Below are 72,089 nucleotides of genomic sequence, written 5' to 3' on the forward strand. Positions count from 1 at the left end.
GAGAACATGTGAACACAGAGAGGAGAACATCACACACCAGGGCCTGTCGGGGGGTGGGGGGTAAAGGGTGGGAGAGCATTAGGACAAATACCTAATGTATGTGGGGCTTAAAACCTAGATGACAGGTTGATAGGCTCAGCAAACCACAATGGCACATGTATACCTATGTAACAAACCTGCACGGTCTGCACAGGTATCCCAGAACTTAAAGTAAAATTTTTTTTAAAAAGTTCAACATTTCACTGTTTTTTTGTAGTTGTTTTGTTTTTAATGAGACCCTTTATGGAACCAAAAAAACAAAGGACGATGTCATTATAAATTAAAAACAGAGGGATCTCTCCTTGTGGTGCTGCATAAGAGCGGAGTATGAGTCTGCGGCAGAGGCAGTCATGGCAGGACAAGCGTTTAGAAAGTTTCTTCTACTCTTTGATGGAGCATTTGTTGAAAGGAGTGCCACCATAACTGTAACCAAAGGGGGCATTATACTTCCAGAAAAATCTCAAGAAAAAGTATTGCAAGCAATAGTCATAGCTGTTGGATCAGGTTGTAAAGGAAAGAAAGGGTGGAGAGATTCAACCAGTTAGCATGAGAGTTGGAGATAAAGTTCTTCTTCCAGAATATGGAGGCACCAAAGTAGTGCCAGATGACAAGGATTATTTCTTATTTAGAGATGGTGACATTCTGGCTGGGCACGGTGGCTCACGCCTGTAATCCCAGCACTTTGGGAGGCCAAGGTGGGAGGATCACCTGAGGTCAGGAGTTCGAGACCAGCCTGGCCAACATGGTGAAACCCTGTCTCTACTAAAAATATAAAAATTAGCCAAATATGGTGGTGCACGCCTGTAACCCCAGCCACCCAGGAGGCTGGGACAGGAGAATGACTTGAACCCAGGAGGTGGAGGTTGCAGTGAGCCGAGATCATGCCATTGCACTCCATCCTGGGTGACAGAGTGAGAAACTCTTTCTCAAAAAAATAAATAAATAAAAAAGAGATGGTGCATTCTTGGAAAGTATATAGACTGAAATAAGTCACTATTAAATGACATCAACATGAAGCTGCCTATTCCACTGAAGTTCTAAAATCTTTCGTCATGTAAATAAATCTGTCTTTTATAATAAACTAATGATAACTAATGATAAAAAGTAGAGAGCATAGCTAAATCTATTCAGTCTATCCTCAATTCAAACTATCCCTCATGCTTCTATGTGTTTCTTTTGTCAATCTGTCCTGTTTTAATTACGTGTTGTTCTTCCTTACACTTTCTATTTCTTCTTTGAAATCACTTTCATAAATTCAAACATACTTATTTTTTAATATTTTAAGATAATTTTATTACCTCAATATCTTGAATTGCTACAGGGGTATTATCAACCCAGGGCCAATTTATATGTTACAAGCTTAACTTAGAGTTTCCTGCCCCATACAAGTAATTTAAATTCAGACTTTTTTTTTTTTTTTCTTTTCTGAGCCCTGGGTAGTGGCACATCGATGGGTTGGTTTTGTTTCCTCTTCATTGAAGGTGGTGAGTTTCAAATATCTCAGCTTTATGTAAAGGTCTCCATTCCGACTCTACGCCAAACCTCCTTTCCTGTCTTCATGTGGGTGCTAACTCAGAACTCTATTTCTGGGTCAAATAACTCCCTGCTCTAAGCCCTGATGACTATACCTTTGACACACACTATATTGGTATGGCTTTTAATTGTCTCTTTGTTTCTAGCATCTGAGGGTCTATGTCTTTGTTAATTCAACTATGTATTTTAAATAAACGTCCTATTTTATCTAACATTTGTAGATATTTGTAGCTGGAGAAAACTAACTTTAATTGATTCTACTGAGTAGACAGGACTGGAAGTCCGGTCTCTGGGGTTTATTAAAACCAAGGTAACTAGCTCTCCTGGATGCTAGCTCACTGTCCAAGTTGAATTCAGTGTCAGTCATCTAGAAAATGTCCCATTTTTCATGTGTGAAGTCTGCTTATAGTGAATAGACCAGCTTAGGTCCTTGGTTCAGTGAACTCCTCAAAATGTGGTTTCAGTATTGAAATAATTGGTTATCATTCTGATTTGACTATTTTCTCTCTCTGCTAGGAAACCAGAGAGGATCCTACAGACAATAGACAGATGTTTGAAATACTTAGAACATGGTTTGCTTTTGTTTTTGTTTTGAAGTGGAGTCTTGCTCTGTCGCCAGGCTGGAGTGCAGTGGCACGATCTTGGCTCACTGCAACCTCCGCCTCCCAGGTTTCAGTGATTCTCCTGCCTCAGCCTCCCGAGTAGCTGGGACTACAGGCACGTGCCACCTCGCCCAGCTAATTTTTTGTATTTTTAGTAGAGACAGGGTTTCATCGTGTTGGTCAGGATGGTTTTGATCTTTTGACTTCGCAATCTGCCCACCTTGGCCTCCCAAAGTGCTGGGATTACAGGCATGAGCCACCGTGCCCAGTCAGTTGTTTTAATTCAAAGTTCTAGACACATGGGAAGTGGAGGAAATGCTGGACGAGAAGGCACAGTTAGATGGTAGACCCACCTCTGTCAATAACCAGGTCCGATTCTAACTCATTGTTTTTCATTTGCAAAATAAGAGTGTTGGACAAAATACCCTATAGGCTCCTTCTAGCTCTTAGGTGATTTGTAAAGGTTTGGGGTGAGGGTAAACTGCTGGGTTAAAGTCTGTGTAGTCTGAAAGCCATGCAGGGGCTCTGATGGGCTTACCCCTGTCCCTGAAGCCGAGGCCTGACGTGCTACTTTCCCAGGGCTTGGTTCTTGCCTGTTTTTCTTGAGGCTGTCTTGGCATTTGCACCTGCTCTCATGGCTTCACTGGCCACTTTCTCAATCCTGGCTATCTTCTCTATGTTCTTGTTCCCTGTCTCCTATTGTTGCTTTCTGGCTACTCACCATGAGGGCAGAGATGCCAAATATCTACAAAATTCCTCACATTCCTGAAGAAATTCTCCCAGTCTTTCCCTAGCGTCCTGTCTCTGAGGATACCGCTGTGATTGGTGAGAACTTTCATAGATCTAGCCTCTTCGTTTACCAAATCCTACCAAGCCACTTTTCTTGTGAAATGTCTCATATGTACATTTTGTGCATTCAATAAATAGCTTTTGAGTTAGGCCAGGCACTGTATTGGACATGGATTAAACATAAAATAAAGAAAGCAGATCTCGGCCAGGCACAGTGGCTCACGCCTGTAATCCTAGCACTTTGGGAGGCCAAAGCAGGTGGATCACCTAAGGTCAGGAGTTCCAGACCAGCCTGGTCAACATGGTGAAACCTGGTCTCTACTAAAAATACAAAAAAACAATTAGCCAGGCATGGTGGCAGGCACCTATAGTCTCTGCTACTCGGGAGGCTGAGGCAGGAGAATTGCTTGAAACCCAGGAGGCAGAGGTTGCAGTGAACCGAGATGGTGCCACTGCACTCCAGCCTGGACGATAGAGGAAGACTCTGTCTCAAAAAAGAAAAAAAAAAAGAAAGCAGATCTCTGTCTTCAAGAAGGTTGAGGTAGAAAAGGAGCAGGCAAACAAGTTCATCATGGCTCATGATGAGAAAAAAAAAAAAAAAAAAAAAAAACCGGCATGGTAGTGAGTAACAGGGCTGGTTATTTTTGGTCAGTTACTTAAGGGGTCTCTCTGCAGAGAGCTGAGGTCTAAGAGGTGAGAAGAGAGTTCCAGTTACAAGTGCATCAATAAAGCCTATAGTCTGTCTCTCTCTCTCTCTCACACACACACACACGCACACACACAGACACACACACAAAGATATTTGCTGATTCATTAAATGAAATAAGCAGCAGCTGACATTGAGTCTACAGCCAAAAAAAAAAGTAGCAATAAGACTTTGCAACTAGCTTTGCCAAAGGTAGAGAACATTCTGATTCTAGGTGATGGATCAGACCTGGTTCTAGGAGTAGAAAAATTATTCAAGAAGAATAAGAGCGATTGATCCATTAAGGGGGATTAAATGCCCTCTTGGGAACATTAAGCACTATATATCGTGATTTTGTAATCATCCCCCAAGCTTCCATCTGTAGTTCAACCTTTGAGTGAGCTCCAGCTGAAGACTGGTTCAGTTCTCAGGCAAATACTATGAATCACAAGAGATAAGTTCACCCTCATCCCGGTGCACATAGTTTTCTTATGAGTTAGGATTTGAGGAGCTAGCTTTCTTAGTGCCTGAATATCCTTGTATTTTGAGTTTGATTTGTAAATGCTGAGATTAAATTTTTCAACTGATCCCTTTGGAATGAACACTTGGGTCCCCAGGTAGCTGAAAAGCACAGCGCAAAAGTCAACATCACTTAACAGGCTGTTTGGTTCTCCATCCCCACCTTCATTCTGCTCCCAGCTGTGTTTACCTGAAGAACAACAGAGCCCAGGAAGAGGTAACAGCGAAAGACCTTTCTTCCAGGATTTTGAGTCAGGTCCCAGCAATGATCTAGATACCAAGGACACCCAAATCCATTCAAGGAGCCCAATTAGGCTCAAGGAAAACCAGAACAAGACAGGGACCCTGCTCTACAGGCTGTTAGCAGGTCACAGCAAATGTCAAGACAGTAGCATGAAGTGATTCAAGAATTTCAACTGGTCTTCTCTGCAAGCTCTTAACAGGGGAACCCAACATAGGGACCACCAGGGCTCTGCCCTCTTGCTGTTGACTGCACCACATAACAGCTAATTAGATTTTGCTTCCTCTGTGGTTGGTGTTATGTGTAAAGAATGAGCAGAACATCGGCGCTAGTGCCATTCAATCCGTTATGAGTTCCACAGTTTGGCCATGAACAATGGTGGCTGAAATGGCATTCATATGCAAAAAGCTAGGACCTGGAGACTGAGGCAGCCCTGTGAGACTGGGTGCTGCTGGGCCACCCCTAAGAATGGCCATGTGGAGAACCTTTCTGAGGAAAGAAAAGCTAGAAGTCCAAAGTCCATTGAGTGCCCAAGTCTTAGATAATGTGAAGGCATGAACATGGGGTTGCAGATGACGGCACCATTAAAATAAACTAGTCAGTTTATTTGGGGTTTATCTGGGTGGGGTGGTGAGCTTTAACACATCATGCAGCCAATAGCAGGTGCCTGAGCACAGTGTTTACAGGAGGAAAATTCATTCACCTATTTTATTCAGACTCCAAAGACGAGTCTATGTAATTAAGAGACTGAGAATTACACTAGGGACCTCCTAAAGACATGTTTGTGAAAGTCTGCCCAAAGCCAATTAGCATAATGAATGAGACATGCAGGAGCAGTGAGCTCACGTGTGTGCATGTTTGTCAAAGAGGATCACGGTGGTCTTTCATCTTTCAATCCTGTTCAGATCTTGGGCAAGTAAAAAGTCAACTAGAGGAATATTTTTCTCAAATATACATGTACATATGCATTAGAAAGGTAAAAATGAATCCTATAAAAGGTACTTTTTATTCTCTCTCTTTCAAGAATTAAACTTACCACATATAAAAATCAGTTTTAGGCAAGGGGGTATGGGTTGTGTCTTTTGGGTTTCTGTTCTCAAAACCCAAGCAAACATCAGGCTATGAAAAAGGAATTCAAACAGAGTAAGTTTCCATTCCTTCACCCAAAGTGCATCAACTTTCTCCCCCAAGACTCACCTCCTCTCAGCCAGGTACTGAAAAGACAAGAACTCCACCTTCAGGTCTTCTCTGGGGATGTGGGAAATGCCGGCAGAGCATCCTGGGCTCAGAAATCAGTCGTGGCACCTGGCACCTGCTTGCCCTCACCAAATTCAGCCTGTCCTCCTCAGCTGCATTGTCAGCCACCTTCCCTCCAACTGCCCTGAAGATGGAAGTGTACCCAACCTTCAAGCCTCTGTCGCTCCAGACTGTGAAGTTTCGGGCTGAAGATTCATTATGAGACGAATGAGATGTTCATCTCCACTTACACAGCCTACGGCTTGTGTGTTGAGAAAGATATTGAACCAACAAAATGATCTTCAACACAAAACTCTATTCTCCTCTTCACTCGCCTTTATTTATTTATTTATTTATTTATTTTTTGAGACGGAGTCTTGGCTGTGTCGACCACGCTGGAGTGCAGTGGCGCGATGATCTTGGCTCACTGCAAGCTCCACCCGGGTTCATGCCATTCTCCTGCCTCAGTCTCCCGAATAGCTAGGACTACAGGCGCCTGACACAACGCCCGGCTAATTTTTTGTTTTTTTTGGTTTTTTTTGTTTGTTTGTTTGTTTGTTTTTTAGTACAGACGGGGTTTTACCGTATTAGCCAGGATGGTCTCGATCTCCTGACCTCCTGACCTCCTGACCTCCTCTTCACTCTTTATTGTTAAAGCACTTATTTCATTGGTTTCAAACTGCTTTAAAAGGACTGAATGTGCAGGCAAGGAGATTGGACCGCGTTGAAGTGTGTATCCCTGCAACTGGGTCCTCCAGGCACGGACACACGTTTGTAAGATTAAAAAGGACATTGCAATCCCAGGCATGGTGGCTTATGCCTGTAATACCAGCACTTTGGGAGGCCAAGGCGAGTGGATCACTTGAGGTCAGGAGTTCAAGACCAGTCTGGCCAACGTGGGGAAACCCCGTCTCTACTAAAATACAAAAATTAGCTGGACATGGTGGCAGGTGCCTGTAATTCCAGCTACTTGGGAGGTTGAGGCAGGAGAATCACTTGAACCAGGAGATGAAGGTTGCAGTGAGCTGGGATCACGCCACTACACTCAGCCTGGGCCACAGAGCAAGACTCTGTCTCAAAAAAACAAAACAGAACAAAACAAAACACCTGCTGTTGCAGTTCCCAGTTATGAGCCCCCAACATGCTCTTGCTATAACCCATTGGATTAAAAGCAGTCCTTCCCTTTGGACTGTGGGTCCAAAACTTTGCCCCATTTTTCTCTTTCCATTGCAGCTATTCAAGTCCTGAATGGCAGTTTCTTGAGAGGTTAATTGGTAGTAAGCCAGCATTAAAAAAGTCAGAGGGGGCAGGAGTCCTGTGGTCATGGATTTCTGAAATGCCATATTAACATATTAACAAAGTCAGATGCCTGTCTTTATTGCAGGGCTCGGGAGCCTTTTATACGCTCAGGTCTTTTCAAATCCCCAGTGGAACTCTGCTGCAGTTTTTCTGTTTGACCCCAGCGCCTTTTGTTTCCTGTGGAATGTCATGGGATTAGCATTCCTGGCGGTTCTTAGGGAGACATGTTTTCTAGCAGCCTGGGTCCCAGAAGGGCAAGTCAGGCACTCAATCAACAAGCAAATACACAGATAAGTCGCATGGCAAGTTATCATCAATTTTAAAATGTTATTGATGATATTTTTAATCAGTTTATTTATTTGTACTAAACCTATTTCTACTTACAGAACTCCTCAATTCCCACTAGCCCCATTTCAAGTGCTCAGGAGCTACATGGAGCGCCCTCACGGCCCGATTAGACGTGCAGAGCTCCATGAAGCAGATAAAAGACATTCAGGTTTAGACCCTTGGAGGGAGAGAACACAGAGGGCTTTGTGACCTTTTAATGAGGCCCAAAGACACCCCTGAGACTTTCCTTTTCCCACCCCTTCTCTATTAATCCTCTTCAACAACGTGAATTTCCTCAGTGAGTTGAGGGTTTACCCCTACCTGCCTCAAAGGAATTTTGAAAAGATAAAAAAAAAAAAAAAGAAAGGAAAACAGAGCTTTGGCTTAGCACTCAGGACCCATCCGAGGTGGTCGCAATTAAAAACAAAAGCAGCCACTGTGATTTGGCCTCGCTTGTACGGTAGTAACATGTGATCTATTTCACCAGCAGCCATAGCGTTTGTTTTGGAGACTTCAGTCAGAAAATAAATGTAACACATGTGTGAAAAGAAAGAAGTGTGTGGAACTCGGAGAAAGTCTTATCTTCTGAGCACGATTGCCCGAGAAGCCCCCATCTTTTAACAAAGAAAAGTCCATTGTTCATCATTTTGTGCCGTGTGAAAACCAACATGATAAACAATGATCATTTTAAATGGACCAAAAAATAACTTGCATAGACACTGGAGGCCAAGAAAAGAAAAGAAAAAAAAAAAAAAGAAAGGAAAGAAAAAGCATTATCCTTTTATCCATTTAAAGAAAAGAAAGCAAAATACATCTCATTATCAGCTCTCAATAGAGGATTAATAGGCTCTAAGCAGAAGCTTCAGGAAGGCTGCTGTTTCAGAAAAGCTTATCAGGTTTTTGAAAAGAAGAATTCCAACCCCCCTGAACTCCCACCCTCTTGTGTACACAACTGGAAGAATGGCACACCCAGATCGATGGTGATAGCTTTTATTTGCAGAGATGGGTTAGATTGGAGATGAGAGGGGAGCTCATCAAAGGGCTTCAGTTAGTTGTATGTAAACCGGCCTTGTCCTCTGACACTGTTCTTTTCCTTGCAGCCCATCGAGAGATGTATCTGAATGGTGACTGGACCCAGGGGTGCTGGGGCGGGGGTGTCAGGAAGCTGCTCTTGGGAATCAGCCATCCTGCTGCTGTTCCTGTAAAGATTTCTGTTACTCTTTAAATCAGTAAGTGGAGACTAGGGCATTCTAATGTTGCAAACATTAAACATTCAAGCTACCACTTAAAATTTCTGCTGCAAAAGAAATTTCAACCACCGACTAGTTAAGGGGAAGGATCTGCCCTACCCTGTAATTCCCATGGCTAAAACGCGTGCCATTTCTTATTTCAGACTGGAAGATTCTGTGGGCTGTCCGATTTAGGTAAACAGTGCTGTCTTTGGCTTTCGTTAGGATGCTCAGAAGTGAGAGCCGTTGCAGTTTGACCCTCTCTTCCTGGCTGTGGGCTTTGCTGTGATACAAGGTAAAGTGAGGAGGGAGTCAGCGCTGCCCTGGAACCCAGCCCAAGCCTGTGGCTACGCTGTGGCTTCGTGTCCTGGGACTGCTTTAACAAATGACCACAAACTGGGTATCTGCAAGCAGCAGAAGCTCTTCTCCCAGAGTTCTGAAGGCCAGAAGTCCAAAATCAAGGTGTGGGCAGGCTAGGTTCCTTCCGGAAGCTCTGGGAGAATGTTCCAGCTCTCTCCTGGCTTCCGGTGGTGCCAGGATTCCTTGGCTCTCTTTGGGTCCTAGATGCTGCACTCCAGGCTCTGTCTCCATGGTCACATGGTGTCCTCTCCATGCCTCCCTGTGGCTTCATGTGGTCTTCTTATAAGGATGCCAGTCACTGGATTTAGGACCCACCCTAAATCCAGGAGGACTTCATCTGTGAGAATGACATACGCAAAGAGCCTATTTCCAAATAAGGTCACTTTCTGAGGTTCTAGGTGGACAGGTATTTGTCAGGACACTATTTAGCCTAGTTCATCCTCATTCTTCCACTCCAAGATGACATTTTCCTGAACTTCTAATAGCTATTTTTATCACTGCAGATTTTATTACCTTAACAAAAAAAAAACTGCTAAACTTTTCACTGCTTTTGAAAAGCATTGCCTGTGGCTCAGGGAGAAAGCTAGAAGAACATGAAGCAAGCAGCTGCATGACACGTCCATGGGACAGGCCTGGGCGTGGAGCGAGGGCTCCAGAAACAGGAGGGAAGGGAGAACTGACCTCACTTGCCTTCTGTGGAAGGAGGAGGTGGGAGCCACGCAGGGAATGCCGGGGAGCCAGGTAGGCCTGGACTCGGATCCTGGGGGTGTGAGGAGACTGAGGCAACCAGAAGACCTCTCAGAGACAGGACCAAGGGCAAACCACGTGGAAGCCCCTGAAGGCCATGTGCCACCAGGAGCGTCCTCTTCCCAGGAGCATCACCTTCCTGGGAGCGTTACCTTCCCAGGAGCGTTACCTTCCCGGGAGCCTAGACTCTGTTCTGCAGGGCTTGGTTTAGTGCAAGGGGCAAAGGGCTGGGTGGAGAGACGAAGCTTCAGGGCAACTCCACACCCACAAGGCCAGCCTGGCTTCCTCACTGCTGACCCGTAGCCTGAGGCTGCTGGATCATTAGCCATTCTGGGCCAGCAGCCTGTCTTGCTCTGCCTTTGCAGCCGCATAAAGCGCATGAGAAGCTGTAGTAACTTAAAGAGAAAGAGGAAGTCCCGGAAGATGGGCACGCTCTTTAAAAGAACATGAAGGAAAAGTCCACATAACCCCTGACAAAAACTCTCTCCTTGACCAAACTTGAGTCAGGCTCCTCCAAGCCCTCGACCTTGGTCCTTGTCCTTGCTAGGCCTGCAAAGCTCAGTTGCAACAGGGATCCTGCTGCCAGTTTACTGAGAACCCTTGATCCTCCATATCGGATCACCCTGGCCTGCCTTCAACAAGAATCTCCTTGATCAGTTTAGCAAGAACCCCGACTCTGAAATCACCTTCATCTGCTGAACCCTCTCAACCTGCTGTAAATAGCCCCTTGTTCTTTTTTGTTTTTCATTTTAATTTTATAATTTTTTTTGATAAGGAGTCTCACTCTGTTGCCTAGGCTGGAGTACAGTGGCCCAGTCTCAGCTCACTGCAACCTCTGCTTCTTGGGTTCAAGTGATTCTTCTGCCTCAGCCTCCCTAGTAGCTGGGACTGCTACAGGCACCTGTCACCACCTCTGGCTAATTTTGTATTTTTGGTAGAGATGGGGTTTCACCATGTTGGCCAGGCTGGTCTTGAACTCCTGACCTCAAGTGATCTGTCTGCCTCGGCCTCCCAAAGTGCTAGGATTACAGGTTTGAGCCACCACGTCTGGCTCCTTGTTCATGTATTGGGAATTGCGCCTGATCTCTGTCCCCTGCTGTGACAGTGTGGACACCAATTGCAATTGTCCTGAATAAAGTCTTACATACCATTTTAAAAAGTGTCAGAATAATTTTTTGTTTTACACCCTCCCCAGCCCCACCCCCTGTCAGGGAACATTTAAGTACAGAACTTAGAGCTCCATACTCGACAAGGTTTCTCTTCAGCACAGAGAACTTCTGTCCTTGGCCACACTCCGGTGAGGTCGGTAAGTCCTGCCCCAGTTCCTGGACCCGCAGCCTTCTGTGGAAAGCCCCCACTCGCAGGCAGCCACAGCAGAAGCAATGGAGGAAGGAAGCCCGGCAGGCTGGCTCAGCACGTGGTCGACTGAGGTCTCATTTCCTTTTTATTTTCTTTCTAATGCTCCTTTCAAAACTGTATCTCTCTCCTTTAGAACACAACTTCTTTTTTTAACCCTAAGTCTCACGTGGAAAGAATTTGTTTAGTTTGCAGTGGTGCTGTGGCATGAACCTTCAGTGGGGTGAGTCATATACCCTGGGCTGCTGACTTGCATGAGGCAGGGACAGGGAATGTTAGCTCGGGGAGCTTGCTTATGTGTTTTCATTGTAAAGAGATGTAATAAAAAGGCACTATATCAGAATGTAAACTCTCAATATCAGTCTTTAATTCAGCAGTGTTTTTCTATAATAAAGTATATTTGTGTTTGTTAACAGAAGGAGGAGGTGGAAAAAACATAAAGCACGTGCAAGTAAAGGTTTAAAATACAGGTGAAACTCTACCTACAGAGGCACGACTCTAACATGCTTAAGGATGCTTGAGAAAGCCCTGACCCTACAAAAAGGCCTAAGACCCGGGGCAAGAATGAAGGAGTCACGCAATGCAAAAAGCGCATGAAGCCCAAGGTTCTCTTCCCCAGTGTTAAATCATCTTAATACAGAGGACTGGGCTTTAGGACATTCCGTGAAACTTGACTCACTGTGTTCTGTGTCTGGAAGCTCAATGTGAAGCAGATCTTACTTGCACTTCTAAAAGGAGGCATGTTGATGCAATGGAAAAAGATCTGATGCAGTAAGACTCAGAGTCCTAAGATTCTCTCTGTCTCTAACTGCCATCACAAGCTTTTGTGAGGATGGAAAGGTCTTTGCAGGGTGCCTGCACACAGGAAGTGTCTCTAACAGGAAAGAACATGTTGTTGGAGCTTGCCATTCTAGTGCAGCTTCCCTCACAACAGCACCAGTGGGGCCATCTGTCCAGATGCCCGGCCCTGTCCTTTTGAACATCCTAGATGCTTCGCACCCTCCAATCAATGTCCTGTGAGTTGCTTTCCTGCTAAAGTTAGCCCAAGATGATTTCTCTTGCTTGTAACAGAAGAGTCTTGCCTTGGTCAGTTGCTGTATTTGTTCCCTGTGGCTGCTGTAACAAGTCACCATCAACTTGGTGGCTAAAAAGCAACAAAAATTTCTTCTCTCACGGTGTGGAGACCAAATATCCAAAATCAGTTTCACTGGGCCAAAATCAAGGTGTGGATTGGGCAGCACTCCCTCCTGAAGATCTAGGGGAGAATCCATCCCTTGTTTCCTTTAGGTCCCTGGGGCTGCTGCATCCCTTGGCTGGTGACCATATCACTCCAATCTCTGCCTGTGTGATCACATTACCATCTCCTCTCCTGTGTGTGTTGACTCTCCTTCTGTCACTCTTTTATAAGGACCCTTGTGATTACTTTTAGGGAGTACCAGGCTAACTCAGGATAATCTCCCCATCTCAAAATTCTTAACCTAATCACACCTGCAAAGACCCATTTTCCATATAAGGTAACATTTATGGGACACAGGAGTTATTACCTGGTATCTCTGGGGGTCATTATTCAGCCTGCTGTAGTTGCCAGTTATGGAGTTTGCTTTTATAGCCTATGTTTGCTGTACTTTTTGATGATGACGCTTACAAGTCTCATTGTCTCAATCTGGCGGGACCTGCAGGTACTAATGGCTGTGACATCTGGGCAGGAGACAAGCAGCAACAGGAACAGGTTTGCAGCAACCTGGAGCCATTGGCATCTGCTTGGCTCTGCCTCGTCTTTTGCTGTTTATGGGTTGTTGCCTTGGCAGAGCCATGGCTAGAGGTATAGAGTAACTCGTACGCTGTTGACAAGAAACGGTTCTGACCCCATAGGGGAAACACCACAGCTCTTATGTGGTTATTTCCATAGCTAATTTGAGTACAATATGTCAAGAAACATGGCCCAAACCTTTCCTATCAAAAGCATTTAGGTTATTATTCTTAAATGGTTTTGATGGTAGTATATTTTACTGTAGAGACATAACCATGCATTATTTAGATACATATTTCTGCTGAATTCCATTCCCTCTCTCCCTCAAAACTGTGAATGCATTTGGTGTTTAAGAACACATGCGTGCTCCCTAACCACAGGGGCATACGCTCAAGCCGCCCCAACAAATGCTGCTATTATTGAAATGGGTGCTCCAGAGTTAGAAAGTAGTTTTTATTTCTTCTAGATGTTATGCAGATTTATGGTAATAATACTTTGTATTGTTAACCTTTGCATGTAATAGTAGCATTTGTTCCTATCTATTGAAACACGACCATGTCTGTGTAACATGCATTAAATAAAAATGGAATGTTGGCAATTTTCAGCTCCTTTACTTCCTGCCAGCTCTCCCTTTAGAAAGCTAACTGGAAGAGAAATATATTTTTTCCAGTGAAATATAGAATTTGTTTTTCAAAGAATGAAACAAAAGTAGGAGTTTGTCGTTTTGTTTGAATTCAAATAATCCCTTAAAGCTATGGGACTAAACAGCAAATTTGAGGGGAGAGGAAGAGGGGAAGATACCACACAAATAGCTAAATTTATACCGAAAGTTCAGTGGAAACAAAAACAGTGTAGACACATGACAGGGGATGTCATCAGTGGATGCAAAATTGGAGCTTCAGATAAGGGGTATTTTTAATACATGTACATTAGGCAGCCTTCTCCATCACAGCAGAGACTGCAGGCCCAGGAGACCTGATGGATTCATTCATGGGTTCACTCATTTGGTCATTTAGCTGATACTTAAGGAGCACTGGCACAGAGCAGATGCTAAAAGTAACATGGTGAGCAAATAGTCAGGGTCTCTGTCTTCACTGGGAAGCATCCTTGTGAAGTAAACAGACATTAAGACCTTTCAGGTTCTTCTAGCACTTGCTTCCTGCTCAGCCACATTCTCCTGGTAGACACCTGATCCCCCTGTGAGTTTGTTGCAGAAAACTTGTCTTTCAGATCCCCTTTGCCCATTGTCTGTGTGCTCCCAAGAGTCTTCCCTTCAATCCCACTGGGGGTCCCCAGCACCCTGGGCCAGGCCTCTCCCCATGTTACCAACAAGGGTTCCATGTGTTCCTGTGAAGCCAGCTCTTCATACGGATGGGATGGGATCCCTTGGTATTGAACAATCACCAAGTCAAGTGAAGCATGAGCTGTTTGTTCCCCTTGACCTTGTCTTCTAATTGCTCACTGGTTTTTCTTATCAGCTTGTGAGATCTCCTTGTACAGGCTTGTGAATATTTTTGTGTGACATATGTGCCGAAAATATTTGTCCAATTTATCACTTTTCATTTGATTAGGTGTATAGTTTCTTTCCCCAGGTGATACACACACACACACACACACATATATATGTATATACATATATGATAGACACAAATGACAAATACATTAATATAATTGAACATACACAGTGATTTCCTGTCAAGAGTAATATGGTCTCCCCATGTATAGTTTTCCTTGTTTCTAATTTTATTAAATTGTGTTTGCATTTAGATCTTGGATTATTCAAAACATTGCACTCTTTGTACAATCACTCCCAAAGACAATACATAAAAACTTGACAGAATCTGATATTTCTAAAATAAATCACTCCAGACCAGTATCTTTTCTCCCTACGCGCCCCCCACCCCACCGCACTGCCCCCTCCAGCCGAGACAGAGTTTCACTCTTGTTGCCCAGGCTGGAGTACAATGACATGATCTTGGCTCATTGCAACCTCTGCCTCCCGGGTTCAGGTGTTTCTCCTGCTTCAGCCTCCTGAGTAGCTGGGACTACAGGCATGCGCCACCACACCCGGCTAATTTTTGCAGTTTTAGTAGAGGTGGGGTTTCACCATGTTGGTCAAGCTGGTCTGGAACTCCTGACTTCAGATGATCCACCAGCCCTGACCTCCCAAAGTGCTGGAATTACAGGCATGAGCCACCATGCCTGCCCTCCAGACCAGTATCTTACGTGAAAATATTTTATTGTATTCTAAGGAAAGATTCAGAGCAGAACTGAAATTCTACCCCACCCTCCCCCGCCCCCCAGCAGGTGCTGACTTCTCCAGCACAGCCCCCTCACCTCCATTTCCTCTCCTACCAAAAGCATCAGTCTTTCTTCTATCCCTAGACCTGCCCTAGGTGGAAAGACTTGGTCCGATCTAAATTTTGAGCTTCCTGTTTCTTGTGGAGTTGATTTACGTTTCACTTTTCTGTTCTAAAAGCATTATCTATTCATCGTAGAAAACAAAAATGTTATAAATAGTAAAGCCTCCACAAATGGACATTATTGGAGGTCTCAGCATCTGACTCCCGTCTCCAACTCCAGAGCCATGTCTTTCCCCACAGCTGCTATCCAGGGATGGGCCCCCGGCCCACCGAGAGCCAGGAGACCAATGGTAGCCTTACCTGCGGGGAGAGGCGTCCCACTTTCTTTCCAGCCCCTGAAAGCTACTGAGGGGAACTCTGCTGCTCTGGTGGTGGTGGGGGGCGGTAGGCAGCCATCAGCAGAGCAGGCAGGGCAGCACCCAAGGCCCTGGAGGGGGAACCCAGAGATGCCTTTCAGGACATGTTGTCCCACACCTGAGTGTCTGATCTGCTAATGCTGCTATGCAGAAGGTTGGGGTGAAACGCCACAATTGCTCCACTCACTAGAGCCACGTAAACCACCTGAGCTGGAGCGGGTGTCTTAGTGGGGCCTGCCAGGCGGCTGGAGGATGTGGGAGAGGAGGCCTGCTTCTCATCCAGTTCTCCTTTTCTTTGTCCAGAAATAGGCACACAATGAGGAAGGCGTCTGATTCCAGATGGCAATTGTCCCAGAAAAGCAGGTGCCCTGCACCAGTGTGGACATGCATGCGCATTAATCCAGCCATTTCCATTCGGGGTGCCCATGCCTTACTTCAGAAGGGGGCTCAGTTCACGAAAGGTGAAAGAGCCCAGGAGCTGGAGAAAAGAGTGCTAATGAAAACTGTCTTTGTTCTAAAGAAAATCCCCAAGGGAGCATCATTTGGACGCTTGGTTTTGAATGGATGGAGCACAAAGTGAGGCCTCATATGTGGTCAGTTGGGAAGGGAAGCACTTGAGCTGAGAAAAGCCACAGCAGGAAAGCAAGTGGAGGGGACAGGTTTTCTTCTGCCCTCTCTTCCCACGAAGAGCCACCACACATTCACTGAGTACCACCCTGTGCAGGGAGCAAGGGCTGGGTGACGGGAGCCTGCAGCCGAAGGACCTGGGCATCCTAGGGACAGAGAAAACAGTGCCTACCAGGGATCCCTGTCCACAGCGTGGGAGACGAGGAGCAGAGCTGCTTATGGTCCTGAAAGAGATGGGTCTGAAAGAGAAGGAGAAGAACCCTTCTTAGGGTGGCCACTGCAGCCCGTTTGGGGGTCTCTCCCAGCCTGTGAATGCAGACAGATCAGGAGAATTGATAGGAACCAAATACAGGGGACGCGGCTCTCCCCTGCTCTCTCTTCCACCAGGAGAAGCAGTGCCATGGTGCCTGTGGTTATGCATTCCTCACTTGGTCTGCCTCTTGCACTCTCTGCTGGCGGTGTTCCCTCGGGTACCGCGAGCAGGGGCACCCCCAGGGAGCAGAGGCCAGGGCGAGGCTCAGAGCCAAGGCTGATGCCTATAAACGGAGGCAGCTGAGTTGGAGGCCACAGCGTGGATGGTCCCCGTCACCGTGGAGGGACAGCATGTGAGGCTTTCAGCCCCTCCCAGGGTGGGTGGTATCACTCAAGGAGGAACCAACAAATCCCACCCTTTCCCCTTCCCTCTCTCTTGACTTGCCTCCATCTTTCTTGCCTTTCTTCCCCCCACAAACCTTTCTTGATCTCCTACTACATACCAGGGGTGATTGTAGGAGCTGGAGACAAAGCAGTAAACAAAACAAATGCTTGTCTTTGTGGTACTTACGTTCGGATGGAGGCGAGGTCGAAGAAACACTTTGATGTTGGAGTTCAAGACAGTGCATTGCTTAACAAAGAAAGAGGCAAGTCAAGGAGAGAGAGGGCAGGTGGAATGGGATGTCGAGCGACTGGACCACCCCACTCAGTGTCCCTGTGGGGTCTGGGGCTCAGGACAGTCAGCACAAGGACTCCAGGGCTCCCCGTACACTGCGGCGCCTGAGGGTTCCTGGGGGGCAGCCGAAGTGTGTGCACCGACCTGGGCCAACATCCAGGGCCCTGTTATGCAAGGGAGAAGGAGCAGAGACTTGGGGGTGGGAGCGGGGTGGGGAGCAGAGCCACAGGCATTCTGCTGTGGTTTCTCCAGACCCACCTGCTTGGGAGGAGCCTGATTCTGCAGCTCATCACCCCTCAGCACTCCCGCAGGCCCCGCAGCAACTTCCAGGTCTCTGCTCTGCAGCAGTGGGACTTCCTCTCAGCATCTCCCCACCAGCCTCCTGGAAGCTTCTCAGGCTTCTCCACCTTTGCTCCTCCACAGAAAAAAAGCCCTACACCAAGCTCACTGGGGCCATGCTGGGCTCCACCGGGCACCATGAACTGACCCAAAACCGGAACACCAAGTCCTTCAGCATTGGCATTGGGCAGGAAAACAGGAGCCAGGCAGGTCACCAAACCACCAGAATGCAGAGTTTAAAAATAGCCTCTCGGCACTGCCCTACTTCTCCTGAAATGATTCCACTGGATCTGGTCACATTTTTATATTCTGGGAGCACTCGAGATGGATTTTCACGATGCACATTAAAGCCGTCTACGCGGTATTTAACCAAAGACAGGCAGATTGATAAGGAATCAGAAAGGATTTTAAGACCGAGGAGTGAAGCGTGGGGAGACCTGGAAAGCCGTCGTTGGGCAAAGGAAATGGATTTTTGTCCTCTGGGTGTGTGTCAGAGGGAGGGGTGGGGAGGCACTGTGTCAGGAAGTGGAAATGGCCTGCTGGGGATAGAGATAACAGAGCTCTGAAATCTGGGCGGAGAATCCTCCAAAGGCTGCAGCCATTGATCTGCAGAGACCCTGCAAGGAATAGCAGGCCTCCTCCAGTCCATTCCAGAAAAACTCCAACTCCACCTAAAACCAATGTAGGAAATCCACAGGGTTCAGCCTTCTGCCTGGCCAGCAGTGGCCCCTCACCCCACTACCACCATCGGTTTCTCCTAGTCTTTGCCAGCAATCCTCTGGTTTGAATCCAATAGGGGAAGGAAAAGAAAAGAAAACACAGGTTTTTTTTGTTTGTTTTTTGGTTTTTTTTTTGAGACGGAGTCTCGCTCTGTCGCCCAGGCTGGAGTGCAGTGGCACAATCTAGGCTCGCTGCAAGCTCTGCCTCCCGGGTTCACGCCATTCTCCTGCCTCAGCCTCCTGAGTAGCTGGGACTACAGGCACCTGCCACCGTACCCGGCTAATTTCTTGTATTTTTTTTAATAGAGACGGGATTTCACCGTGTTAGCCAGGATGGTCTCGATCTCCTGACCTCGTGATCCACCCGCCTTGGCCTCCCAAAGTGCTGGGATTACAGGCATGAGCCACCGCGCCCGGCCCACAAGCATTTTTATTCAACAAATACTTACAGAGTGCTCCTGCGTCCCAGCGCTGTGGTGGACATGACATCAGGGGATAGAGGGACGATGCTGTCCTCTCTTGGATTTTGTACTCTGGGGCCGGCCGCCAGGGCAGAGCGAAACAGAGAAAAAGTCAGGTGGGGATGAGTGCTCTGAAGGGCAATGGGCCAGAGTGAAGGATAGGACAGACGGCAGTCCTCATGGAGGGTGCTCTTGGAAATCACAGACAGGAGGGCCTGTGAAAATTGGTGTCTCTTTTTCTTTAGTCTTTGGTGGGGGGGAGGGGGGGCGGGGGAAGCACTCTTTCTCCTGCAAGGGTCATGGCTGATACTTTTACTGGAAAGGGGTCCGGATCCGGTCTTGGATCTCAAGAAAGAAAGAATTCAGGGGGAGTCCGCAGAGTAAAGTCAAAGAAAGTAACGGAATAAAAGAATGGCCACTCCATAGACAGAGCAGCACCGAGGGCTGCTGGTTGCCCGTTTTTATGACTATTTCTTGATTATATGCTAAACAAGGGGTGGTTCATTCATATCTCCCCGTTTTAGACCATTTAGGGTCACTTTCTGATGTTGCCATGGCTTTCGTAAACTGTCATGGTGCTGGTAGCAGTGAGGACAACCAGAGGTCACTCTCACCACAATCTTGGCTTCGGTGGGTTTTGGCCGGCTTCTTTACTGCAAACTGTTTTATCTACAAGGTATTTACGACCTGTATCTCGTGCTGACCTCTTATCTCATCCTGTGACTTAGAATGATTTAACCATCTGGGAATGCAGCCCAGTAGGTCTCAGCCTCCTTTTACCCAGCCCTATTCAAATAGAGTTGCTCTGGTTCCAATGACTCTGACAATACCTCCGCAGGAAACCTTGATTCCATTTCTCATGTCCTATAGGGTGTGCCTTCATCATCTTTCTCCCTTTAGCACACTTTTTTTTTTTTTTTTTTTTTGAGATGGAATTTCACTCTTGTCACTCTTGTTGTCCAGGCTGGAGTGCCATGGCATCATCTCAGCTCACCGCAACCTCCGCCTCCCGGGTTCAACCGATTCTCCTGCCTCAGCCTCTTGAGTAGCTGGGATTACAGGCGGGTGTCACCACGCCCGGCTAATTTTATATTTTTAGTAGAGACAGGGTTTCTCCATGTTGGTCAGGCTGGTCTTGAGAACTCCCAACCTCAGGTGATCTGCACACCTCGGCCTCCCAAAGTGCTGAGATTACAGGTGTGAACCACTCTTTTTCAACTTCTCCCTACCCAGTGGAATCTTGCTCACTCCCACTGAGCGTGCTCAAATTTCTATCATCTTAAAATCTTGAGTGCTCTGATGCACACGTGCACACACACGTGCACTCACATGCCCCACAATTGACTCCAGCTGTGACTTCATTCTTTGCTCAAACAATTGCCTTGAGTTCTTGTCGCCATAATCTTTCAAACTTGATTACTTTTTTATTCTTTATTGATTATGATAAAAGCGGTATATACTTATTTTTGAAAAAAATGTGAAATTAGCAGTATACAGGAAGAGAAAAAGATGCAAGCATTTCCACCATTGTCTCTGGGCCCAGCACACACAGGCAGGAGCCATTCATACACATCACCCACCTCCACATCCTCCTGTGCCTTTGTTCATATGTGAAATCCCATCGTTACACACTGTTGTCTTCTATTCTACTTAAAATTGTATCATAAGCATTGTCGCATTTTAACAACAATTTTTTATGTGAAAATGTAAGTGGCTTTAAAAAACTATTCCCTCTAGTGGATGTCTCATACTTGACTTAAACATTCCCTTGAAGGTCACCTAGTGTGGCTGCCATGTGTTCCACATAAAAATAACACAGCCATCAACGGGTGAGTGCGTAACCCCCGTCCTCATTTCAGCTTTCCTTAGGGTATGTTTCCCGAACAGGATTACTGAGTCAAAAGCTATGAGTTTGTCGAATGCTGTTGATACCAATTGCTGGATTTCTTTCCAGCAAAGTTGGCTGGTTCACATCCACATCAGCAGTTGCTGACTCTCAGAAGGTTCCCAGCATGGCTGTGGACACCCTTTCCCATTGAGTTCATATTACTGCCCTTTCCTTATCCAGTCTATATCGGTTCTTTATTAGGGAAACTAACCCTTTGTCTTTCACGTTTGTTACCAATATGCTCTCACTTTTGTTTTCTAATGAATTGTATTTACCATAGATACATAATCAAGTATATTGTTTTTAAATATAAGCTATAAATATTTTTTCCTAATTTTCTGTGGTTTTCTTATTTTAAAATGCATTTGGGATTTAATTTTCCTATGTCATGGGAGAAGAACTAATTTTATCCCTCAAACAGTCAATTATCACACCCCACTTATAGAATAATCTGTTCTTTATTCATTGGTTTGTGATGACTCTTTCTAAAAATGATATAAGTTCTTACACGTGGTTGGCCTGTGTCTGGCTTATGTCTTTAGCCCTGTTGATTTGACTTTTCCTTTGTGAGAAACATGATGACTTTCTTTTCTTTTTATTAAGTTTTAAAATTTAGTAACATTTTTTACTTTGTTTTTAAAAACCTATTTGCCAGGCATGGTGGCTCATGCCTATAATCCCAGCACTTTGGGAGGCTGAGGTTGGGGGATCACTTGAGCCCAAGAGTTCAAGACCAGCCTGGGCAACATGGAAAGACCCTGTCTCTATGAAAAACTTTTTTAAAAGTTAGGTGGGAGTGGTGGTGTGCACCCGTGGTTCCAGCTACTTGGGAGGCTGAGGTAAGAGGATTATTTGAGCCTAGGAGGCCGAGGCTGCAGTGAGCCATGCTCAAGTCACTGCACTCCAGCATGGGTAAGAGTGATACCCTGTCTCAGAAACAAGCAAACAAAACCCATTTGCAGTCATTTATTTTCTTTTTCTTCTTTTTATTTTACTTTAAGTTCCAGGATACATGTGCAGAATGTGCAGGTTTGTTACATAGGTATACATGTGCCATAGTGGTTTGCTGCACCTATCAACCTGTCATCCAGGTTTTAAGCCCCACATGCATTAGGCATTTGTTCTAATATTCTTCCTCTCCTTGTCCCCCACCCACTAACAGGCCCTGATTTGTTATGTTTCCCTCCTGGTGTCCATGCATTCTCATTGTTCAACTGCCACTTATGGGTAAGAATATGCAGTGTTTGGTTTTCTGCTCCTGTGTTAATTTGCTGAGGATGATGGCTTCCAGCTTCACCCATGTTCCTCCAAAGGACACTATCTCATTCTTTTTTATGGCTGCATGGTATTCCATGGTATATATGTACATTTTCTTCATCCAGTCTGTCATTGATGGGCATCTGGGTTGGTTCCATGTCTTTGCTATTGTCCTGCAATAAACATACATGTGCATGTGTCTTTATAGTAGAATGATTTATAATACTTTGAGTATGTACCCAATAATTGGATTGCTGGGTCAAATGGTATTTCTGGTTCTAGTTCTCTAAGGAATCGCCACACTGTCTTCCACCACGGTTGAACTAATTTACATTCCCACCAACAGTGTAAGAGCATTCCTATCTCTCCACAGCCTCACCAGAACCTGTTGTTTCTTGGGCAGTCATTTATTTTTCAAGGTAACAATAGAATGATTTTGTCAAGATGAAGTGTTGGTTTGAGATTTGATTTGGATTTTGTTACTTACAAAGTAACTTGAGAAAAATTTATTTTGTTGCATCATCAGGAATGTGATGCATTACTCCACTTATTCAAGTTTTATTCTTTATGTCTCATTACAATTCCTAGTTTTTCTTTCTTCCAATGTGAATCTTACTAATGTTATTCTAAGCTTCTGTACATTGGTGCTATTGAGAAGAGTATTCCTCTCCCACATCTATTCTGTGCTGATCTGATGCAAAGCTGTTCTGTTTCCCATGTTTGCATTGTATTGATTGCCTCTTATTAATTCTATCAGACTTTCAGTTGATTCGCTGAAGTTTTCTGGGTATATTATTACACATTAAAGGAAATCAGAATATTTTACCCCCAAATATATTTCTCTGACATATTTCGAGATGGCTGCCACAGGGCTGGCGGACTAAAGTGGCCCTACAAAACTGTCTTTTGTGGGGGAAATTTGCATCTGGAGATCTTTAGTGAATCTGCAGAAATGGAACCAGTCCTGCCCTAGTCCTCATCTAGGAAACATTAACTTAGGAGATTCTGACAGCTTGAAAGATCTGAAAGAAACATTCATCTATTCTCTCCGAGAGCTGCTACCTGTGAGGTTTCATCTACATAACAAGACCACCTTTATTAGCCAGCCCTCCTCTTCTCCTCCTCCTATCATCCATCTTGCCAATAGAATGTGATTGACTACTATAACTGTTTTTTGGCCATGCTCTGAGCCTCCATTCATTCTGTAACCTCAAGATGGTATATTTAAGCTTCTGTAGCTTGGTGGGGGTTGGGGGTCTTCATTCTGAGGGCCCCTGTGTATACACACGTTGAATAATTTTTGTATGCCTTTTCTCCTATTAATCTGCCTTTTTTTTTTAAGACAGAATCTTCCTCTGTCGCCCAGGCTGGAGTGTGCTGGCCTGATCTCGGCTCACTGCAACCTCTGAATCTATCTCCCTGGTTCAAGCGATTCTTGTGCCTCAGCCTCCTGAGATTACAGGCACGCACCACCACGTCCAGTTAATTTTTGTATTTTTAGTAGAGGCAGGGTTCCGCCATGTTGGCCAAGCTGGTCTCGAATTCCTGAACTCAACTGATCTGCCCACCTCAGCCTCCCAAAGTGCTAGAATCACAGGCATGAGCCACTGTGTCAGGCCGTAATCTGCCTTTTATGAGTTGATTTTTCAGTGAAACTTCAGAGGGCCGAAGGTTTCGCTTTGGCCCCTACAACACATATGCAAGCAATAATTATTTGTATCTTTAATCCAGATCATTAATAACTTTAATTTTTAAAGTCTGCTTATAGTGATGAAAACTTACAAGAAAATTTTGATGGTCAGAGTGAAAAAAAATGAATGTGGGATTTTACTGGATATTTTTCTAACATTCATGCATGATTATGACCAAGATTATGGTTTTCATAATAAGGTTACTATGCTACATGTATATACTTTTTTTTTTTTTTTTTTTTTTTTGAGACAGAGCCTTCTTACTCTATTGCCCAGGCTGGCATCATGCAATGGCACGAACTCAGCTCACTGCAGCTTCCACCTCCCAGGTCCCAGTGATTCTCCTGCCTTAGCCTCCTGAGTAGCTGGGATTACAGACATGTGCCACCACACCCAGCTAATTTTTGTATTTTTTGTAGAGATGGGGTTTCACCATGTTGACCAGGCTAGTCTTGAACTCCTGACCTCAGGTGATCCGCCCGCCCCGGCCTCCCAAAATGCTGGGATTACAGGTGTGAGCCACCATGCCCACCCCATATATATACTTTCTCATATTATCCTTCCTTCTCTGGTGTAAACCAAGTGGAACAGTGGGCACCGAAACAATGCACGGCCTATCCCTTTCATTGACGGAGGGGTGGGGAGCAAGTCACTTCTGTGCTGTAGCTGGGGAGATAAAACAGAGAAGACCAAGAGGACTCAGGGCAGGCAGGCCTGGAAGCCCATTGAGGAATAACAGTAATAATACTCATATCATTAATATTATGTATTGAGTTCTTCCTACACATAATGCTAAGTGCTTTACAGATCTGATTGCTGAAACAGCCCTGTGAGGTGGGCCTCCTTATCTCTAGTGTACAGAGGAGAATCTGAGTCTCAAAAACAGGCTGAATCATGGCCCCACCTTGGAACGGTCCTGCCTGGATCTCCAGCCCAGCTGTCAGGCTACGCAAAAGGCCTCCAAAAGAGAGCAGAGGCTTTGTGTTTGCACGTGGACTCGCACAGCTCACCAGGATCAAAGGCCAAGGAGTCTCTGGCAGGAATTAGGCCATCCCCCACCTACCAGCAGGTATTCCCGGGAAACCATTGAGGAAGCTGGAGACAGCCAGGCCAGGCCGGCCCATCAAAGGCCAGACGTGCTAGGGTCTCTGTTCTTTGGAAGGCACAGGCAAAGCCAGCCTGTCACCTGCTGACTTAGAGGAGAAACGGAGAGAGGAACCCAGATAGCGTGGAGGCTGCGGTGGATCCACTCAGTGGGGGATTCGTGTCTCTCCAAGGGGGCTACAGCTGGAAGCGGCCACAGCACAGAGGGGAGAGTGCTGCATTTCTGTGCGATGAGCTTGAAGCAGGCATCCATGTAGATTTGTACTAGAGGCACCTGAAGACGCAGACGGGGAACTGGGACGCAGGTTTCTGTAATGATGAGGATGGATGAGGATGGTTTCTTCCCGCCCAAGTCTAGTCCCCGTCACCTCCCACCATTTGGCCTCGGAGGACCAGCTTCCTGAAAATAATTTCTGAACAGAGCCTGACCTACTCTTTCTTAGTCCTTGCCTTCAAGAATGTGGGGGCCATCTGTGTCGGGGCAGAGTCTACAGCAGCAGATGTTGTGTTTTGTTGCTCCAGGAACGGGGCTGCATGTGGAAGCCCTTGCTGGTTTCTGTGTTGAGTTTACTGCCAAGTTAGCTCTTACCTCCCGTGCTCAAAGACGACTGACCAGCTTGAAGTGGACTGATGAACATTTAACCTCTTAATAGTCTTCAGACAGACCACGGACTTTCCCTGAATATCTGGCACACGGGGAATGTGCTGTGAAATTTGCTGAGGGAGTGGACAAATGAAAACGTGGTCTCCTACTTCCAGCTTGAAAGGTAAGTTAATCTAACTCGGATTGTGCCCATGAGATGTGAGCATGCCTCTCTGTGCTTTCAAAAGTTCCACAAAACAGGTTGGGCACGGTGGCTCACACCTGTAATCCCAGCACTTTAGGAGGCTGAGGCAGGCGGATCACCTGAGGTCGGGAGTTCAAGACCAGCCTGGCCAACGTGGCAAAACCCTATTTCTGCTAAAATTACAAAAATTAGCTGGGCATGGTGGCGGGTGCCTGTAATCCCAGCTACTCAGGAGACTGAGGCAGGAGAATCGATTGAACACGGGAGGCAGAACACGGCCCCAGTGAGCCGAGATTGCCCCACTGCACTCCAGCTTCGGTGACGGAGCGAGACTCCGTCTCAAAAAACAACAAAGAAACGTTCCACAAAACAAATCCTAAGTTGGATTCTATGTCAACAATAGAATATAGGGAAATGATTAAGTAAATGAACGGAAAGAGTTATATAACATTTTTTTCAGGAATTTTTAGTGACAGTTAAAAACTTATTAAGGAAAAATGTCAAGAAATAGATTTTAAATTACACGGATATCAAGTGTGTAAAATACTTATGCTGAGAAAAAGGACTGGATATAGCAGAAGGGTGGTCGCCGGTAAGGGGTGAGGCTTCCGGAGGATCATGCTAAGTTTTCTGGGTACTTCCTGGTGTGACGCTGCACAGTGACGTGGTGATAATGGCAGGTTCCTGGAGGGCTTGAGGTGGGTGGGAAGTCTGTATTCTCAGGGAAATGCCTGGAATAGTTGTTGATTGAATGATGCTCTACATTCCTCAGGTTCCTCTGCAGAGTGCATTTCTTTCTCCCTCTCTCCAAGCGTGGATTAAATTGTTTTGAGCTGGTTTTGTCTGCAGCAATTGGTTATCTTAACTAGAGCTCATTTAAAAAACAACAACAAGGTAACGTGAATGGAGGCAATGTCCTAAAGTTGTACAGGAAACAGACCAGAAAGCAGAGAAATGGGTGTGGCGCAGAGGGGAAAGGAAGGCAGGGGTGGAAGATGGGGTGGAGGAGTCCAGCCTTCCCTTCCAGCAAACAGTAAGCAGCTTTGAGAAACAGGGAGGGGCAAACTGATCTGAAATGAAGAGGATGGCCTCCAGGATGGCCCAGCTAGAGAGAGTCCCACTATAAGTAATGCTCTAAAACCTTGGCTACTCCTGGTGTGGCCTGGCCATGAGCCACGCCTGGGTGTGTTACAGACCCAGGCTCTCAAGCCCCAGCCCCAGGGCCCCGGAACCTGCTTGTCAATGGATTCTCCCTCGGGGAATTTGTGTGCATCAAATAAGTTTGATGTAACCTTTTCTGAGGGAGGGGTTTTCAGACCGTGCCTGCCTGGAGGGTGAGAGGAAGTGGCAGCTCAGAAAAATCTAGAAGGGAGAGACGGGGGTAGGAGGATTTGCCGGACACCCCAGTATCCAGAAGCAGCAGTGGCTGGCTCATGGTGCAAGCTAGGGAGCCATGTGGATGATGGGGTCGATTATTGACATCTGCTCTGAGACGAATCCCCCCAAACCTCATGTTAAACAATCAAATCTTAAATGATTGAGAGGTGCTTCACACTAATCTTGGCTCTTGAACAGTGGGAGCTGTTCCATAGGCTCAGTGTAATCAAGAACCATTCTCGCTCTGCTTCCGAGGGAGAAGGCGTTCACCTCTGCGTTAATTTCAGCTGTCTGGGGAGAGGCGCTCCCTGAACTTGGTTCCACCCTGAGTGGAGGGTTGCTAGTCCCAGAAGCCTCTTCTAAGTTTCTCTTTTGAAATCTGCTTTGGGCAACCGCATGGCCACTGCTTCCTGGAGAAATGGGAAGAGAAACGCTCACAGTTCGGAGGGTGAGAGTGGCTGATCCCTCCCCCATCTGTTGACACTCCTGGAAACTTTTGGGGACTGTGATGGGGCAGAGGGGCCTATGGCTGCGTGGGGAGCTTCTTCACACAGGTTAGATGCTGACGCTCCACCTGCCCCCGGCCACCAAGGTGATTTCCTGAGCCAAGGATCCCTTCTTGGATTCTGGGTCTCCCTCACTTAGGAAGTAGAAGAGAAACTTCCATTTCCAAAGTGCTACTCTGCCATGAAATCCGTCAATGCAGAGTGGCAGAACAGAGAGCGCAGCAGTTCCATTATCTGATGGAGCTCAGAGAGTGCAGAAAAACAAAGCGTTTCCCTTCTCAGGGTGTGTGTGTGACTTTTTTTTTTTTTTTTTTGTCATTGTTAAACTGACACAGGGCGACCTGATAGGGGAGGAAGATCTGTGATTAACACTTTCTCACTTCGTCTTTGTAATCGTCATCATTTTCATTTCTTCCAGAAGTCTCAGGACCACCTTCAAAGACAGGTCCTGAGGGTTCACAAGAAACCTAGAGCTGGGCAAGCTTGCTTCCCACCTGCTGGGTTCAGCCCTAACTGCCCCTTCCCCAGTCCCGCCCCCGACACGTGCAGTTAGGGCACCAAGGCAGCCCTAACGCTTCTGAGGAAGTGGGTTTTGTGGGTAGGTGGAGTTCTATGTCCCAGAGGGTGAGGAACTGGGCGCCACACCCACCCCCATATGCAGTGGGTGGAGTGGCCTAGGAGACAAAATCTGGGAGGAGGGTAGGGAGGACCCTGGGAGAGTGGGAGGGCCCTCTGTGGCCCATCCTCTGCTTCTTTCCGCATGCCCCTGAGTGCTGCCTTGATGTCTTCCTTTCCATATAACTCTGGTGACACAGAAGCTCCTTGTGAAGTGAGCTTTCCTGCCTAATTGAAAGACACCAGCAGAACGTGACTCAGGGTGGTAGTTGCCCTGCCCTGGCACCAGGCAGGTCATCCAAACCTCCTCGTTCCTCCAGATGAAGATGCTAAAGCATGGCCAGGTGAAAGGGGAAGGGCAGAGCCTGGGAAACTCACCCCCAAGGAGTCAGGTCCAAGTGGACGGGTCCCCAGGGACTAGCTGGGACAGGGGTCTGAAGAGACCGTCAGCAGGTCAACCTGCCCACCAGGCTCACCTATGCTGTGTCCCCAGGCATGGAGCCAAGGGACTGAGTTCCCTAAACTCCCTTCCCACCTCTGCTACGACCAGCTGAGCCTTATAGTCACTCCCTGTCCAGCCTCATTCCCAATAAAACTCAACCACCAGGGTCCCGCCACCGGCTACCACTTAGCTCGCTCTCACCCCCCATCCCTGTGACCTCCCCCAGAATCTCCTATGGCTTTTCCCACCACCCTCCCACCATCACCAGTGAGGCTTGGGCCCAGGGTATGTCTGAGCCTCTTTTGCCACCCACCACCCTTCATCTTTGTAGCATGCTTTCCTGCAAGAGGGAATTCTCTCTTCCCATTACAACAGGGTCTGTGGCTTGAGCACCCAGGGTGCGTGTGTACAGACTTGGGGAGCAGGGGCTCAGTTCCAGGCACTTCTAGGACCCTGGACCCTGGAATTTATATAGTGTTCCTTTGTTTGGTAGCTCATGTCACTCATTAAGAATTGTTCCATTTCTGGCCGGGTGCGGTGGCTCAGGTCTGTCATCCCAGCACTTTGGGAGGCCGAGGCAGGTGGATCACCTGAGGTCAGAGTTCAAGACCAGCCTGGCCAACATGGTGAAACCCCATCTCTACAAAAATACAAAAATTAGCTGGGCATCATGGCAGGTGCCTGTAATCCCAGCTATTCAGGAAGCTGAGGCAGGAGAATCACTTGAACCCAGGAGGCAGAGGTTGCAGAGTCGAGATCATACCATTGCACTGAGCAACATGACTAAGTGAGAATGTGTAAAAAAAAAAAAAGTTGTTTCATTTTGGAAAGATTTGGAATGTATATTTCTCCCAGAACAATAATTTCTTTTTATTTGTTGAAATGGTGTAAGCAGAAGTGTCATGCTAAATGTCTGTACATGGTTTCCATTCTCTTATGTAAACTCCACTTTTATAAATAGAGAATTCAATTTGATTCAACTTTAAACAGATGCTACAGTTAATTTTGAGCAATGGTTAATATGTGTGGGAACATGCTTTGAAAATAAGTCAGTGATCCCAATCTGTGCCCTGAGTGTTTTCATTGAATTGAGCACAGAAGTCCAATTCTGGAGAGATGAAACACAACAAAGCCAAGATGATTTGAAACTTGCTTTATCTAAACTTTTGTTCCTTTAAAAAATCAAAACATCATTTATTTTACTTCCACCCAGCCCCTGTCTTCACAGCTTTTGATCTTTCTACTTGTCAGAATATTGCATCAATGACACCGGAAATATTTATTCAACAAATACCTATTAAGCCCTAATTAGAGGCTGCATGTTGCATTTGGTCCTGAAAATTAGACGAATACGTTCCCTGTTCTCAAGGAGCTTATAGGCCTGGGTAAGGTAATTGCAGACACCTGAAGTGTGGCACACACTTGAAGACTCTAACAGGGACACCTGTCTCCCCAAAGGACCGATGCATGGCCCTCCAATTAGGGAAGTACAGGGGATTTCCAGTCCTAGGAACAACCTTCACAGCTACCAAGAACTTTCATGTTTTAGTTTTCAATTAAGCCCTTTCCTTACGTAAATTTTCTTCTGGATTCAAAGTCATTCGAAATGATGATTCACTCTACCTGGCAAAATATGCCACCTTCAAAATTATTAATATAATTGTATCAGTTTTCTATTGCTGCTGTAGCAAGTTACCACAAATGTGGTGCTTAAAACAAACCAAATTTATTATCTTACAGTTCTGAAGGTCAGAAGTCTGGCATGAGCTAAAATCAAGGTGTTGGCAGGGCTGTGTGTCCTTTTTGTATTTTTTATTTTTGGTGGCCTTAACAGAGCATCGATATTTTGTCACATCTCATCGTTCTGTCTCCCTATTATTATTAATTTTTTTTTGGTGGGGGATGGGGACAGGGTCTTGCTCTGCACTCCAGGCTTCAGTACAGGCATAATTGTGGCATGGCTCACTGCAACCTCAACCCCCTGGGCCCAAGTGATCCTCCCACCTCAGCCTTCTGAGTAGCTGGGACCACAGACATGCACCACCATGCCTGGTTAATTTTTTATTTTTGTAGAGTCAAAGTCTCACTATGTTGCCTAGGCTGGTCTCCAACTGCTGGGCTCAAACAATCCTCCACCTCAGTGCTGGGGTTACAGGTGTGAGTCACCGTGCCCACCTCTCTTCTGCCTCCTTCCACATTTAAGGGCCCTAGTGATGGCACACCTGTATAACCCAGGTGATTTCCCTGTTTTAAGGTCAGCTGATTGACAACCCTAATTCCAGCTACAAACTTATTCTTTACCATGTCATATAACACATGCATAGGTTCCTGAAATTAGGACATGGACATCTTTTAGGGGGTGGGGAGGGGGTGCCATTATCCTGCCATCTACGATAATATGGTTGTAATTATGTGACATGCTGACCTCCTGTCTCAGCATCATGCTGTGCTGTGCAGCACCTGCAGCTGTGAGCACACACCCCTGTTGACAGAAGCAGCTGCTCTCCTATGTAATGAGGCTGTGGTTATCATTCTCCCCATCCTGATACCTCTTTTCTCTCACTGGGGATCCCTGCCAGCTTCTGCAACACAAAACTTCATTTTTATCTCCTAGTCTGTTTGTTTTGTTCCCTAATAACGTCGGCTTTTTTTCTATGGTTTCTAAAATTATTGCCACTGTTCAGCCATTTTTATACTTCTTGGAACTTTTTGAATTTTGAATAAGTAAATAAATGCTCAAATATGCATCAAACTCTGTAAATAAACAGAAACGATTACAAGTCTTAGAAATAGTCCTATGCATTATGGTAAACTCAAACTCAGTGACATGTTTGAAGTTACATATCATAGAATTCCTCAGCTCATATTTAAGCTCAATTCACATATACAATCTCTACCTTCTGGTTAATGTCAACATTCGTGAATAGGCGTGGCCTTTGCAGGAGTGGTCTCAGGGAAGCCATGCTCTGTGAAGCTCGGGGAAGCAGACCTGAGTGTCCTATGCATGGATGACAAAAGTCCTTCCTTCCTAACATAATTGACCTTTACACTTTATGAGTAATGGTTACATGGAAAACACACCCAGTTGAAGCTTGGGGAAATATATCATGACTCATTCATCCATTCCACAAATACTAATGCAAGCTGTTGGCATGCTTGTAACTTAATATCAGGGCCGTGTGCTTCTTTGCTGTCCAGGCTCTATCTGATCTCAAGGAACAGAGACAGCATGGCACAGGTTACCATAGTTAATGGTGTTCAGCTTGTTTATCTTAAAGATGTCTACAGGTAGAAAGAAAAAAAAAAAGGAAATCAGTATAAATGCTCCTGTAGAGGCTGCACAAAGTAAAAATCAGTCTAACCTCATATAAACTGATTGACATATAGGCTTACAGTTGGTCCTCATAACCCAGTTATCATGCAAAGCCACGGAAGTCCATTTCCCCTGCTTGCTCTCTGAGCATACTTCCATTTAGATGACTTGGCACTCACCGGGCACGGTGGCTCATGCCTGTAACCCCAGCACTTTGGGAGGCTGAGGCAAGTGGATCACGAGGTCAGGAGTTCGAGACCAGCCTGACCAACATGGTGAAACCCCGTCTCTACTAAAAATACAAAAATTAGCCAGGCATGGTGGCGCACGCCTGTAATCCCAGCTACTCAGGAGGCTGAGGCAGGAGAATCACTTGAACCTGCGAGGCGGAGGTTTCAGTGAGCCAAGATCGTACCACTGTACTCCAGCGTGGGCGACAAAGTGATATTCCATCTCAAAAAACAAAACAAAACAAAACAAGATGACTTGGCAATACCGTATCTGCACTTCTGCATGTGCCGCTACCCACTAAATACAAATACCTTATTGCTCAAACCGTGTCAAGCTGAGATTTGCTGTTATTTGCAATCAAACTCATTCTGCTGATATACTTCTATTTTTTTTTTTTTTTTTTTTTTTTTTTTGCAGTTAAGCCTTCCCTATGTAGGACCACCTGAATGTGATAGTCCTGGGGAGATCATGTAAAAAATAGAATGGAATCATGCTTGTGGAAGGCATCTGAAGGCTCAATATTAATGCCAAGCAGGGCAATTATTACTACTCAAGCAACCCCAGAGGGAGAGAGGGAACCCCCAAGGACCACTCAGGAAATAATTAAGAAATGCTGGAGGAGTAGCTTTTCTTTTTTTTCTCAAGACAGAGTCTCGCTCTGTTGCCCAGGATGCAGTGAGTGGCATGATCTCAGCTCACTGCAACCTCTGCCTCCCAGGTTCAAGCAGTTCTCTTGCCTCAGCCTCCCGAGTAGCTGGGATTACAGGCACATGCCACCACACCAGGCTAATTTTTGTACTTTTAATAGAGACAGGGTTTTGCCATGTTGGCCAGGCTGGTCTCGAACTTCTGACCTCAGGTGATCCACCTGCCTTGGGCTCCCAAAGTGCTGGGATTACAGGCGTGAGCTGCCTTGCCGGAACTGGAGGAGTAGCTTCTTAAGAAACCACATAACAGGCCGGGTACAGCGGCTTATGCCTGTAATCTTAGCACTTTGGGAGGCCGAGGCGGGCAAAACAGTCCCAGAACCTGTAGCTGGAACTACAAGTATGCACCACCACACCCGGCTATTTTTTTTTTTTTTTTGTATTGAGAGGGTTTCACCATGTTTCCCAGGCTGTTCTTGAACTCCTGAACTCAAGCAATCCACCCACCTCAACCTCCTGAAGTGCTGGGATTGCAGGCATAAGCCACTACGCCCGGCAAGAGTCTACATATTCTGAAGTTATATTCCCGTCAATTTAGATTCCGACTTTTCTCCAGGAAATCAAAGAATTCTCTATAAATATTATCTCCTCGTAGCCTCTGCACTGCAAGCAGGCTGACGTCCTGTTTGGTTTGCGGTTAGTAAGGAGCAGTTTAACTCGGGGCCTGCAGCCATGGAGTTCAGAGGTTAACAATCAGGCAGCAGCTTTCTGTTCCTGAACTGGGTGGTGCTGCTACTGACAGACCTTCCTTCCCACCCACAGCCCTCGCTCTGTCCCTTCCTCTCTTGTTTGGAACCACACTTCTGGGGGCCACCCTTGACAGAGGTTAATTTGACGTCTCCACTTGGCTGGGCTATGGTGCCCAGATGTTTGGTCAGAGACCAATCTGGATGCTGCTGGGAAGGTACTTTTTAGGTGTGATTAACATTTAAATCACCTGGCCTGGCGCGGTGGCTCACGCCTGTAATCCCAGCACTTTGGGAGACTGAGGCGGGCAGATCACGAGGACAGGAGATTGAGACCATACTGGCTAACACGGTGAAACCCTGTCTCTACTAAAAATACAAAAAATTAGCCAGGTGGGGTGGCGGGCGCCTGTAGTCCCAATTACTTAGGAGGCTGAGCCAGGAGAATAGCGTGAACCTGGGAGGCGGAGCTTGCAGTGAGCTGAGATCATGCCACTGCACTCCAGCCTGGGCGACAGAGCAAGACTCCGTCTCAAAAAACAAACAAATAAACAACAACAACAACAACAAACATTTAAATCATCCTGACTTTGAGTGCAGCCAGTAATCCTCTGTAATGTGGGTGAGCCTCATCCAATCCAAAGGTCTTAGGAGAAAAAGCCTGAGGGCCAGGCATGGTGGCTCATGCCTGTAATCCCAGCACTTTGGGAGGCTGAGGCGGGTGGATCATCTGAGGTCAGGGGTTCGAGATCAGCCTGGCCAACATGGTGAAAACCCATCTCTACTAAAAATACAAAAATTAGCTAGGAGTGGTGGTGCGTGCCTCTAATCTCAGCTACATGGGAGGCTGAAGCATGAGAATCACTTGAACCCAAGAGGCAGAGGTTGCAGTGAGCCGAGATAACGCCACTGCACTCCAGCCTGGGCGAAAGTGAAACTCTGTCAAAAAAAAAAAAAAAAAAAGGAGAAAAAGGCTGAGATCCTCCTGAAAACTTGAAAAGCCAGTTCTACCTCCAGACCCTACCTTCGGACATGAGCTGCAGCATCCGCTCTCTGAGGCCCCAGCCTGCCAGCCTACCCTGCCGATTTCAGACTTGTCAGTCCCCACAATTGAGGGAGCCAATCCCTTAAAATAAAGCTCGCTCGCTCTCTCCCCTACCTCTGTCTATAGATAGACATAGATATACAGATATATCTATGTACATAGATCCTGTTGGTTCTGTTTCTCTGAAGAACACTAATACACCGTTCAAAGACATTGAGTTGTATATTAAAATTATATTTAACCCCAGTCTGTGAGGAAAACCCCAAACAAACCAAAACTGAGGGACATCTTATGAAACTCCTAACCAACACTCCTCAAAGGAGTCAAGGTCATCAAAAACAAGAAAAGGCTGGGTGCAGTGGCTCATGTCTATAATCCCAGCACTTTGGGAGGCCAAGGTGGGCAGATTACTTGAGGTCAGGAGTTCGAGACCAGCCTGGCAAACATAGTGAAACCCCATCTCTACTAAAATTACAAAAATTAGCTGGGTCTGGTGATGTGTGCCTGTAATCCCAGCTACTCCAGCAGGAGTATCGCTTGAACCTGGGAAGTGGAGGCTGCAGTAAGCCGAGGTCATGCTACTGCACTCCAGCTTGGGTGACAGAGCAAGACTACGTATCAGAAAAAAAAAAAAAAAAAAAAGGAAAGTCAGAACAATTGTCACAGCCCAGAGAACCCTGCAGAGCTAGGGCAATTGAATGTCATGTGGGATCCTAGATGGGATCCTGGAACAATAGAGGCAGGGGAAAAACTAAGGAAGCATCAATAAAGCATAGTCTGTAGTGAGTAATAATGTATCAATATTAGTTCATTAGTTGTGATAAATCATATTAATATAAAATGTTAATGATAGAGAAAAAAATAGATGTGAGTATATGAGGACTCTGTATTTGCAATTTTTCTGTAAATCTAAAACTGTTAGAAAATACAGTTGATTTTAAGGTATATTGCTTTACTTGTCATACATGTAAATTGTTCAACAAATGTGTGTTGAACGCTTGCTGTTTGCCACCTGCTACCATAGTGGTGGGAAAAATGAGCAAAGAGCCTACAGGTCAGCAAGAGACAAGGACCAAGGGAGCACACAGGTGGAGCTGGGCTTGTGCTGCGGAAGACATGGGGCAAAGGACAGGTATTTTCAGATGAGGAGGCAGAGAAAAGATCCTCCAAGGAATTTAAGGATGAGAGGGAGCCACCAGTCAAAGATGAGGAGCAGGGCAGAGGAGCTTAGGGACACTGCTCTGGGCAGAGGTAACAGCAGGTGTGTGGCCTTCTTGGTACAGAGTTTCTCTCATGGAGAGAAATGGAAAGGAGGCCCATGACTTGCGGGGAAGGGGAGGATGGAATGAGATGAGGAAAGAAGCAGGCAGGGGTGTCTATGCAGATCCCTTTTCGAGCTTGGGATGTTTTTCCCTTGCAACAAGAAGCCATCTGTATTAGTCTATTCTCACTCTGCTGATAAAGACATACCTGAGAGTGGGTAATTTATAAAGGAAAGAGGTTTAATGAACTCAGTTCCACATGGCTGGGGAGGCCTCACAATCATCGCCGAAGGTGAAAGAGAAGCAAAGGCACATCTTACATGGCAGCAGGCAAGAGAGTGTGTGCAGAGGGACTCCCATTTATAAAACCATCAGATCTCATGAGACTTATCCACTACCATGAGAACAGTATGGGAAAAACACACCCCCATTATTCAATTACCTCCCACCAGGTCCCTCCCACGACACATGGGGATTACGGGAACCACAATTCAAGATGAGATTTGGGTGGGGACATAGCCAAACCATATCACCATCCTAAGATGGCATCATCTGACTTATAAAACATACATTCATCCTTGACACTTTAGGAAATACAGAAAAGAATAAAAAACCATCATCCATGCCCCCTCCATTTTGCAGTAACATTTGTTAACCTGTTGGTATATTTCCTGCCATCTTTTATGCTGCTCTTTCTTGCTTTTTTAAAAAAAGATATTATTCCCCAGGTGCAGTTGCTCATGCCTGTAATCCTGGCGCTTTGGGAGCCTGAGGGGGGTGGATCACCTGCGGTCAGGAGTTTGAGACCAGCCTGGCCAACATGGAGAAACCCTGTCTCTACTAAAAATACAAAAATCAGCCGGGCATGGTGGTGGGCGCCTGTAATCCCAGCTACTTGGGAGCCTGAGGCAGGAGAATTGCTTGAACCCTGTAGGGCAGAGGTTTCAGTGAGCCAAGATTGTGTCACTGCACTCTAGCCTGGACAAAAGAGTGAGATTCCATCTCAAAAAGAAAAGTATTATTATATAATGAATATTTTCCCATAACCTAAAATAGTCCACAAAAATCCTCCATCTGCATAATATTCCAATACATAGCTATGCCATAATGTATTCATTCCCCTGTTTTTATTGTTTTCTTTTGTTTTTGCCATTATAGATGACATAATGATGGGTCTTCTCACATGTAAAGCTTTTCTATCTATATTAATGCCATTATGGTCACTGTTAGCTCTGCTTGATGCAATTCTGGAAACACATTTTTCTATGCATAATTAGATGTGCCATTAAGTAGCCCTTAATAACTCGACTGGCTTCAGGTTTAGGCCTCAAATCTCATTTCCTGCGGCCAAATGCACACAGTTGGAGCAAAGTCAATGTGAGCAATTTTTATATGGCCAGGAGCTTAATTACTTTGTGGATGCTGTAAACGTTGCAAATATATTTTCTAATGCTGGCAAAAGACATTAACATTTTCCACGGAAGAGGAATGCCTGAAGTTTACTTATAATTGTCTTCACTTCTATTTCCCTAGCTCTGAATGATGCCATTTCTCTCTTTCTCAGGTTATTATTTCACTTATGAAGAAACAATTTTGTCATTTTGGTGCATCTGCTATAAATAAATTAACTCAAATGTTCTACTGACAGGATGCATTTTTCTGCTCATGCTATGTGGCAAATGATGGTGGACGAGAGGGCAGGCTGGGGCAGAAGTTATGGCGCTGCCAGCCCATTGGCAGCCCATTGGAGTAGTTGGCCATGCTACTATCATTCTCCATCTGATGTTAATATCATAATAATGATATGTTTGATGCAGAAACTAGAGAAATTCCCCACAGAGCTTACCTGTTGTCTAAAAGCGAAAACAGGTCAAACTGGTAAGAAAAAAAAACCATGGCAAAACCATCAGCTCCAGAGGTGAGGCCAGCCTCCCACTACAGACTCCACTCAGCTCACAGCACAGAGTGGCTGGCCAGGACTGAGAGGGCCCCACGGCCACACCTGGGCACCACCCCAGAGTGACTGTCTCAGCCTCTGCTGCCACAGTACACTGAGGGATGACAGCCACACATGGCACACAGGGACACACCCTTGTGCATCTGGTCAGATTCTTATAACATCCTTTCCAAATTTGCTTGCAGGTAAATCACACCGTGCAGATGTTATCAAGATATGAAGTGCCTTATAAATATGTGAGTATTAAAACACCTATTTACAAATCTCTTTCTGTGCATGTGTGTGTGTGTGTCTGTCTATGTGTGTTTTAATTATAAGGGGGAGAGATTTGGCTTTTCCAACTTTTTAAAGTGAACTTTTAAATGAAGTATTTTTCTTTCAACTTGCAGCACTTGCCTATTTTTCTAAATCCCCTTATAAAATTCATAAAGGAACTGAGTATATATTCCTTGGAAGACTAAGTGGATATCAACCTCATGTTGCAATCAAAGGTCAACTTTGCATGTTTTTCTCTCATTCAAATGAGTGGTGATACTGTCCATTTTGCTGGTATCATCACTTCAGCTTCTTAGCACACCACAGACAGATGCCTTCCCTTCTGGAAACGCCTCCCCGTCTTGGCGTCTTCATCACCATGTTCTCCTGGTCTCCCTCTCTCCTCCCTGCTGTTCCTTCTTGGTTTCTGCACTGGATGCCACCTCCTGGCTCTCCCCTGACTGTTCCCTTGATGTGATTCTCCATCCTGGACTCATCTCTCTTCTCTGACCGCACTCGAATCCTTTGTCTAGTGCCAGGACTTTTAAAAGCATCCATTGGCAAATGACTTCCACATCGTTTGTCTCCCCCTGCCCCCAACTCCCGACACTGTGTCTGCTACATAATTGGCATCTCCCATGGATGCGTGATTGCCCTCTCCAGCTCAACACAGTCAAAACAATTCCTACCCTGCGAACCTGCTCCTTCCCCAGATTTTATCACCTTTCTTTTCTCACTCCCTGTATCTGGTTCAACAAGTCTTATTATCTTTGCCTCCAAAACATGCCCCCAACTCATCTACTTCTATCTCCACCACTACCATCCTGGTGTAAGGCACAGTCTTTCACACCTCAGCTACTGAAGTGGCTTCCTACCCTGCCTCCTGGATTCTGTTCCTGTCTCCCAGAGCTCACTAAATTGTGGTCTCCACATTTTCATGATTTTTTACAACATTGGAATGAGATCATGGCAGTCCTCTGCGTAAACCTTACTGATGGATCTACAAAACGCAAACACAATCTAAAGTCCCATCCCGGCTTACCAAGGTAAGCCTGACTTCAGCTTCCATCTCTGAACACATTTTGTTCTCCTCTCCAGCCATGCTCTGTGTTGTCTCTGGCCCTCCACACTTTCCACGGTTCTTCTTCAATGGCAGGATCCTTCCCTGCCTGTTACCTTTGCATCAGCTCTTCCCTCTGCCTGGAATGCTCTTCCTTGCCTTTCTACCTACCTGGCTGGCACTTGTTTGGAATTTTGCCAGTTGCAATCTCTTAGAGTGTCACCTTCACCACCCAGCTAGGATAGCACTCTATTACATCACCTTATTGCAGTTCTATTTATAGCTTCTGTCACCAATGGATGTTTTTATTGCTAGGTCGGTTGCTTGTTTATTGGCTGCCTTATGGCAAACAGTGCTGGTTCAAATGGAGCAAGGGTCTTTCTCTTGAAAACCCAATGTCATTGCTCAAAAGAAATGGTGAAATAAAGAAATGACGTGGTATCTGGGGATGCTATTGCACTGCTTACAGAAATGTTCATAACTTGTATTGCCTGCATCAGCCCTTGCCTTCTTCCTCATCAAAAGATGTATCCATGGGTGAGATTACAGAAGCGTGGTATCTTTCACTTCCTGTGGGCATTAGCATAGATAAGATGGGTGAGGGTGCGATCAGCTTTAGCACGGCATGCTAGCTGTAGCTCCAAATGCCAGGCAGAGCTCTTATCAGAAGGGTAAGCATAAATCTACGCTGGCTTAGAAAACATCTTAATTATAACGCTCCTCATTTATAATGTCAGAGCTCATGTTACTGGATGTTTCACATGCACCACCATTTGGTCTGTTCCTCTACATTTTAAGAGCCCTTTCTCCGCGATTACCATATATGCTGTATTTTCTTTGCCATTACGCTGTATAGTACAATGGAAAATCTATACCTTCCATTAAATTCTATCAGAGGGAACAAAACCTTTCAAAGCCATTCTTACGCCCATACATTTCTATTTATGCTGTAAAATAATAAATTGAACTGTTTTACAGAATATAAGAAATTAAGTGACATCTTCACCCCATTATTGTTATTGGGATTATGGCCCGCTTTTTTTTTTTCTTGAGATGTTGTCTCACTCTATCACCCAGGCTGGGGTGCGGTGGCACGATCTCAGCTCACTGCAACTTCTGCCTCCCAGGTTCAAGCAATTCTCACATCTCAGCCTCCCAAGTAGCTGGGACTATAGGCATGAGCCACAATGCCTGGCTAAATTTTGTATTTTTAGTACAGATGGAGTTTCACCATGTTGGCCAGGCTGGTCGGTCTCCAACTCCTGAGCTCAGGTGATCCACCCGCCTCAGCTTCCTGAAGTGCTGGGATTACAGACGTGAGCCACTGTGCCTGGCCTATAGCCTGCTTTTAAAAATTGTTTTTATGGCTGGGCACAGTGTCCCACGCCTGCAATCCCAGCACTTTGGGAGGCCGAGGCAGGCAGATCATGAGGTCAGGAGTTCAATACCATCCTGGCTAACACAGCGAAACCCTGTCTCTACTAAAAATACAAAAATTAGCCAGGCGTGGTGGCATATGCCTGTAGTCCCAGCCTCAGGAGGCTGAGGCAGAAGAATCGCCTGAACCCCGGGAGGCAGAGGTTGCAGTGAGCTGAGATTGTGCATCTGCACTCTGGCCTGAGGGACAGAGCGAGACTCTGTCTCAAAAAAAAAAAAAAAAAAAAAAAAAAAAAAAAATTGTTTTATTTGTCTTGTTTGCTTGTTTCACATTTTGTTCTGGTTTTTTGTTTTTGGTTTTGGTTTTGGTTTTTTTAATAATACAGATAATCTATGACAAGGACTTTTTCTAGTTTAGTACATTTTGTAATCAAAGTACAGTGATTATACATGTTTAATTGATGTCAGTGCACACTGTCAGTCTTTTAACAACATCCCTCCCAACCTCTCATTTTTATCTTTGTGTCATCTTTAATAGTTCATTCAGGAAGTTATCCATAGGTGTAGTATTTGGGACCCTGCACACCTGAGACTATTTCACCAACAAAGGGCTACTTGGTAGCATGAACAATTTTTCAATCCATTGCAAAATCAAATTATATTTTGGCTTCAAATGTATCATTCTTGTAAAGCTAGAGCTTGGTGATTCTTTGATTGTGTTTCCTTTTTCTTTGATTCTGATCTTAAATTACATAATTCCAGGGATAACTGGACAGGGATAAAACACGCTGGCCATTTGCGTCCACGTTAGCATGCCTGGTATGCCGTCTAAATCATTTATCACATTAGCTGCACAGTACCATGGGGATACTTGGGCAACCTTCCATTTGACTGGGCTAATTAATCCATAGTGGACAGTACTAATTAATCCATAGATGATGCTGACCACTTTCCATCTGCCTCCTTTGCTGGCACTGTCTCTCTGAGCCAGGAGACCCTGCCAAAGGGTGAGGTTACATCCTTCTCTGTCTACTTTGACACACGGACTTTCGGCCCTGCAGATTTGGGTGTGTCTCCGGCAGCCTGAAGATAAGCTGGGATAGCCCTCTATGGGTCACTGTTACACTCTGGGGCCCCATCGCACGTTTCTCTCTCCACCCTGTGCATATCTGTGCACGATGCCAGAGAGATGGTGTAGGAGCCATCCGCAAACTTGGCACTGGATCTAAGTACATGACAGGAAGCCAGCAATTTAGATGGAGTTCACACCCAGCGACTACTCTGGCTAATGTCTAGGAGTTTGAGGTACGCCTCCCTTCCGGGACAAGATCCTCTCCCATCAGATGGCCATGAACTGGTTCCCTTCCTATAATTTCCTGGAATGTGCCCCACCTTAGAGAACAGAAGCTTTTAGAGTTATTATCATTTTTATATGGTACTATGTTCTCTCTGCCTTTCCTTCTTTTTTTTTTTTTTTTTTTTGAGACAGAGTCTCGCTCTGTCGCCCAGGCTGGAGTGCAGTGGCGCAATCTCGGCTCACTGCAAGCTCCGCCTCCCGGGTTCACGCCATTCTCCTGCCTCAGCCTCCTGAGTAGCTGGGACTACAGGCGCCCGCCACCGCGCCCGGCTAATTTTTTTTTGTATTTTTAGTAGAAACGGGGTTTCACCGTGGTCTCGATCTCCTGACCTTGTGATCCGCCCGCCTCGGCCTCCCAAAGTGCTGGGATTACAGGCGTGAGCCACCGCGCCTGGCATCCGCCTTTCCTTCTTAATGTGAAAATATGAGACATTGAAGCTATCCACCCCCCAAAAAATGTGATGACAACAGGAAAATCTCCCACCAGATTTGTTTAGGAGTCATCACAAAGAAAAGGAATTTGAGAATACTACAGTTTTTTCCTCCTACAGACACAGCCCATTCAGTCTGTCTTGAGAAAGAACTGCATACTTTCTCAGCTTAACAGAGATTTCCTCTTGGCTTTATTTATGTCCATCTCTCCATGTAGAATCAAAATCAGTTCAGGATTTATCATCCAGGGGGTCCACTGCAGAATGGCTGATGGCCCACACCTCTGCCTCCAGAACTCCCTAATAGCAGCACCTGGGAACTTCCTACAGATGCAGCTCCTGGGCCCTCCCCTAGAGACACAAATTCAGTGGATTGTTGTCAGGTCCAGAAATCTGTCCTATTTGAAAGCTTCCAATCATCAGTCTCAGTGGAGGAACCTCAGAGAATCTCAGCATCTGAGATCTGTAAGAGCCACAGAGAGTAGTGCATTTAAGGCTCTGAGGGAAAAGAGAAGGCTGAGACCACACAGCTCATCAATGGCTTTGCTAAGCCACATTCAAAGTAGTTCAGTTTTATGTACTGATCACTCATTTAAGAAAGGGACGCTTCTGTTACAGCTTATGAAAATTTGCATCAACATGGCTTGCATTTTCTAACAACTGTGCTGCAAGAAAAAACCCTTTCCCATCATGAAAATGAAGCTCAACAAATGATGGCTTCTTGGGGACTCCAAGGAGCCCAAGTTTCCCTGAAAAGTAGCTGGGATATTTAAATCAGTTACTTTGCTGCCCCAATATATTACAACATAATTATTTGCATTTTGGTCCCAGAATTTCAATTTAGAAGCCCAACTTAGGGGTGAGCAGTGGGCACTGAAATCTGTTTGAAATACAACATGAAGTCTTAGAAAAAATGAACTTACTAAATGAATTATCCTAGTTAGAGCTTCTACACACATTTGACACTTGTATTTCTTTTTGTTATTGTTGTTGTTTTTATTTATTATTATTATTATTTTTTGAAATGGAGTCTTGCTCTGATGCCTAGGCGCGATCTCGGCTCACTGCAACCTCCGCCTCCCGGGTTCAAGTGATTCTTTTGCCTCAGCCTCTGGAGTAGCTGCGACTACAGGCACCTGTCACCACGCCCGGCTAATTTTTGTATTTTTAGTAGAGATGGGGTTTCACCATGTTGGTCAGGCTAATCTCGAACTCCTGACCTTGTAATCCACCCACTTCGGCCTCCCCAAATGCTGGGATTACAGGCGTGAGTCAGTGCACCCGGCCCACTTGTTGTATGTTTTTAGACTAGCTGGAAAGTCATTTAAATAAGAGGGGAAAGAGTGACCTCTTCTCTGTTTTTGTTCTGCTGTGTGATTGAAATCCTACCTGTTTATTGTAGTTAACATGTAATCTTTTTTGAAATGCATTTTAGTGTTTTGACACAACAGTTTTAACCATGATTTGGGATGAGTGGATTTCTTACATGGTTTATATTGGATTCTTAATTCTTTTTGGAGTTGGCGTGAGCTACACACAAATATAAGAGTTGGGCCAGGTATGAGAAAGCTTATCAGTCTTCATTGGAAAGTAGAAAGTTAATAATATTTAGAACACATCTGAGAATGTGTGAGTTAAACCCTTACGTTTATCCATCAGCCAGAGTGATGAAAGAGATAGAGTCAATTTTTAAGATCAACTTTTCCTGGGCGCGCTGGCCAGGCTAAGTCTCTGACAATAGTGATTATATCCTTTCTAGGACAGGGACTTCAGAGAAAGAATGTGAGCTATGCAGAGAAGTGAACGAGGAATGTGTTCACCTCTCAGCCTCAACCCATGGGTCAGAAAAAGACATCCCTGGAATTGGAGCTTTGAAAGCAGAAGATAAACATGATGGATATCACAGAACTTAAAAGAGAGTAAGGATCAGGTTCCAGGAGACCAGGATTGTTAGGCTGAGCAGCTGGAGAGCCCTGCAGGGCTGGTAGACTCTGGAGGGTGGTGGAGGGGACTTACATTCTGAGCACCTTTCCTGTGCTTCTCACTCACTTGCTCAGGTTTTCACAACTGTGGAAAGTGATGCTTAGAAGGGGAATTACCTGCCCCAGGATGCAGAGCGGGATCCCAGCCCCGGCAGGGCGGACTTTCCACTCTGCCAGGAAATACACCAGAGGAGTTTGATTTCAAGATTTCATCTTGAAATCTTAAAGCAACTGAAATCTAAAAGCGACTGAAATCTTAAAGCAACTGAAGTCTTAAAGCAACTGAAATCTAAAAGTGACAAACCTTAAAGCAACTGCAATCTAAAAGCGACTGAAACCTTAAAGCAACTGAAATCTAAAAGCGACTGAAACCTTAAAGCAACTGAAATCTAAAAGCGACTGAAATGTTAAAGCAACTGAAATCTAAAAGCGACTGAAATCTTGGAAGCTCTGTTCGTCCTGAGTGTCTCCTGTGGGAACAAATCAAAGGCTGAGGCAGGGAGAAGCACCGGCTGCAGCCCTGCCGGCCACTTCTCCAGGCCTAGGACAGAGGGATCTCTGGGGACTGCACTGAGCCCCGCCACCTCACACCACCATCCCGGGCCACCTCACACCACCATCCCGGGCCACCTCACACCACCATCCCGGGCTCTTCAGGCTGTGGCTTCCACTGCTTGCCCTAAAAGTCCCTGCAGGTCCACTGCATTCTAGAGAACCGGGCTCTGTGCTGGGGCCAACACAGGTTCTCCTGCCTCTGACATTTGGACGCCCTGCCCTGGACCTATGGACCCTCGCCCAAGCCCTCATCCTTTAGTGCCCAGCTCAAAAGCCAGCTCCGTTAGCAGACCCGGTGACTCTCGGTTCCCCGGGCCATGTTGTTTCTGCCTCTTTCTACTCCCTGCCGTCTAAGGTTAATCCATCCAATTAATTTCACATATATTTACTGATTTAAAAATTATTATGTAATATTCACTACATCCTCCTCTAATGTGGATCAATTAGGTTTTTAATGGGGATCAATTATGTTTTTTGGGCATCAGGAGGAAGTCATGGATTGAAATGTTTGCTGAGTTTTATCTATCGTGGTATTGTTTTTATTAAAGCACAGATGGTTGTGTTGCAGGCAGGTAGGAGCCTCTTCAAGTTGATGGCTGAGTCCTTAAGGCTTTACTGTGGTTTTTATTTTATCTTACATTTTATTTTATTTTATTATTTTATTTTATTATTTTTAGATGGAGTCTTGCTTTGCCACCCAGGCTGGAGTGCAGTGGTGCAATTTTTGGCTCACTGCAACCTCTGCCTCCCGGTTCAAGAGATTCTCCCACCTCAGCCTTCCAACTAGCTGGGATTACGGGCGCCCACCATCACACCTGGCTAATTTTTGTATTCTTAGTAGAGAGGGGGTTTCACTATGTTGGCCAGTCTGGTCTCGAACTCCTGACCTCAAGTGATCTGCCTGTCTTGGCCTCCCAAAGTGCAGGGATTACAGGCATGAGCCACTGCGCCTGGTGCTGTGGTCTTTAATAACTGCCTTGCCCTTTGGCACAATATACCCAGGCTCATTCACCTGCCTGGATCAGCCACTTCTCCAAGCTGCTCCGTTTTCCTTTGTCACCAGACCTTTGAATTTTGCCAGTCTAGGAAGAGTAAAATGGCATCTCCCTTCAGTTATAATTTGTATTTCTCGGACTTTTAATAATACTGTACATGGTTCCATATGTTTATTTGCTAGGTATCTTTCCCGTTCTGTGACGGCTGCCTACGATTTTGTCTAATTTTATATATATGGATGTATATATAGGTATGTACATATATGCATGTACACAAATGTGTATATTCATGTCTGTATGTACATCCATGTACACACGTGTGTATGTATGTGTGTATATACACAGTCATGTGTTGCTTAATGACAAAAATGCATTCTGAGAAATGTGTTGTTAGGCGACTTTGTCATTGTGTGAACATCATAGCATGTTCTCACACAAACCTAGATGGCCTAGCCAACTCCACACCTAGGCTGTATGGGATAGCCTGTTACTCCTAGGCTTCAAACCTACACAGAATGTGACTGTACTAGTGCACTGAATATGGTAAGTGATTATAATGCAATTGTTAGTATGTGGAAGAGGTACAGTAGAAATAGGGTATAAAAGGTAAAAATGGTGGCTGGGCGCAGTGGCTCACGCCTATAATCCCAGCACTTTGGGAGGCCGAGGCAGGGAGATAACAAGGTCAAGAGATCGAGACCATTCTGGCCAACGTGGTGAAATCCATCTCTACTAAAAATACAAAGATTAACTGGGCATAGTGGTGGGTGCCTGTAATCCCAGCTACTTGGATGGCTGAGGCAGGAGAATCGCTTGAACCCAAGAGGTGGAGGTTGTAGTAAGCCGAGATCACACCACTGTACTCCAACCTGGTGACAGAGCGAGATTCCATCTCAAAAAGGCACACCTGCATAGGGTACTTACCACGAATGGAGCTTGCAGGACTGCAAGTTGCTCTGAGTGGGTGAATCAGTGAGTGGTGAGTGAGTGTGAAGGTCTAGGACAGTCCTGTGCACTGTAGAGTTTATAAACACTGTACACTTAGACTACACTACATTTATAAAAGCATTTTCCTGGCTGGGTGCGGTGACTCACGCCTGTAATCCCAGCACTTTGGAAGGCCAAGGCGGGCAGATCACTTGAGGCCAGTAGTTTGAGACCAGCCTGGCCAATATGGCAAATATGCATCTCTACCAAAAATACACACACACACACACACACACACAAAATTAGCTTAGTGTGGTGGCACATGCCTGTAATCCCAGCTACTTGGGAGACTGAGGCATGAGAACTGCTTGAACTCAGGAGGCATAAGTTGTAGTGAGCAGAGATCGTGCCACTGCACTTCAGCCTGGGCAACAGAGCAAAACTCTGTCTCAAAAAAAAGCCTAAAACATTTTCATTTTCAATAATAAATTAACTTTATCTTACTGTAATTTTTTTACTTTATAACATTTTAATTTAAAAAAGTTGACTCTTTTAATAATACTTAGCTTAGAACACAAACACATTGTACAGTCGTATCAAATATTTTTTATATCCTTATTCTATATGCTTTTTTCTATTTTAAAATTTTCAATTTTTTTTTTTACTTTTTAAACTTTTTTGTTAAAAACTAAGACACACATCAGCCTAGGTCTACCCAGGGTCAGAATCATCTATATCACTGTCTTCCACCTCCACATACTGTCCCACTGGAAGGTCTTCAGGGGCAATGACATGCAAGGAGCTGTCATCTCCTGTGATGATAGTGCCTTCTTCTGGAATACCTCCTGAAGGACCTGCCTGAAGCTATTTTACAATTAACTTTTTATATATATACACACACATATATACACGTATATACACATATACACACACATATATACATATATACACACATATACGTGTGTATATACATGTGTATATACGTGTGTATATATGTGTGTGTATATACATATATACACATATACATATATACGTGTATGTGTGTATATTATATATAATATATATTATATTATATATTTATAATAATATAATTATATATTATTTATATATTATATTATATATATATATATTTTATAAATAATATATTATATATTTTATATTTAAATATATTTATATATAATATATTTATAATATATTTATAATATATATTTTATATATATAATATATATATGTAGAAGGAGTGTACCCTGAAACAATGATTAAAAGCAGGGTGTTGTAAATATATAAGCCAATAACATAGTCATTTACTACTACTTCCAAGTACCGTGTGCTGTACATAATTGTATGTGCTACTCTTTTATACAACGGGCAGCATGCTAGGTTGTTTACACCAGCATCACCATGATGTCTTGTGCCACATGAAGATGGCTATGGCGTCACTGTTAGGTGATAGGAATTTTCCAGCTCCATTATAATCCTATGGGATGATCATTGTATATGTGGTTCGGCCTTGACACTGACTATATATTGATAATAGATTTATAGGCATTCATTATTTATTCTGCACAACAACCATTTATCAGTTTTATGTTTTACAGATATCTTCCCTGTCTTACATTTTGTCTTATTGCTTTATGGTGTCTCTTTTAGGACAAAACTTTTAAATTTTATATCCACAGATTAAAAACATTATTGTCAAATAAAGCACATTTAGAGGAAAAAAAAAAACCCCATGAAACCAAATGTACAGCTTAGTGAACTATCACAGAGTGAATACTTGCAACCTCCGTTCATGTCAGAAGGAAAGTCACAGCCAGCAGCCTGCACCAGTCACTGCTTCTCCTCCCTTCTAGTTCCCATTGTTTTTTTTTTTTTTGAGACAGAGTCTTGCTCTATCGCCCAGGCTGGAGTGCGGTGGCGCGAGCTCGGCTCACTGCAAGCTCCGCCTCCCGAGTTCACACCATTCTCCTGCCTCAGCCTCCCGAGGAGCTGGGACCACAGGCACCTGCCACCACGCCTGGCTAATTTTTTGTATTTTTAGTGGAGACGGGGTTTCACCATGTTAACCAGGATGGTCTCGATCTCCTGACCTCGTGATCCGCCGCCTCGGCCTCCCAAAGTGCTGGGATTACAGGCGTGAGCCACCACGCCCGGCCTAGTTCCCATTTTCAAGGCAACAGTATCCTCACCTTTCCTTGTGATTATTTCTCTGAACTTGTATCTCTAAACATTCTAAGTTTAGTTCTTCCTATTCGAGGGGACTTTTATATCAATGAAGACACACAGAATGACTTTTTTTAAGTGTTCTTTCACTTATGTTTTTGGGAAATTCACAAAATGATTCTAAAATTACTATGAAAATGGACGTGCCAAGAATAACAAAACAAACTTGAAGAACAATGTTGGAGGACTTCATGTTACTTCTCATGGAGCTTTGACAATAAAGACTGCGTGTGCTGTCTTCCATTGTATGGATACACTGCGATGTATTCATCCATCGTGGGGTTGGTGGACGTTTGTATTGTTGCCTGCTGGTGGCGTTCGTGAATAATGCTGCTATACACATGCTTCTGTCCATCTCTTGTAACATCTGTGCAAGCATTTCTTTGGGGTATATGCCTAAAAGGGAAATTAGAGGTAGGTGGTTGCAGGTAGAGTGACCACACATTCTCTTTGATCCAGATAGCCGAAGTTTATGTTTTTGTCATGTACCAGCTTAATATATTGTCTTCTATGAATATCCAATTGTTTTGGAATAATTTACTGTGAAGATGACCATTTTCCCAGTGCTCTAGAACGCCATCTTTGTCATGAGTTAAGTGTTCATATACGCGGCTTCCCCTATTGTCTCCATGTGAAAAAACTCTGAATTCATTTGCCAGGTTGAATGACCTCACCTTATGGAAATGTTTACTCTCTCCCTTCTAGGTGTCTCTCTAAGAGTTCATGCCCTCCACCACTTGTTGTAGGAAAGGGACTGTTTTGACTAGACTGTAGGGTCCTTAAGTTATGCCTTATTTATTCTTCCTTCTGCCCCAGCCCCTCTGCTAATTACCGAATGGAATGAGTGTACTACCAGCAGTCCTCATCATAACCATGCTGACATTTACCCAGCAGTAAGTACTATGTTCATTTGTGATTCATCCCTCCTACACTCTATATGAAGTAGGCACTTCTAGTATCCCATCCTATGAAAGAGAAAACTAGTGCTTTGAAGGAAAGCACCTTGTCCAGGTAACAGAGCTAGGGAGTGGTCAAGCCAGGACTGATGACCGTCAGTCTGGCTCCAAGTACTGTCAGTCTGGCTGTGATGAGAGTCACACGTTCCATTCGTGGAGGTGTCCTTGGTGGAGCTGGACCTTAGAGCTGTAAGTTCAGGCCTGCCAGGTGCTTGCTTTTCTGGCATGTCAGCTTCACATTGAACTGACTGACCACGCGTTCAGGTCATTCCCCAGCCTCACGGCAGGCACCAGCCTCACCTGCAGCTGGCTGGAGGTTGCACAAACTTTTCCTCCTGTTGGGGGAAAATCCGGAGCAGTTTCTTTTCTTTTCTTTTTTTTTTTTTTTTTTCTCTAGGCTCTATATCAACACAGCAGAACTCCTGTTTCCTCTCCGTGGAACTCATTTCATTTCTTATTGTGTTCAAACTTCCTTCTTTTGTGTAGGGATTCCCCTATTTCCGGTCAAGCTCTTAATTTTTCTTTGCCTCCGTTGCTGTTCAGCCTGAGTATCAGGAAGGGTCCCGCCCTCCTTGGAGCTGAGCCCTGGAGCCTCCCGGAAGTCTTGTGATGGGACAGGTGCTGCTGAAGGGCATCTGCAGACTAATAGCAAAGACCCCATCCGGATGACATGTCTTGCAATCTACCTTAGTGATTATGGAGATGATCCCTGGTTATTTTTCTTACGAGAAATCACCTCAAGCCAGCCAGTTGATTAGAAATATTGACAGGTATTCATAGAATAAATTTAATTTGAATTCCTTACAAAGCAAGTTTTCAGAAGGTTCGTTTGTTAGTCGATTTACCTGGAAACCAGAAAGCCCCTTTTCCATAGAAGTGTAGGTCCACACAGCTCATCTAATATAACCTCAAATAACAGACCATTTTAATGAAAAAGGTAGTAATGCAATGCAGTGACATCATTAGTAATGATGCAATGTTTTTTTTTTTTGTTTTTTTTTTTGAGACGGAGTCTCGCTGTGTCGCCCAGGCTGGAGTGCAGTGGCCGGATCTCAGCTCACTGCAAGCTCTGCCTCCCGGGTTTTTACGCCATTCTCCTGCCTCAGCCTCCCGAGTAGCCGGGACTACAGGCGCCCGCCACCTCGCCCGGCTAGTTTTTTGTATTTTTTAGTAGAGACGGGGTTTCACCGTGTTAGCCAGGATGGTCTCGAACTCCTGACCTCGTGATCCGCCCGTCTCGGCCTCCCAAAGTGCTGGGATTACAGGCTTGAGCCACCGCGCCCGGCCAATGATGCAATGTTAAAATCATACTGAGTAAAACTCAATATAAAACCTGTTCAAATGTAGAATGCAATGAAAAGTCAATAGGCAGCCAGGCACGGTGACTCACGCCTGTAATCCCAGCACTTTGGGAAGCTGAGGCGGGCAGATCACCTGAGGTCAGGAGTTCAAGGCTAGCCTGGCCAATGTGGTGAAACTCCGTCTCTACTAAAAATACAAAAATAAGCTGGGCATGGTGGCAGGCACCTGTAATCCCAGCTACTCAGGAGGCTGAGGCAGGAGAATCGCTTGAACCCGGGAGGCAGAGGTTGCAGTGAGCTGAGATTGCGCCATTGCACTCCAGCCTGGGAGACAAGAACGAGATTTTGTCTCAGAAAACAAAAAGAAAAAGAAAAGTCAATAGGCTTTTGTGGAGATGTTGCATGGAATTTAGAGTTTTTAAGAGCTTTAAAAAAAGCCTAACATTATACTTAATTTCACTTTAAAAGCAGAGATTTCTTTTTCCTGGAGCAACTGAATTGATTGTACTACGCAGCATACATTGTACACTCTTGTTGCTCAGGCTGGAATGCAATGGTGCTAATCATGGTAAGGTATTGCCATGATTAACACCATGGTGAGGACCGATATTTGTCAGACTGAACATGTCTTTTAACATAAGAATCAGTAAAAGCCACAGAAGGTATTCAAAAACTGTCCCCTCATTCTGTCCTCCCAACAACTATGTGAGAAGGATTATTGCCATTGTAGAACTGTGGAAACTGGAGTCCAGAAAGGATTAAGTTACCCACTAGTAAACTGGAGAGATCAGACCCAAGCTATACTCATTCTAATATCTCACATTGCTTCACAAAGAGAGGAAACTGAACAGAGAAGAAAGAGAAATGTGCGCGCCCCAGCATGAGGGAGGGAGAGAGGAACATTCTCCTGAACTCCCATTCTTGGATGTTCGTCCTCTGGCCAGTGCTTCTTGGGTATTATTCCATGTAATCCTCACAATAACCCCAAATGAGGTGCCTCCCATGTTGCATGTGGGGAAACTGAGGCACGGAAGGGTGAAGCTGCTTGTCTAAAGACGCATCTGGAGCAAGCAGGGTAGGCTGGGCTTTACACTCAGACAGGATGCCTCTGAGCCAGCCGGCTCGCTTGTTCCTTATGCTGCACTGGCCCCCTGAAGATGGCAAGAGGCACTCAGTGACAAGTTATAAGACGGGAAGGCAGGGTGATGGGATGGCCGCTGGGAGCAAGGAGACTTCAGCTGAGAAGGCTGCTCCAGGGAGACAACCTGCCGGAATGAAAAGGAGGAACATGCGGTCCTGGGACAGGGACAGCCAGAGCTAACTGGCATCATGTGTGTTGAGGCTGCAGCATGGGTCCAGTCACTGGGCAGTGAGCAAGCTGGGTCGACCAGCTGGAATCGGCCTCCAGCGAACTCAGGCTTTCTTGGCCTCTCACTCTCTGGAGCTCGTGCAGAAGGACATGATGGGCATGCACATTTGGGGACTTCCAAGAAGATCTTGGGTGACATCTCTGGCCAAGATCCACTGTGATGGAAAAGGCAGAGACAGTCCTTCCCAGAGAGATGCAAAGGCCCCCACAGCTGGAAGGAGCTCTGCAAGTTTGGGGATTTGAAACACCAGGGAATCTGTGAATAGGGAAGGGATGGAAAGGGAGATAGAGAAAGATACTGATAGAGAAAGAGACTGAGAGACAGACAGACAGACAGACAGAAAGAGGGGTGGGCAGAACCCAGACATGCAATTATTTCTTATTGCCCTGGAGTGCCACAAGGTGATTGGTGCAGGGAAGTAACAGGATTGTGCTCTGAGTAACATATTAAAAAGGTCCTGGAGACTGCAGTGAATCCTCCAGCAGTGGACTTGTTTTCTGTGGTCCTTGTCCTTCCTGGCTAGGTACTCTCAGTAACCCCACCCTGCCCATATCACACCCAGACTTTTAGCTCAAGAAGGGAGAAGACAAGTAAATGGGTGAGTCTTCTCTTTCTTTCTTTCCTTCCTTCCTTCCTTCCTCCCTCCCTTCTCTTTCCTTCCTTCTTTCTTTCCTTCTTTCCTTCCTTCCTTCCTGCATTCCTTCCTTCCTTCTTCCCTCCCTCTCTTCTTTCTTCTTTCCTTCTTTCTTCCTTTCTTTCCTCCTTCCTTCCTTCCTTCCTTCCTTCCTTCCCTTCTTCTTCTTTCTTTCTTTCTTTCTTTCTTTCTTTCTTTCTTTCTTTCTTTCTTTCTTTCTTTCTTTCTTTCTCTTTCTCTCTTTCTCTCTTTCAACAGAGTTTTGCTCTTGTTGCCCAGGCTGGAGTGCAATGGTGTGATCTCAGCTCACCACAAGCTCAAGCAATTCTCCTGCTTTGGCCTCCCGAGTAGCTGGGATTACAGGTGCCTACCATCATGCCCAGCTAATTTTTTTGTATTTTTAGTAGAGACAAGGTTTCACCATGTTGGCCAGACTGGTCTCAAACTCCTGACCTTGGCCTCCCAAAGTGCTGGGATTACAGGTGTGAGCCACTGCGCTTGGCCATGGGTGAGTCTTTCAGTATGAGTAAATCCAATTTGATCAATGACCATTTGGGAAGTCTGGGATTGTTTCACCACTTTTACTCCATAGTCACTCCTTTAAAAGAGCACCTTTGACTCCGTGCCATACTGGAAATGTGGAAAAACATCTATTCATACCCTAGTTTCCCAATAAATACTTGTGCATTCAATTGGATTTTGTTTCTACAGTTGGAAGCCAAATTGTGAATTCTTCATGTATTTCAAATTAGAGAAGAAAACAATGAATGCCAACTACAAAATGAGAAAACAGTTAACTACGGCAGGAAAAGGAGGCCACTCTGGCTGTAGTCTCCACATGTAGTTTTAATTTTAACATCATCAATGTTAGGTTCCATCATTATGAAATCAGTCACTGAGGTGTTTCTTGGAACAATAAAATGGCCTCCAAATGTTTGCCTTCTGGTTGTAATTGTTCTGCATGCAAAATGTGCCATGCTCTCAACATACGTTCCAAATGGACGTTTATCAAACATAAAAAGGAAGGAAGGAATGTCAAGCCAGAGAGTTCCCAATATCCGCCTAAGAACCCTGGGGATGGCTCAGATCCTAATGATGGCCTTGGATCACAGAGTGTATGAGTGTATGGTTGTCATCACCTTTAAACACCTGCATTTTCCACTCAGCAATCAGATTACTCACAGTGATCTTAAATTCTGAGAATGTTGAAGGCCTGAGGATGTGGGCCAGACCGTGCTACAGATACTTGTAATTTTCATTGGGAAGACCATTTTTACGAACTTATTCTAAGAAATTACATCATAAAATTTCTTACGCCCAGTTTCTCTTGACTCTAACTCCAGAAAGAAAGGCAAGATTTAAGAGTACTTTCTAATATATTAGGCACTGGACTGACATAATCTCACTTAAAGCTAACAAAATCAAATAATTTTATTTTTGTTACTCCCTCTTCCCCAGTTTTGTAGATAAAGAAGTGAAGGAGTAGAGGCAGCCTAAGGCCACACAACAATTAAGCCATTAAACGGAAGACCTGGGATTGGAACCCAGCCACACCTCCTTCAGAGCCTGATCCCTAACCCCTATTTTACTCTGCATCCCTGACTCCTTTCCAACAGGGAGATTATTTTTCCACAAGAGAGATTCTGAGATAGCTCACGGGCCTGCACTGATTCATCCATTCTCTCTCTTCCTCTCTTTTTTTAACTTTCAAGTTCAGGAGTATGTGTGCACTTGCATGCGTATGTTCATTGCAGCACTATTCACAATAGCAAAGATCTGGAATCACCCTAAATACCCGACAATGATAGACTGGATCAAGGAAATGTGGTACATACACAGCCTGGAATACTATGCAGCCATAAAAAAGAATGAGCTCATGCCCTTTGCAGAAACGTAGATGGAGCTGGAGGCCATTATCCTTAGCAAACTAACACAGGAACAGAAAATCATCCATGGCAGGAGTGGCTAAGTGCTTTGGAAACTGTGAAGAATGCGACTTTGGTTATCAAGAACACTGGTGGTTAGTTCCCCCCCACAACCATTTTCCATTTGTCAATGGATATTTGGTGTGACCTGGAGCAGGTTAGAACTTTGGGTTCTTCAGCTACAGACTGGGATAAGAAAACTGGGACGATCGAATGGATAAAGTAGGTGAAATCCTTGTCCTGAATCTCAGGAAACACTCAACCACCTGAGTTTATTACTTTAATTCTTACTATGGTTATCTGTACGTGGATTTAGGAAAACATCTCAGAGAATGTTTGGTTTTAACCCTGAGATGGATGAAGATCAAGTACCCCTGACAGTTGTCCAGGTAGGGGGCCCTGATACAGGGCAGACCACATGCGTCCCAGACGAATAATAACTCCAGGGTTCTGGCTGCCTCCCTCTCTCTCCAGTGCCTCTCTGCTGCCCCAACATTATCTGGGGACACTGGGACTATCATGACTGCACCATTTTTGTGTCAGGGAAATGTAAAAAGCCTTATTCATTTTTCCATCTTTGCTTTGAATAGAGAGAGGAATGTGGCATTCTTCCAGCGGTTCTCACATGTTAATGTTCATGAGATTCTTTTAGGAAGTGATTTGAGGATGCAGATTCCTGTCTTACCACAGAGATTCCAGTTTAGCTGGCCCAGGGTAGTGGGTGGACCCCAGAATCTGCATTTAACCAAGCACATGGGTCATTCTGAGATCCCCTGAAAACTTGGGCCTCAAGAACTGAAACCTCAGGGGCACCAGTGACCAGGCCAGATGCAAACAGAAATTAGGACTCACAGAGGGCTGCATTTCTGAGTGGTTCCTGGTGCCAGCTCTGCCTTATGCAGGGCTTTCTACACACCGTCTTTTTCAACCCCCACAGTAAACCTCCAATGGGCGCTGTTCCAGTCATTCCTGCCCTGGGTGAGATGAGAAGGCCCAGGCTTGTGAGCATAGCAGGTTTGGAGTCTGCATCTGGGGCAGATCCTAACAACGCTTCACCCATCTGCCCTCACGCTCTCACGTGCCTTTTAACCATCTCCACGGTTTTCAAATTCATCTTCTTCCCTCACTGGTCCCTGGTGTCCTGGGGTTCCTCTGACCAAGGTGCACGTTTGTGGCCATGCTCCCAGGATGATGCAGCCCACCCACCATTGTATTCAAGCCTCAGATGTTTTGTGACCAAGCTCTCCAAACACCAACCTTAAATTCTGCCTTGGATCACTGGACTCGTCTCCAGGGTGCTGTAGCTCCCCGTGCAATTTAATGGGATGCAGGCATGTTGCATGGGAAGTGGCAATAGAAATGACGCATTGGGCCGGGCACGGTGGCTCATGGCTGTAATCCCAGCACTTTGGGAGGCCAGGGCGGGTGGATCATCTGAGGTCGGGAGTTTGAGGCCAGCCTGACCAGCATGGAGAAACCCCGTCTCTGCTAAAAATACAAAATTAGCCGGGCAGGGTGACACACTCAGGAAGGCTGAGGCAGGAGAATCGCTTGAACCCGGGAGGCAGAGGTTGCGGTGAGCCGAGATCGCACCATTGCACTTCAGCCCTGGGCAACAAGAGTGAAACTTGGTGTCAAAAAAGAAAAAGAAAAAAGAAAGAAAGAAAGAAATGACGTATCGGTGCTGAGCTGTAGCGCTCGCGTTGGTGCCTGTGGTTGAGGTTGGATGTCTGAATCCCTTGCCAATACCCTCGCAGCACTGAGGCAGAGGAAATTATAGCCCAGGACTGCTTGAGGATGCTGATGATATGCAGCAGGATTTCCATTTTTTTCCCCCCACAGGGAAAGCACCTAGTAATTATACTCGAGGTTGGGACTTTGAAGGACAGAGAATGGGTCTTTTCTGACCTTTTGATGGTGAGGCCAAGCCGTGATTAGAGACCTGGTCTCCTGGCCCTGCAGTCAGTGGGGGGTGGGGCAGCCCACGCACTCCTAGCTGCCAACCCGGAGAATCTGTTGAGCAGCTTCTCCCTGGGCTGCAGCTGCCCACACCCCACCAGAGGAGGAAGAGCACCCAGAGTGGAAGGATGAGGGTGGGAAGGGAGGCTGAATAGACAATGCTTAGGAAATGAGATAGGGCAGATCTGGCCACGGATTCCACAAGGAGCAGCCAGAGAGAGAGCCGAAACTCCAGAAGTGAGTGGTGAACCACTGCGCTTAGATTTCTTGGGAATGGTCTGATTTAACATTTTGTGCCTCTCTTCTTTTAAGCCCTTTAAATTCTCAGATGCTTTGATGCTTCAGAATACAAACTCCATTTGCCAGACCCAGGTTTAACATTAAGAAATAGCATTGGCCGGGCGTGGGGGCTCATGTCTGTAATCCCAGCACTTTGGGAGGCTGAGGCGGGCGGATCACAAGGTCAAGAGATCGAAACCATCCTGTCCAACATGGTGACACCCCGTCTCTACTAAAAATACAAAAATTAGCTGGGCGTGGTAGCGCACGCCTGTAGTCCCAGCTACTCGGGAGGCTGAGACAGGAGAATCAATGGAACCCAGGAGGCGGAGGTTGCAGTGAGCTGAGATCACACCACTGCACTCCAGCCTGGTGACAGACTGGGACTCCGTCTCAACAACAACAACAACGACAACAAGAAATAGCATTGCAGCTTTTGTCATTTATTTGAAAAAACACTGAGTTTGCTCTAACTGAATTGGGAAATACCCATATCCCATAAGATGCACATTCTTAGGGAACATTAGCAAATCCTCTTTGAGTTTTTAGGATGTCAACAGTGGATGGTTGTGTTATGTAGCAAGACTCAGGGAAGGCCTGTGCTGCTCCCAACTCCTGGGGATCCCGCTTGCCAAACAAATTTAAGTCATCCAGCATCTCCTGCCGCCGACCGTGAGCTTGACACTGCATCCCACAGTGGACTGAGATAAGGAAGATGGCCTCTGCCACCTGGAAGCTCTCCGGATGGTCAGATCTCCTGAGAGTAACGGGAGCATAGACCCTTGAAGATGGCCAAGCCCTCGCCATTCCCTCGCTGACCCTGCATCCACTCACAAAGTTCATCTGATTCAGGGGCAACCAGAGCTTCGTGCCCTGCCACTCACAGCCCCCATCTAAGAGATTAAGCACCCATCTTGTCAAGCTCACTGCAGGTTTTCCTTGAGCAAGGGGTCAGCCAGTGGGGATTATTTTGGGGATTCTAGGAAGGTTCCTGCCTTGAAATGTCCTCCTTCACGGTGCTATGCCGCTTAAACCCTCCACAGCAATGTTTTTCAAAAAGTGAGTACCAAGCCCAGTGCAATGGCTCACACCTGTGAGTTTGAGACCAGCCTGGGCCACAAAGAAAGACATTGTCTGTAAAAAAAAATTAGCCTGGCACAGTGGCGTGTGCCTGCAGTTCCAGTTACTTGGGAGGCTGAGGCAAGGGGATCACTTAAGCCCAGAAGTGCAAGACTGCAGTGAGCTGTGATCGCACCACTGCACTCAAGTCTGGGCAACAGAGTGAGACCCCATCTCTGAAAGAGAAAAAACAAAAAGCAAGTGATGATGGAGAGTTTCAGGACAGATTTGTGCATATTTACCTTATATTTATATATTTGCAGATTTGCCTTATAATCCTTTAGGATAATTTTCTATATATGCCTAGGAATGGAAGTATTAGTAGACCAGCCTGAGAAGGGACTGGTTAATTAAACTATATCTTAGATAATAGAAAAAGAAATTTTTATTGCCCAGTGCGTTACAATGAAGGAAATGAAATCCTGAAGGTCCATGTACCCATCCCAGCTCTAGGGATGTGGATAGTGCGCTGGCGGATCCTGGCCATCAGTGAGGGCATGACTTTCCCATTTGCTGGTGGAACAAATCACCGCAAATGTAATGAGCTGAGAGCTTGTCGCCGAGGGGTTCTGCCGTGCAGTGAGCCGGAGCTCTGTGGCAGGGTGTGCAAGCAGCCCACGGAGCTGGCGGCATTCTGAGCATGGGGAAAGCATGTGTTAACAATGCACAGTAACATGTTCCGTTAGTTATGTGTGTATGTGTGTTTCTAAGTAAATATTTCAGAGTTAAAGACCATTTTAGCAAATCATGCTAAAACGATGAGCATGTGTGAGGTAGCATTCCACAGCGTTTCCAGTTACTTCTGAACAGCTCTTCTGTTTTATTTGAATGTTTTACTAAGGAGGTATTTTCTTCGACAGCCACAGATCGCTAACACGGTAGCTTTCTACAGTTTACATGCAGCCAGTGTGGAGTGGAGTTTGGCCTTAAACTCAGGCAGTTTAGCTCCAGAAACTATGCATTTAATTCTGCCCCTATTCTGATGGAGTCAACGTCTCACTTACCACAGAGGACAGAGCTGTCGGGGTGTGTGGAGATCACACTGAGAAGCACAGTCTTGGGTGTTCCCAGCACCTGGTGCAGTAATGCGATCCCGGCCTGCAGAGCTGTGGTCATTAAGATGTCCTGGAAATGGCAGGCTCAGCCCAGCACATTAGCCCTTCTCACCAGCAGCAGGACAGGGACTACAGAGGGGTCTGCCTCCTCCAGCTGTCAGTTTGCATGTCAGGTCTGGAGGCCATGATCTGACCCTGTGTGCTTGGCGTGAGGCTGGGTGATAGACAGCCCACCAGGCTGCAACCTTCTCCTGCCCTGGCATTTCAGATGGGTTCTTATGCCCAGGATTGTATCTCTGCCCTTTTGAGGCTCCGGAGGTAATCAGGTTCTCTGCACGCACAGGTGGTTTGCACAGGCCTGGCACCCTGTGGTGTACGTCAGCCCATCTCTCCACAGCACAGCTGCTCCAGTTACCCTGGCTGGGGGCCAGCTCAGAATCCCAAACACTACCACCTGTCTGGCATTGAGTCTGGCCACTTCCTGAACCTCCTCCCGTCTGATTAGATCCCTTTGATGGTGCTGCAGGAGGCTCTAGGTGAACCTCCTCCCCCAGCATAGTCAGAAAAGCTGCTTCCTTTCTCCTGGGACCAAGGGAGCCACCTCCCCATCCTCCAAACCAGACTTATCTTTCCCCAAATCCCAAACACGTGCAAAACCCCCTGGATCCAGTGTAGGAAGTGCCCCCACCTCAACTCCAGAGATCAGCGTGCCAAGGGGGCCGTGACTAACCTGTAGGGACTGCTCCATCGATGGGAAAGCCAGCATCAACGTCAAATGAACCAGACGATGGAGGCCAACCTGCTGGAGGGCCAAAGGAATTGATCTCGCACAATCTGCAATGTTATCAGCTGCTCCTGGGGACACAGGCCCAGTCCTTCCATCTCCAGGTTCCAGTTCTTCATTCCTCAAGAGTCCTTCTGGAGAGCTTCGATGAAGAAGGAGGCAGCGGTTCCCAGCTTGTGGTAGCGAAACATCTTTCACTGACAGATGGTTCCCTAACTGGAAAGGTGAACCCCCTGGATAGAATGTTGGAAGGGCCACTGAAGGAGAAAGAAGTTAGCACAAAGAGCATTCCCTTCACCCCAAAGGCCGGGCTCGGTGGCTCACACCTATAATCCTAGCACTTTGGGAGGCTGAGGCAGGTAGATCACCTGAGGTCAGGGGTTTGAGACCAGCTGACAAACATGGTGAAACCCCATCTCCACTAAAAAAAAAAATTAGCCGGGTGTGGTGGTGTGCAGCTGTGGTCCTACTTACTTGGGAGGCTGAGGCATGAGAATCATTTGAATCTGGGAGATGGAGGTTGTAGTGAGCCAAAATCACACCATTGTACTCCAGCCTGAGCAACACAGCAAGACCCTGTCTCAAAAAAAAAAAATTATATATATATATCATTTCTTCCATCCCCAAAATCAATGGATGACACATGGCTTACATAGGATGCCCTGACCCAACGCCAGCCCTCTCAGGCCTCCTGGGCCATAGTTAAGCTGTGTGAGAAGACAAGGGTATTTCTAAGTTACTTCTACTTGTAATAAACACCGGATGTATTTATTCTATGAAAGAAACTGTGCCACACTGGCAAGATGTAACACAGGATACAAAATCATGTCTCTACCACTCGTTGTGTGCTAAGCCACTGCTACCTGTACTCATGCTCCCCGCTCCGTCCTTAAGACCACAAAATGTGAAATGAACATATTTATATGCAGATGCTGAGGCACGAAGCAGCAGGATGCCTGGGTTCCCGCATGGCGTGACATTAGAAATGTGACCTTCATATTCATTGTTTTGTGAACTGCATATTGTTGAGATAGAATTTTAGAGCTGGCTCACACTGCGCAATGCCAGAAATAAACTCCCTCCCATCTTCCATTTCACTTTAAATTTTTACCTCCAAAATTAAGGGAAAGCAAAAAAAGGAACTGCAGTGATATCATGTTGCGATGGTTAAACATACCAGAAATTACAGAAGTGCAAGAAGATAATTTTTCAAGGTTTTAAATCTCCAAATGGTAGTGATCATTTTGTTAGGTAAGATAATGGAAATGTAAGAAAATGTCTGCATCTCTGCAAGATTCATGCCAAAGCATTTAGGTGTAAAATATCATGATGCCTGACTTTAAAATACTTCAGCAGAAATGAAAGATTTTTAGAAGTGGTAAAATGTCAACAACTGTTAAACCAAGACTTACAGGTGATGGGTATACTAATCTCTCTACTTTTCTGCCTATCTGAAAAATTCTCACGGAAAGGCAGGAAAAAGCAGTTCTTTGTTTTAAGAGCAGACTTTTGGGAGGAAGGCAGGTGTTGGTGTTGCTTTTCTTCCTCTGATTACTAAATCATACGGTTTATTACAGAAATGTTAGATTAGACTGAGAAACCACAGATAGGAAGATTAATGTCAGCTATCATGTTAACACTCAGAGACAACTCAGGAGTGACCACGGTCAATATTCAAATGCATTTCCTTCCATGCATTTTACAAACCATTGAGACCTGCACCATATAAAGATGAACCATATGAATTTGCCAATGTTTGACCGTCTTCACTGAGAAAACAGAAATTCATACAATTCTTCTCTCTCTCTTGCCCTTTCACCATGGGATGTTGCAGAAACAAGGCCCTTGCCAGATGCTGGCCCCTCGATCTTGGACTTTCCAGCCTCCAGAACTATGAGCCAGTAAAAGTTCTGTTCATTATAAATTACCCAGTCTCAGATATTCTGATACAGCAACATAAAACAGATTAAAACAGGGGGTTATCCTATATTCATAATATGCCAGCAGGAACCCAGGTGTGTGGCACATTTCCTGAACAGGCTTTGCAGATCATGAGCAGAAGGTAAATGCTACAGGATTCCTTGCATGTGTCACATTGGGGTAGACTGAATAATGGCCCCCAGAGATATCTAAGTCCTATTCCTGGAACCTCTGAATGTTGCCTTACATGACAAAAGAAACTTTGCAGATGTGATTAATTAAGTTCAGGAATTTTTGATGGGAAGATTATCTGGGTAGGTCCTAGATGTAATCACAAGTGACCCTGTAAGAGGGAGGAAGCGGGAAATTTGACACAGAAGAAGTGGGAAATAGGACACTGAAGCAAGATGCTACCCTGCTGGCTTTGAAGCTGGAAGGAGGGGCCGTGGGCCAAGGAATATGAGGGACACAGCTCTAGAAGCTGGAGAAGACAAGAAAATGATTCTCCCCCAAAGCCTCCAGAGGGAGTGCAGGCTCACTGACACCTTGGTCTTGGCCTAACGAAACTGATTTTAGATTCTGACCTCTTCCAGAACTATAGAAGAATAAGTTATTTTTTAAAACTTTTAACTTTTAAAATTATTTTGTTATATTATTTATTAATTTGAGACAGGGTCTCGTGCTGTCTCCTAGGCTGGAACGCAGTGACGTGATCATAGCTCACTGCAGCCCTGACTTCCTGAGCTTAAGTAATCCTTCTGCCTCAGCCTCCCAAGTAGCTGGGTTTACAAGTGTGCACCACCAGGTCTACTAATTTTTTTTTTTTTTGAGACAGAGTCTCGCTCTGTTGCCCAGACTGGAGTGTACCAGTGTGGCCTCGGGTCACTGCAACCTCCACCTCCAGGGTTCAAGCAATTCTCCTGCCTCTGCCTCTTGAGTAGCTGGGATTACAGGCACATGCTACCAAGCCTGGTGGCATTTTTGTAGTTTTGTATTTTTAGTAGAGATGGAGTTTCATCATGTTGGTCAGGTTGGTCTCGAACTCCTGATCTAGGTGATCCACCCATCTCAGCCCCACAAAGTGCTGGAATTACAGGCATGAGCCACTGTGCCCGGCCTGTATGTTTTATAGAGATGAGGGTCTCACTATATTGCCAGGCTTGATCTTGAACTCTGGGCCCCAAGTGATCCTCCTGCCTCAGCCTCGCAAAGTGCTGGGTGTGAGTCATCGCTTCCTGCTGTGTGTGATTTCAAGCCACCAAATTTGTGGTAATTTGTCAGCTCATCCATAAGAAACTAATACACACAGCAAACACTGAAGCTCCTTCTTTTAATCCAAATTAGAAGTCTGGGATTTCTGTGTGTGTGCAACCACTACCAGTTTTCTAGACACTCTTTAGAAGCAAAATATCATGGGAGGGCAACACAGGTGAGAATGAGGAAGAGAATAACCTAGACCCCAAGCAGACTTCCGAAGCTACATGGGAGGCTGGGTCCCAGCTGATACGCTACTTAAGAACAAAAGGGTAAAAAAGAAAAAAAAATTCATACAATGCAACTGAATACATAGAGAGTATCCCATGCCACTAAAACTGACCTTTAACATAACTTTACTGGCTGCGTAATACTCAGGAGGTGAATATACTTTAGTTTTTTTTACAAACATTTTACTATTTTGAAAGTTACTGGGCATTTGTATGACTCCTAAGTTTCTGCTACTATAATGATGTGATTTACATTTTGGTGCATACATCAGTATTTGATTCTCATATTATTTATTTAGGTAGCTTCCCAGAAGAGAAAGGTCATGAACGTTTTTAAGTTTCTTAACGCATATTGCCAAATTATTTTTCAAAGGTTCTGTTCTCTACCCGACAGGTAATGAAAGTGACTTCTGATGCATTCACAGCAGCATCAGAGACCCCTTTTATGAATACGTTTACTAACACAATGGAAGAAAACGTGCATGCCAAGTTGTATTGATTTACTTTTCTTTGTTTTGGAGAAGATTTTCAACGGTTCTTTCTCTATCTCTTTGTGCATTATTTGCCCACGTGTCTCTGAGAGTTGTAATTTTTTTTTTAACTTCCAGTATCAAAATCTTTTTATGAAGCTTTTCCCTCTGATTGTAACACTAGTACATTGTCATTGCAGAAAATGTAAAAGGTGTAAAAAAATAAAGTTATTAAGTCACTCTGTAATCTCATCACGCAGAGTTAACCACTGTCATTATTCTGGTATAATAATTTTCTTCATGATGTTTTTTGCTTTGCTTTGCCAAGGTACACATACATACACATTCACATGCACACATGGGTGCATACACATGTACACACATGCACACCCATCCACATACATGCAAACACACCACATATACACAAACACTCATGCACAAAACACATATACACACACACAGGCATACATGCACACACAGTTGAGTGCATTGTACATAAATTCCTCCCTCTTTTTCTAGTTGCCATTGGTCTTAGTCTGCTTTGTGCTGCTAGGATAGAACACCTAAGACCAGGTAACTTATAAAGGACAGAGATTTATTTATTACAGTTCTGGAGCTGAGAAGTACAAGGTCAAGGTGACCTCATCTGCTGAGGGCCTGGACTTGCTGCATCATCCCATGGCAGCAGGCAAAAGAGCAAGGGAGGGCCAAGCTCACTTTCACAGCAAACCCACTCTCACAATAAAGACCTTAATCCATTCATAAAAGCAGAGCCCTCATGATGTAAACACATTCTAAAGGCCTCATACCTCTCAACCCTGTTACACTGGGGATTAAGTTTCCAACATGTGAACTTTGAGAGACGCGTTCAAACCATAATACCATTATATTATGTGACTTTTAACATGTCATTAAATGTTCCTAAAAAGCCTTTATACTCCAGCATGTCATCTTATCATGGAGAAAAATTTAATGTTCTTATCATTGGATATTTTAATTGTTTTTACATTTTTGTAATATTGAATAAGCCTATAATTAACATGTTTTTCTGTAAGTACTTGGTATAGATGAATAATATTAATCTTACATCCCCATTTATCTGTGGTAAGCATTTTTCCAAGAGTTTTGGTCTTCGGTTTTGGCTTCTTATCTTCTTTTTACCTTTTGTCCCATTTGTTTCATTTTATCTTACTTTACTTATTTTTATTTATTAATTTTTTTTACTTTAAGTTCGGGATACATGCACAGAACATGCAGGTTTGTTACATAGGTATACATGTGCCATGGTGGTTTACTGCACCTATCAACCCGTCATCTAGATTTTAAACCCTGCATGCATTAGATATTTGTCCTAATGCTTTCCCTCCCCTTGCCCCACAACCCCTGACAGGCCCCGGTGTGTGATGTTCCCTTCCCTGTGTTCATGTGTTCTCATTGTTCAACTCCCACTTAGAGTTGAGAACATGCAGTGTTTGGTTTTCTGTTCCCGTGTTAATTTGCTGAGAATGATGGTTTCCACCTTCATCCATGTCCCTGCAAAGGACATGAACTCATTCTTTTGTGTGGCTGCTTAGTATTCCATGGTGTATATGTGCCACATTTTATTTATCCAGTCTATCATTGATGGGCATTAGGGTTGGTTCCAAGTCTTTGCTATTGTAAATAGTGCTGCAATAAACATATGTGTGCATGCGTCTTTATAGTAGAATGACTTATAATCCTCTGGGTATATCCCCAGTAATGGGATTGCTGGGTCAAATGGTATTTTGGTTCTAGATCATTGAGGAATCGCCACACTGTCTTCTGCAACGGTTGAACTAATTTATACAACAGTGTAAAAGCGTTCCTATTTCTCCACATCCTCACCAGCATCTGTTGTTTCCAGACTTCTTAATGATCGCTATTTTAACTGGCGTGAGATGGTATCTCATTGTGGTTTTGATTTGCATTTCTCTAATGACCAGTGATTATGAGCTTTTTTTCATATGTTTATTGGCCGCATAAATGTCTTCTTTTGAGAAGTGTCTGTACATATCCTTTGCCTACTTTTTCATGGGGTTGTTTTATTCTTGTAAATTTGTTTAAGTTACTTATAGATTCTGGATATTAGACCTTTGTCAGATGGATAGATTGCAAAATTTTCTCCCATTCTGTAGGTTGCCTGTTCACTCTGATGATAGTTTCTTTTGCTTTGCAGAAGTTTAATTAGATCCCGTTTGTCAATTTCGGCTTTTGTTGCAATTGTTTTTGGTGTTTTAGTCATGAAGCCTTTGCCCATGCCTATGTCCTTAATGGTATTGCCTAGGTTTTCTTCTACCCTAGGTTTTCTTCTAGGGTTTTTATGGTTTTGAGTTTTACATTTAAGCCTTTAATCCAACTTGAGTTAATTTTGTATAAGATGTACGGAAGGGGTCTGGTTTCTGTTTTCTGCAAATGGCTAGCCAGTTTTCCCAGCACCATTTATTAAACAGGGAATCCTTTCCCCATTGCTTGTTTTTGTCAGGTTTGTCAAATATCAGGTGGTTGTAGATGTGTAGTGATATTTCTGAGGTCTCTGTTCTGTTCCGTTGGTCTATATATCTGTTTTGGCACTAGTACCATGTTCCATTTTTTTAAATTCAAAAGAATTATGACTTATTTTTTTCTGAATGATTTCATTGCGTAATTCTGTTGCTTCCCTTCCAGACAGCAGATTCTTCCTCTCTGATATTTTCTCTGACATTTGTATAACTTGGGTTTGTCTACATTTTAGCCTTTAATTGGCTGTGAACATATGATCGAAGGGTTTAGCTGAGTCTATTTTTTGTACCTGGTATAGCAAGTGAAAACTAATACACCATCTTTCAAACTCTACCAACTGTTTCATCATTATTGCTAGTTTTCAGGCTGTGTGGAGTTTGAGGTTTTTATTTGGTTTGTTTTGGCTTCACAATCAGTTTAGTGGGCAGTCTAGGGAGGGTATCAGGGGCAACCTTCACCTTGATTTTGTTGCGTAAGATGAATTACCTGAGCTGGAAGGGTCTGTCCCCAGGCATGCGTCCCACCTTCCTCACAGGGAAGCATTTGCATCTATCACAGGGGCCAGACTGGTTTGGAATAAGGGAAGCTACACACTTGACCTTAAATGACTGGAGTCTGTCCCCAGTAAGGCCAATGACCAATGGTGGCCAACAAAATCCCTTAGCACCATCTGGGGAACTGTAGAGGTGTGACCAGCATGTGGTGCCTCCTGCATAAAACAGCAGCTCAGAGGAAGGGGTAGCTCCCTGTGGATGACATGGTCCCTCTTACCCCCTTTCTCCTCTGACATAGCTGCTTATACTGGGGTCATCATTCCAAGAGGCCCAACAACCTATGCACAGGAGAAGAAGAGGAACAGGCCAAAAACAGTGTGTCTCCCTGGTTGGAATTTGAAATGAAAGAATGAAAATTATAAGGCAATTAAGAGAAGGAAGAGAGGAAAATTGTTCTAGTTGGGAATCTTGGCTGCAACTCTAACTTACACAAACAATGTATTAGGAGGGTGTTTATGGAGCTCACATCATGGAGCCTTTGGCTATGCCACACTAGGTCCCGAGGGCTTCATGTCTATTTCCTTATTTAATTCTCTCAGAGACAGGTTTGATTAGTGTTGCCCTTTCACAGATGAGGACACCGAGGCACTGTTAAATTTAGTGACTTGGCCAGGCACAGTGGCTCACGCCTGTAATCCCAGCACTCTGGGAGGCCGAGGCGGGAGGATCACCTGAGGTCAGGAGTTTGAGATCAGCCTGGCCAGCATGGTGAAATGCTGTTTGTACTAAAAATATAAAAATTAGCCAGGCGTGGTGGCATGTGCCTGTAATCCCAGCTACTTGGGTAGCTGAGGCAGGAGAATCGCTTGAACCTGGGAGGTGGAGGTTGCAGTGAGCCGAGATCGTGCTGCTGCACTCCAGTCTGGGCGACAGAGCGAGACTCCATCTTAAATAAATACATAAATCTGGTGACTTGAGCAAGGCCACACACAGCTCGTAAACAGTGGAGTCAAGTTTGGGACGCAGGTTGTCTGACTCCAGAGCCCAGTTTTTTTATCCTCCTGTCAGCAATCTCCACATATGTAAGATTATAATTCTCCCAGAATCTTCAGGAAGCCTGCCTTCCACCGGTCTGGGAACTCCTCTAAAGTAGGAGGAGTGACCAGCAGCTGGCAGCCAGGAGACCTGAAGGTCCTGGCAAGTGACCTCCCTTCAAGAGAACCCACCATGAGGGCTGCAGTTGGGTGATGACCCCTGGCAGCTGCATCCTTGCATCTGCTGAGACCCTGAAGCTCTGCCTGCAGCCACGGTCCCAGCACAGCAGGGGTATGACAGTCGGCCACTCCTACCCATGCCAAAGGCCCTTGAAGAGCCAACTTTTGCTCTGGGGCTGCCGTGGCCTGCCCGGCATGTTTTCTCAGAGCTGCACTGTGATCCCAGGCTCTTCCTACTCATTCATCCTTCCTTCCTTTTTTTTCCACCAATGCCAGCCCTGCTTAGAGGCCAGAAGGCTCTCCCTGCCTTCTCCTGCCCCACTCTTTTCATCCTCCCCAGGCAGTTGGTCCAATCAATCTTTAGCACATTGTTTTGGGTTGAATTGTGTCCCCCCAAATGATGTTGAAGGGTGGTGGTTAATTTTATACTTAACTAGGCCACCGGATGCCCAGACATTTGATCAAACATCATTATGGGTGTTCCTGCATGAGATTCATGTTTGAATCAGGAGACCCAGGAGAGCAGATGGCCCTCCCCAGTGTGGGTGAGCCTCTTCCAGTCAGTTGAAGACCTGACTAGAACCAAAATGCCAACCCTCCTTCAAGTAAGTGGAAACGCTTTCTTCTGATTGCCTTGCGTTGGGATATTGGTTCTTTCCTTGCCTTCAGACTCGAACTGCAGCATCCAGCTCCTCCTGGGTCTCGAGCCTTGTGGCATTCAAACTGGAGCTGCACCATTGGTTCCTCTAGGTCTCCAAGTTTCTGCCTACAGATTTGGGGACTTGTCAGCCGCCATAATCATGTGAGCCAATTTCTTATTTTATCTCTATCTGTCTATCTATCTACTGATTGATCTTTCTACCTATATCCTATTGGTTCAGAGAAAGCTGACTAATACAAAGTCCTAACCCCCAGTACTGGTGAATGTGACCTTATTTAGAAATAGGGTATTATATGGTTTGACTGTGTCCCCACCCAAATCTCATCTTGAATTCCCACATGCTGTTGGAGGGAGCCAGCTGGAAGTAATTAAATCATGGTGGCAATTCCCCCCATACTGTTTTTGTGGTAGTGAATAAGTCTCATGAGATCTGATGGTTTTAGAGGGGAAATCCCTTTCACTTGGCTCTCATTTTCTCTTGTCTGCTGTCATGTAAGACGTGCCTTTCGCCTTCCACCATGATTGTGAGGCCTCTCCAGCCATGTGGAACTTTGAGTCCATTAAACCTCTTTTTCTTTTTAAGTTACCCAGTCTTGGATATGTCTTTATCAGCAGCATGAAAACTGATATAGTAAACTGGTACTATAGGACTAATATAGGGTATTTGCAGATGATCAGTTTAAGATGAGGTCAGACTGGGTGCGGTGGCTCATGCCTGTAATCCCAGCACTTTAGATACCCTTAGGTCAGGAGTTCAAGACTAGCCTGGCAGCCAACACGGTGAACCCCCATCTCTACTAAAAATACAAAAATTAGCTGGGCGTAGTGGCGGGCACCTATAATCCCAGCTACTCAAGAAGCTGAGGCAGGAGAATCACTTGAATCCGGGAGGCAGAGATTGCAGTGAGCCGAGATGGCACCATTGCACTCCAGCCTGGGTAACAAGAGTGAAACTCCATCTCAAAAAAAGAGATGAGGTCATTAGGGTGAGCCCTAGTCCAGTAGGACCGGTGTCCTCATAAGAAGGAGGATGCTTGGACACAGATGTGGATGCATGCAGAGGGAAGATGGTGTGAAGATACAGGCCGAGTCATCTCCAAGCCAAGGATCTCCTAAGGCTATGAGAAGCCAGGAAAGAGGCACCGAGCAGGAGAGCCCTCAGAAAGAGCCAACACCTGATTTAAGACTTCTGGCCTCTAGAACCGTGAGACGTTGTTTAACATGGCTGTTGTTTAAATCACCCAGTCTGCAGCACTTTGTTGGGGCAGCCCTAGCAAACTAACACAGACATCTAATTCAGTCTTGGCTTCTGCTGTTTAGAAGACCTGAACTGACAGAGCTGGGGAGCGTCATTCACATAGACCAAAGAAGAAATCATGTCCTCTTGAGTAGTACAATGTGCTGTGCTGCTCTGCCCTAGCACTGCCTTGGTTCCAGCCAGTGTATCTTTGAAATACCCACCACTCCCCTTCTTCTTAAGCACTTTGAGAGGCCAAGGTAGGTGAATCTCCATTCTTGCCAGCAACCGTTGGTTCTCAGTGTCTGCCTTAGGGCTCAGAGCCACGTAAGGCACGTGGCTGGAGATACTTGTTGGCTGCATGTCAGGGAGCTGAGGTGTGGATGGAGATAACCACAGAACACGTCATGCACAGTTGGCTCCTAGAGGGAGGAAAGGCTTTCCTGGAGGGAGGATTCATGCCGCAAGTCATAAAAAGGGGGCTCTGAAGCTGTTGACTGGGGGATACGCTGGACTAGACTAAGGACATTCCCAAGAGGTCTGCACAGTGGGAATAGGAAACGGCCAGCCATTCTTCTTGGGAGGATTCCCTGGACTATCCCAGTGACCAGCTCCAATGACATGAGGAGCAAGAGCCTGAAATGGACACCTGAGCTGGCTTTCCTATGCCCGCCTCCAAATCTCATTCTTAGACTCCTGCCCCAGTCCTGCCTTAAGGGACGCTGAGGCATCACCAGCTCAGCCTGGACTCAGCCCCATCCATAACCCAAACTCTTGCATCCTTGCACACTGACTTGCCTCTCAGGGTAAACCATGTGGCAGTGGAGGTTCCAGGGACCCAGTGTTTCCCTAGGGAATTCTGTTGTGTTGTTGCCTCTCACAGTTTAAGTCTGAGCATCTGGTGAGTCTGTTTGTTTTAAATTTTTGTTAAAAGATAAGAAAGCAAGAAATATTAGCTAGTCTGAGTTAGCAATTAAATTGCCTCTAACCTCAGTGACTCCTAGCCAGCCAAGACCAATAGGTTGAAACTTCCTAAGTCTTTGTTGATTTTATGTTAATATACATTGTTCCTAACTCTAAAATAAAACATTTCTAATGTAGAATATTGGGAAATCAGAGAAAAATAAAGGAAGACAGTAAGGATCTCACAAACTCACATCAGAGATAATTACCATTAATATTTTGCTATGGTAGCAATTTTCACAAGATAGCCACTTTTTTAAAAAAAAAAGGCTTGATGAAGAAATCGACATTTAAAAAAAATACAGGCACTAATTTTAAAATAAAGTGACTCAAACTGCCTCCTGGGCAGTTTATACCTGCAATGTGATTGAGAGTATGGTCTAGGAAAAGAGGTGGCACCTACCTACCGGGCCATAGAAGATGTTCTGAGAGTACTGAGATTTTGCTCTGAGAATTTATGTAAACTTTGTATTTTTGTAAAAGAAAAACCACGACATGAAAATAATAAGGAACTCTTACATGGTATTTACTGAGTACTATGCATTTCACAAGTATTAGTTTTAAAATTTTCATACAATTCATGAGTTTAGACCTAGTTGTATGAGTTATAAGCTGTTACTATCCCATGTGAGAAATAAGGAAACACCAGACCTAAATAACTTGCTCAGTCACTTAGCTTGATGGTGGCAAACTGAGATCTGAACCCAAGCATTTCAGGTTTGTTGTTGTTGTTCTTTTTTTTTTTTTTTTTTTTTTTGACGCAGTCTCGCTCTCGCCCAGCCTGGAGTGCAGTGGTACGATCTCAGCTCACTGCAAGCTCCGTCTCCCCGGTTTACGCCATTCTCCTGCCTCAGCCTCCCGAGTAGCTGGGACTACAGGCGCCCGCCACCACGCCTGGCTAATTTTTTGCGTTTTTAGTAGAGACGGGGTTTCACCGTGTTAGCCAGGATGGTCTCGATCTCCTGACCTCGTGATCCGCCCGCCTCGGCCTCCCAACGTGCTGGGATTACAGGCGTGAGCCACCGCACCCGGCCTTCTTCTTCTTCTTCTTCTTTTTTTTTTTTTTGAGACAGAGTCTCTCTCTGCCATCCAGGCTGGAGTGCAGTGGCCCAATCTCAGCTCACTGCAACCTCTGCCTCCGAGGTTCAAGCAATTCTCTTACCTCAGCCACCCGAGTAGCTGGGATTACAGGCGCCCACCACCACGCC

The 72,089-nt window shown here is 45.2% G+C and overlaps 2 long non-coding RNA genes and 1 pseudogene across 2 annotated transcripts; 2 read left to right on the forward strand and 1 right to left on the reverse strand.

Moving 5' to 3' along the window:
• Positions 1-936, forward strand: part of LOC126932033 (10 kDa heat shock protein, mitochondrial-like) — a 2,124-nt pseudogene extending 1,188 nt beyond the window's left edge.
• Positions 937-8,254: 7,318 nt separating this feature from the next.
• On the reverse strand, positions 8,255-17,230 carry LOC126932034 (uncharacterized). Its single transcript, XR_007718088.1, has 3 exons — positions 16,882-17,230; positions 15,376-16,297; positions 8,255-8,469 (listed from the first exon to the last, which is right to left on the reverse strand). It is a non-coding gene; the product is annotated as an uncharacterized LOC126932034 (long non-coding RNA).
• Positions 17,231-23,606: 6,376 nt separating this feature from the next.
• LOC126932035 (uncharacterized) lies at positions 23,607-45,059 on the forward strand. The gene is made up of 3 exons (XR_007718089.1): positions 23,607-25,212; positions 37,560-37,610; positions 43,614-45,059. It is a non-coding gene; the product is annotated as an uncharacterized LOC126932035 (long non-coding RNA).
• The last annotated feature ends 27,030 nt before the right edge of the window (positions 45,060-72,089 follow it).

Source organism: Macaca thibetana, chromosome 12, assembly GCF_024542745.1.
Source record: "Macaca thibetana thibetana isolate TM-01 chromosome 12, ASM2454274v1, whole genome shotgun sequence".
In the NCBI taxonomy this organism is placed as follows: domain Eukaryota; kingdom Metazoa; phylum Chordata; class Mammalia; order Primates; family Cercopithecidae; genus Macaca; species Macaca thibetana.